The sequence below is a fragment of the Gastrolobium bilobum genome, unplaced genomic scaffold, assembly GCF_033153095.1.
Source record: "Gastrolobium bilobum isolate Gb01-03AN ecotype WA unplaced genomic scaffold, APGP_CSIRO_Gbil_v1 utg40325, whole genome shotgun sequence".
Classification (NCBI taxonomy): domain Eukaryota; kingdom Viridiplantae; phylum Streptophyta; class Magnoliopsida; order Fabales; family Fabaceae; genus Gastrolobium; species Gastrolobium bilobum.
The window spans coordinates 168,384-225,628 of NW_026897784.1; the positions used below are offsets into that span (position 1 = coordinate 168,384).

The window sequence follows — 57,245 nt, forward strand, 5'->3', positions numbered from 1 at the left end:
TTCAATCCCCCTATGGGTTAGCATAAAACCCAAAAACTTTCTAGCCGGGACTCCAAATGCACACTTAACCGGATTCAACTGGATATGATGAGCTCTGACCTTCTGAAATGTCTGGTTCAGATCTCGAATATGGCTTACAAGATATATTGATTTTACAATCATGTAATCTATATAGACTTCCACATTCTTGCCGAGTTGGTTTTCAAATACCTTGTTCATCATCCTCTGATATGTGGCTCCTGAATTTTTTAGCCCAAAAGGCATTACATTATAACAATAATTGCCTTTTCAACAATAAAGGTTGTCTTCTCTTGATATTTTGGATACATGGGTATTTGATTATAGCCAGAATAAGCATCCATAAAGGATAACAACTGGAACCCGTCTGAGTTATCTACCAGCTGGTCTATGTTGGGTATTGGATATGAGTCTTTAGGACACACCTTATTGAGATCAGTGTAATCCGTATAGACCCTCCATTTCTCACTAGGTTTCTTGATCATTACTACATTAGCAAGCAATGTAGTGTATTGGAATTCCCGTATGAACCCGGCATCAGGAAGCTCTTTAACATGTTTCTCCAAAACTTGTCTTCTTTAGGTCCCAACTTCCTTTTCTTCTATGCAACTAGAGTTGATCTGGGATAAATTTCTAGCTTGTGACAACAGAATTTGGGATCAATCCATGGGTTTTCGGATGATTTCCAGGAGAAAACATCCTTGTTGCTCTTCAGAAATTCTATCAACTCGGCTTTAGTTTATGAGTTGATAGTCTTACTGATTTTGGTAAATTGACCAGACTCATTCCCTAGAATAAGATCTTCCAACTCACCATCTAGCTCAAGTCATGGAATGATAGTTTCTTCTCTCATGTCCGACTCAGCCATGTTAACTGGTTTGCTTGAGTGTTGAGAGGTTATCTATTTCCCAACTTTGTCTCTTGGACGAATCCGGGGCGGGCTTAAGTGTTCACTTTCATTTTCTTTGACAGCTTCAAAATAACATTGCCATGATTCCTTTTGATCCCCTTGAATGGTGATAGCCTCATTTTTGTTGCTCACCTTCTTCGACTTTTGATGCTTGGTGGAAACTAACATATCCCACTTATGGAGTTTTGGCCTTTCTAAGATCACATTGTACGGAGAGGGAAAGTCGGCTACAATGAACCTTAGTCGTTCCGATTCGAACGCCTCTTTTGTTCCCAGAGTCAATCTAAGGTCTATATATCCCTTATCGGGTGTATTATCCCCGTTAAAGGTTATCAAGGTAGTTTTACACGACTTAAGATCTTCATCATCTAAACTCATTCTTTTGAAAGCATCCCAAAGGATGATATCTTCACACCTGCCAGCATCTACGAAGATCTTTCTAACCCGATAATTCACCAGGGTTTCAGTAATAACCAAGCCATCTTCATGTCCTGGTAATACGCCTTCCACATCTTTTTTGGTGAAATATAATAACGGAGCATCCGATTTGCTGGGATCTTTCTTGAACTTCAGTCAATCCCTAACCGAAAGCACCTCTCTGAGATATTTTCTTCCTGCACTCACAGTGTCTCCACCCCCACCAAGAGCTCCATTGATTACGTGACGAGTCTTCAATTTATTATGTATTAAACACTAATATGCGCATGAAATTGATTTAAAAGTAATTAAAAGTTATGAGAATTATAATTAAAGTGTTATTTTATTCTTAGAAATATTTTAATAAAAATTCTTATATTTTGCAGTAATTTTCAGCTCTATAAAAAGATATATTGGAGAGCTCAAGTGGATTTGTTTTTCTAAATCATATAATTGATTGAAGATCTTATTGAAGATTCTCTTGAATATTTTTAAGGAAATTGTTTTCTTTAAATATAAAAGAGAAGATTTTAAAGATTTGATTAAAGATATGATTGGAGATTATAGTAAAGATTCCATTGAAGATATTATGAGAAATTAAAAGATATGGCTTAAGATTTAATGCCAGATCACACAAGAAAATAAAAAGATATGGTTTCTTTTATAAAAAGAGGGCTGGCACAATCAAGAGAAGGAACTTTTGGAGAAAGTTTTGAATAATCAAGAGGAGGAATCCTGTTGTGGAGCATTGGAGCACTGAAGAGTCAAGACAACGTCACATCAATGGAGTCTTGGGGAATTATTTTCTTTCCAATTGTTTTTGAATTCAATATGCTAGGCTAAGTTTTTATGTAGTTGGGGGAAGATGAAACCCAATTGAGTCTTTGTGTTATGAATTAAATTGTCTCCTAATTCTTCTCTTTCTATATTTGAATGAATTTATCTGTTTTTAATGCTTTCTATAAGTTTGCTTCTTATAGATTGATTTAGGGGAATTGTATGACAATAGGGATGTCGATGCATGAACCCCGATTCGATAAATTCATCATAATCCTTGTGATCTACGGATAGACATAGGACAATTATGCAATCTTTGAATTCTTAATTTTAGTGCATGTTTTCTTGATGAACAACCAGAGAACTAGGATTCTTTCAAGATCACATAGAATTAGGGTAACAAGGAATTGAGCCTTAATTAACTTAGAAAGAATTGATTGACATTATATTAAGAGCAGATTCTTGACTATTTAATTCATAGCATAAAGAGGAAATTGGGGGAAGTCGAAACCTTAACTACGCTCTTTCTTGATTTTCAAAACATTCATCTTTTACTTTCTTGCTTTTAATTTTGAAATTGAATGCCATTGCTTGTTTTGAATTTCAATCTTTTCATCTCAAATTTGATTCTCAAACTAAATTGTTGGTAGCGAACTAGTGCTTGAAAACCAATCCTCGTGGGAACGATCTCGTACGTAGTACACTTTTATTACTTTTACGACCGGTGCACTTGCCGAAGTCACAACATTACATTACATTCGAACTTGGCTTCTGAGAATTCATTATCATTGAAATCTTCTTTCTTTTTTTCTCAAGAGTCGGTCTCTTACTTCTACTTCGGTCCCTGGATTTTCTCTTATCGTTTTTTGTAACACCCTCCCTTGTATGCATCCAAGAGAGTCGTTTGCTAATCGTTATTAGAGTTGCGGAATTTAGTAGCGAACTTTTTCTTTTAAAATACCCTTGAGTGATGAAAGTGGAAAGCTAATAAGATTTTCTTGATAGAACTTTGTAAAAACCTTACTGTTTGCAAAGATGGAAATCTCCCAAAAACAGTTCGTGTACAAAATCAATATCAAATCGAGTTTTCAAAATATTTTTGTACGGTTTCCAGAATCTGAAAGTAGACACTTGGGGCTTCGCGTGCATATAAAATAATAGTAAATCGGAGTTCATTTGCCCCTCAAAACATAACTCGTAAGTGGTCCGTAAATCGTTAAAAATTCAGCATTTGATAAACGTTAAGAAAGTCCCTATTCGCAAAACATTTCAGATTTCTTAAAGCAGCCGCTGTTCATAAAAAGACTTAAAGCAGAAATATGTCATAGTTTTACAGTCATCCAAAAATCATCAAGTACCACATAATACAGTCATCCCAAGCTTAAAACAGTCAACAGTGAATAAATCCAGACAGCAGCAAAAATATAACAGAGTTCAACATCCAAGTCCTCAAATGCTTTTACGTCATCCTGCAATTTAAAAATTGCAGCCCCAAAGGGGTGAGAATAAACCCAGTAGTGTGGCAACAAAACCAAATACAACAGTATTAACTAGGCACAAAATCATAAATAGTCACTTCAAACATTTAGTCATTTTCATCAAATATCATAATGCGTATATAACGCCCTTTTTCCTTTACGCTCATAGCACCGTCGTGCGCGTAGCATCGCAGTGGGTATTCCTAATGGCTCCCATGAAAGTGAATCCCACTGTGGAACCTATGCGGACTGAAGCCAAGTGTCCCCTCTCCTGGTACCAGGCATGCCTATATGATGCATGCTCAGTCACATGTCCTCAATACAAATATATATATATTCAAGATGTCATGAATCAAGTATACATGCCATGTTATGCAATCGCACCCAACAGAAAAATGTATTATGATGTAAAATGCATGCATATATCATATCATCCTTTCATATTCTTACCATTGGCTCATCATCATCATAACATACATAGAACAAATGTGAGCAACACATCACAATTCCATACACTAGCCAATAGTCACATTAGGTAATACCGCCTACACATACCTCGTACGTCGAAATTTAAGTTACCAACAAGCAGTGATATAGTCCAACTTCTCAAGGATTTTTCGTACCTAGTTTACAGTATAATCAATCAGTGTACATTCAATTTATTCATCAAATTCCCAAACTTAATAATTCCTATAGCATTCGGCCCTAAGGTTCTTTTTCAATAAATTCATTTTTGATTCTAATTCAACCTTTATACACTTTCAACAGTGAGTAATTCTTTCAATAACTCCACTAGGGCAGAATCAGTTTTCATGCTTCATCTACCAAAATTTTTCTAACTTTAATTAAATAAAATACAGCAGCCCTATTTTTTATTAATTAGAGACAAATCCTATCACTTTTATCCTAGCTAAGTTCGGTTTTAACATTATAGGACCTTAAATGTTTTTAATTCAATTTCCTACTCCTCTCCCTAATGGTGCGCTAACAACACAACAAGAGAAATATACAGCAGGCTGTCTAGCTACATTTTCCAGCACAAAGCAGGGAGCAATAAAACCAACATACAGTAACGTTTCTTAAAAATTAATATGACATGCTGTCTAGTGAGTTTTACAGCGAAACAGAGGGCATAAAATCATTATACAGCAGTGTTTTTCCAACAAAGGTTCATATACATCATGTTTTATTTTAACACAAGCATAACTTAGTTCGTATAAAATTTTCCCAACTACGTTTTTTTTTAACATAATCAACAAACCAGAACAGCAGTAGGGGAAAGGAAAGTTCGGCTATGTGTTTACCTCAAGCCCCGCCAATAAATCCGAAACTAGAACAACACATATTCACTAATTCCCACGAACGTCAAACTCACATCTTCATGAAGAAGACCGTGCGCACAAGCAAGGAAAGAAGGATTGCTTAAGTTAGTACCCACATGCAATGGAATATCTTCATCAAATAACCGTTGAAAAAGAAAAACAATAAGAAGGGGCTATACAATACCTCCTTAGACACTACTACACGGCTGAACCAATGAAGGAATGTAACGTTGAGCTACCCTTGCTTACTGCTCATAAGCTTTCGGTCACAAGGTAGGGGAATAAAGGAAACGTTGCACAAGACAATAACTTGGTTGTGGAATTCTTTAGTGATGAACTTGGTTTTCTTAAAAAGAATAAGAGGGGAAAAGTTATGGAATTAAAATTCCGGTTTAGCCCTAAGGGGCTTCACGGTTTAGAGGTAGAGGATAGGAAGGGAAGGTGAGGTTTATCTCTTGGTGTTCCTTCTATGGTGGTGTCACGGTTTAAGGGAAGTGAGGGGGTGGTAAGGGTTCAATTGGTTCTGTTACAAGAGTCCCAAACTCAACCTAGTCTTCTACACTTCAGCTCATAAAGGATGAAAAGGGTGAGGAGTTTAGAGCTGATTTAAAGTGGCTTAATGTTCAAAATTTCTTATTGACCTTAGTCTCTCCCTTATGCGCTCAAAAGGTGAGTTGTGGTGGCAAGTTTGCCCAATGGTGATACATGCAAGCTGACATCCTGGGGCTGATTGGATGCATAAAATAAAGGCTGAATTAGGTTGGAAGATGCAGCAAGTAAGGTCAGCTTTTGCTCTTGTTTAGGCGCATGTGAGGAGGGAAGGAGAGGTACGTGGCTGACTTGTTTTAGTTAATAGGGACTTGCATCAGAATTTTTCAGTCGATTTCTCTTCATCATAGGCGCACACTTGGAGCTGAATGGGAAAGGATTAAGTTGGCATATGGAGATCTTCACCCAATCAAGGGCTGCCAAGGTAAGGTTATTAGGATGAGATAAAGGTGAATACAATATTGGGCTGAATCAAGGCACTTCTAAAAGCTCTAATGCTTCGGCCAACCAAGGATTGGGAGTCAAAGATGTACAAGCCCAAAATGTTGCTAACTTATGTACTTAACCATAAAATATAAACTCCCAAGTCTTAAAGTTTCACATGCCTAGAAATAATTCCTCTCTTATCATGACAAATCAATTAATTCCCTTCTTAAATTAATTCCACTCTAGGAAAGAACAGCTATATAATCCACTAACAACACATATATTAACATATAATTCGAATTCCAATCATGCAATCACACTTCTCATAGTACCTTGTATTTATCCTAATTTTGTGGGATGTTACACTCTCCCCACCTTATTTGGAAGTTTTTCCTCAAACTTCGTCCTACCTCCCCAAGGCTACTTAATTCCAGTGCGTGACACTATCTCATTCGTATACTCCGTTATGTTGCATCCAGCTATGCATCCACAAGTCACTGCACATCAATCTGGTTACTACTACAGATTTCACCTTTGAAATAGAGTATGACAATAAGCATATGACTCCTCAAAATCCCTAAATCCACGCTCACTCTTGATGTCACGCCATTCTACTACTCATTGATCAAGTATTTAAATGTTCCTATGTAACAATGAGATAGACAAGTCAATGGCCTAAATAAAAGATTCTTTAGAATGTAGGGTTCCATGTACAAGGAAAAGTACTACCTCACTTAATGACATCACACTACAGGGAATATTCCACGTAACATCACAGGCAGAATTTTATACTTATAAGCCTTCAAGAAGTCAAGCAAGTAAAACAGTACACATCACAATTCAAATTTCAACAGAGGGGAATCTTCATAAAATTCCAAATCTTCTATCCTATTTTGCGTACATATCATGTTAAGTGGTACCTCTCACACAGTTCGTCAAAACACCCATATGAGGAAACTTCCTCGAGCTTTCCGCTGTCCTAGGTACCTCGGATGTAATTGATTTCACTGATCAGGGTATCCATCAACGATCATACGAGCATTTCAATTATTGGTACACGAAGAAAAATTTCAATACAACCATTACATAACTCACCGAAATATACAAAGTCTTAATAGAGTGCATTCTCAATAGTTATGTTAAAAGTTCCTAGTTATAATGGAATTAATATACAAGGAACAAATAAAATTCTATACATGTACAACAACAATTCAAAGTTATTCGAACAACGTCCTATTCACATACAACATGCAGCAAGATATTGGTGCAATGAGAATATTTTAAAGACAATCATAACGTTCCATGACATACTGAAACATTTCAAGTAAACATCAGACCTATAAACCAGAAACTTAAACAACGAATTTTATTTCTCTTTTTATTAAACAACTGCTAACCCAAATAAATGCGCGTACCAAAAATTTTAATTTTCACATCAGGCAATCAGCATTCATATTAGATTTCCACAATTGATGCAAGTAACAGGAAATTTCTTCGTGGTACTAGTTCGAGTAACACATATATCAAGTAATAAACAATTAGACAACTAGTAATTACCACAGTCAAGGATGGAAAATTTTCCATACCAGCTTACTTCTAACAATTGAGTTATTCATGTTGTTTTAAATAAAAGGATGATTTAGTTCGGCATTAATCTTTTAACAGAAAAGTGTCACATTCAGTTTCCAAACAGAAAAATTTCAGTGCAACAGAGACATATAGTAGATGAGCATAGTTCAAGGTTCGACATTTCAAGATTAAATTTTCCCTTAAATCCAATTAATCATGATATGAATTTCCCACTTCTAACACACATTGCAATCACAACATAGCTATCATACATAACTTCACTAAAACTGACCATGTTTTCATAATTCAAGTTCACAATACTTTCTTTCAAGGTTTCTAGCTGTAGATAAGTCAGCATTTAAAAATAAAATCTACGACACGAAACCTCGTGCCTGACATAAAATAAAGAACACCAATCCCAAAACCATCACAATGCATATGGTGTCTCATAATACAACTCAAATTTTTAAGCAGAAATTCACACGGTATAATCACGGTTAAAGATGACACAGCATGCATATTAAATCATAATTTAATAGTGTTAAGAAGCTCCAGTTTAATTCTACTTTTATATCCATGCTCAACTTACAGATTGGATCCTCAAGTACTATGCAGTCATATCAGGAGAATTTCGTGAGTACTAACTCTATTGACATCTACAAATAACTTAACAGTTCACAGCAACGTGAACAGAAAGTAAAGAAAATTCTTATTAATGAATGTTAACCTAGTGGAACATAATTGTGGTAGTAGGGATGTGCATAAACAGAATTCAAAGGCCACTATGAGGCACATCGTGTTAAGCGTACTTCCTAGCAAATTTTCAGTTAATATATAAAAAATTTACTTTCAATGCATGTCCTAGAAATAATTTCAATAACACTACAATATCAGGACATAGTGTTACATCATCCTACAATTAAATGATAATTCACCCACAAGTAGTCATGTCATTATGAAGGTAAGTTATGGATCTCAAAAATAACATGATTGTAAACACACATTTTCATTCTTAATATGAATTTAATAAAGCAGTAACACATATACGTATTCTCTTATTCAACCTCCGTTGGTTCGCCTTTAGGTACTACCAAAAATCAATAATTACTTGATTTCGCAAAATTTCTTCCCTTTTTATACATGAGGTTTATAATTCGTCAACATACGAGTTCTATAACTGCAGTCAAGTCCAAATTCAATAAGACCTAGGATAGACACGTCATTGTAAAGATAACAAGGGGTTGAATAGACTGTAGAATAAAATTAGACAAATCCAAAAATCAACTCAAGGGAAATCACACATACCAAGAAGCTATGCACGGTTCTTTCATGATGTAAACTTGATGCACCCTTTTTTAAAATAATTTTTTTTTATATAGATAGCTATGACAGCATAACACTTTAAATTCTAGGAAGTCTTCTATGATTCTCCAGTTTTATTTCGTTGGATAATTTGATATTTGATAACAGAAAGTTTCACAAGGCATCGAGAAGGAGACAAAAATTGAAAGCATACAGATGAAGATAACGAATCAGCCAAAGGAAACAAAATAAAATAAAGACTCAGTGAAACGAGACCATTCACAGCATGAACAATTGTCTGTTCAGTCCAGTATATTTTTAAATTTAATTCAGGTAATCTTTCTTTATTTGTTCATGCAGTATTCTTGTAACGTTTAACATCTAGACCTACAACTTCAACAGTCACCAAAAAGAAAACTTAATATAACCAGATGCAAGTTTAAAAATGGTTACATCACCCAAGGCAACCTAACACGTAGGAACTAGAATGACAAATATCACTCACTTTGTTTAACAGCTTCTTTCTCAAGAATGATGTCTAGTGCTAATTCACCATTAGAAAAATTTGTAATGGCAGTAGACCCACATGTTAAGTCTTAATTAACTCCTATCCTACTATCCCAGGGCATTAATTAAATCTTCGAAGACAGATGTTCTATTCCTACGTAATTTGTCTTCGTACAGTTTGAAGGTCAAACAATAAACCTTTTGAAGGCTAGTTATCTACATTAGTTATCATGGTTATATCACAGCTACACAAATCAGTTATAAACCTTGTGGAAGTAGTGGAAGGAACAATGATTTCTATTATCTAACAATGTAATACAATTACAACACACAAGAAAAGTCGTAGATCATAAAAAAAATAGAGACAATGTTACAGTCTTAATTAACACTAATACTACGTTCTAGGAGCATTAATCATATTTACTTACATAATTATCCTATCCCTAAGTTAATTTTCATATTTATGTCATTGCTACTATTCTTGAACACATTAACTACTTACGCAAAACAGAGTTAGTGGAGAGTAACAATTTCTACTATTCACTAGACAACAGCCACGTCATACAAGCAGTGTCATAGTTCGCTAAGGCAATTATTTACAGCAATAATTCGGCACGGTTCAAGGCATCACTTTATTGAACATTATCTTAAGCATAGACAGAATTACAACCTTATGAAATTCATAGAGACAGGATTGACAATTAACTATTAATGCAAGCAGCAATTTAATATTTCACACATAGTGTTCAAACACAAGTGTATCCCGTGATAACCATGATTGTGCACACACATCGTACGTGGTAATGAGTTGATCAGGCTCACTCCTAGTATTGAGGAGTGCATAACCATGCTTAACACCGGACGCCACAAGTACCATTAACACAAAGAATAATGCAAAAACTGCTAGCAAACAATTCAATAATTATAATCAACCATCAGCAATGAAACAGTGTACTTCTAACACGTAGCAAAACAACCAATTCATAATTATCTACAAACGGTAATAACTCAGTACACTATACCAACAACCAACATTTTCAACAGCAATCATTCAACAACCAGGCACAAACAGCAAGCATTTCATCAATACAAGCACCTTGAATCAAAACTGCTCTGATACCAATTAGTGTAACACCCTCCCTTGTATGCATCCAAGAGAGTCGTTTGCTAATCGTTATTAGAGTTGCGGAATTTAGTAGCGAACTTTTTCTTTTAAAATACCCTTGAGTGATGAAAGTGGAAAGCTAATAAGATTTTCTTGATAGAACTTTGTAAAAACCTTGCTGTTTGCAAAGTTGGAAATCTCCCAAAAACAGTTCGTGTAAAAAATCAATATCAAATCGAGTTTTCAAAATATTTTTGTACGGTTTCCAGAATCTGAAAGTAGACACTTGGGGCTTCGCGTGCATATAAAATAATAGTAAATCGGAGTTCATTTGCCCCTCAAAACATAACTCGTAAGTGGTCCGTAAATCGTTAAAAATTCAGCATTTGATAAACGTTAAGAAAGTCCCTTTTCGCAAAACGTTTCAGATTTCTTAAAGCAGCCGCTGTTCATAAAAAGACTTAAAGCAGAAATATGTCATAGTTTTACAGTCATCCAAAAATCATCAAGTACCACATAATACAGTCATCCCAAGCTTAAAACAGTCAACAATGAATAAATCCAGACAGCAGCAAAAATATAACAGAGTTCAACATCCAAGTCCTCAAATGCTTTTACGTCATCCTGCAATTTAAAAATTGCAGCCCCAAAGGGGTGAGAATAAACCCAGTAGTGTGGCAACAAAACCAAATACAACAGTATTAACTAGGCACAAAATCATAAATAGTCACTTCAAACATTTAGTCCTTTTCATCAAATATCATAATGCGTATATAACGCCCTTTTTCCTTTACGCTCATAGCACCGTCGTGCGCGTAGCATCACAGTGGGTATTCCTAATGGCTCCCATGAAGGTGAATCCCACTGTGGAACCTATGCGGACTAAAGCCAAGTGTCCCCTCTCCTGGTACCAGGCATGCCTATATGATGCATGCTCAGTCACATGTCCTCAATACAAATATATATATATTCAAGATGTCATGAATCAAGTAAACATGCCATGTTATGCAATCGCACCCAACAGAAAAATGTATTATGATGTAAAATGCATGCATATATCATATCATCCTTTCATATTCTTACCATTGGCTCATCATCATCATAACATACATAGAACAAATGTGAGCAACACATCACAATTCCATACACTAGCCAATAGTCACATTAGGTAATACCGCCTACACATACCTCGTACGTCGAAATTTAAGTTACCAACAAGCAGTGATATAGTCCAACTTCTCAAGGATTTTTCGTACCTAGTTTACAGTATAATCAATCAGTGTACATTCAATTTATTCATCAAATTCCCAAACTTAATAATTCCTATAGCATTCGGCCCTAAGGTTCTTTTTCAATAAATTCATTTTTGATTCTAATTCAACCTTTATACACTTTCAACAGTGAGTAATTCTTTTAATAACTCCACTAGGGCAGAATCGGTTTTCATGCTTCATCTACCAAAATTTTTCTAACTTTAATTAAATAAAATACAGCAGCCCTATTTTTTATTAATTAGAGACAAATCCTATCACTTTTATCCTAGCTAAGTTCGGTTTTAACATTATAGGACCTTAAATGTTTTTAATTCAATTTCCTACTCCTCTCCCTAATGGTGCGCTAACAACACAACAAGAGAAATATACAGCAGGCTGTCTAGCTACATTTTCCAGCGCAAAGCAGGGAGCAATAAAACCAACATACAGTAACGTTTCCTAAAAATTAATATGACATGCTGTCTAGTGAGTTTTACAGCGAAACAGAGGGCATAAAATCATTATACAGCAGCGTTTTTCCAACAAAGGTTCATATACATCATGTTTTATTTTAACACAAGCTTAACTTAGTTCGTATAAAATTTTACCAACTACGTTTTTTTTAACATAATCAACAAACCAGAACAGCAGTAGGGGAAAGGAAAGTTCGGCTATGTGTTTACCTCAAGCCCCGCCAATAAATCCGAAACTAGAACAGCACCTATTCACTAATTCCCACGAACGTCAAACTCACATCTTCATGAAGAAGACCGTGCGCACAAGCAAGGAAAGAAGGATTGCTTAAGTTAGTACCCACATGCAATGGAATATCTTCATCAAATAACCGTTGAAAAAGAAAAACAATAAGAAGGGGCTATACAATACCTCCTTAGACACTACTACACGGCTGAACCAATGAAGGAATGTAACGTTGAGCTACCCTTGCTTACTGCTCATAAGCTTTCGGTCACAAGGTAGGGGGAATAAAGGAAACGTTGCACAAGACAATAACTTGGTTGTGGAATTCTTTAGTGATGAACTTGGTTTTCTTAGCAAGAATAAGAGGGGAAAAGTTATGGAATTAAAATTCCGGTTTAGCCCTAAGGGGCTTCACGGTTTAGAGGTAGAGGATAGGAAGGGAAGGTGAGGTTTATCTCTTGGTGTTCCTTCTATGGTGGTGTCACGGTTTAAGGGAAGTGAGGGGGTGGTAAGGGTTCAATTGGTTCTGTTACAAGAGTCCCAAACTCAACCTAGTCTTCTACACTTCAGCTCATAAAGGATGAAAATGGTGAGGAGTTTAGAGCTGATTTAAAGTGGCTTAATGTTCAAAATTTCTTATTGACCTTAGTCTCTCCCTTATGCGCTCAAAAGGTGAGTTGTGGTGGCAAGTTTGCCCAATGGTGATACATGCAAGCTGACATCCTGGGGCTGATTGGATGCATAAAATAAAGGCTGAATTAGGTTGGAAGCTGCAGCAAGTAAGGTCAGCTTTTGCTCTTGTTTAGGCGCATGTGAGGAGGGAAGGAGAGGTACGTGGCTGACTTGTTTTAGTTAATAGGGACTTGCATCAGAATTTTTCAGTCGATTTCTCTTCATCATAGGCGCACACTTGGAGCTGAATGGGAAAGGATTAAGTTGGCATATGGAGATCTTCACCCAATCAAGGGCTGCCAAGGTAAGGTTCTTAGGATGAGATAAAGGTGAATACAATATTGGGCTGAATCAAGGCACTTCTAAAAGCTCTAAGGCTTCGGCCAACCAAGGATTGGGAGTCAAAGATGTACAAGCCCAAAATGTTGCTAACTTATGTACTTAACCATAAAATATAAACTCCCAAGTCTTAAAGTTTCACATGCCTAGAAATAATTCCTCTCTTATCATGACAAATCAATTAATTCCCTTCTTAAATTAATTCCACTCTAGGAAAGAACAACTATATAATCCACTAACAACACATATATTAACATATAATTCGAATTCCAATCATGCAATCACACTTCTCATAGTACCTTGTATTTATCCTAATTTTGTGGGATGTTACACTTTTCCATCCCCGCGTCTTAATCATATATTGGCGCAGCTCTCCATCTCTAATGAATTTTTTCACATCATCTCTGAGGTCCCAACATTGATATATAGTATGCCCAGGTCCATTATGAAATGCATATAACTTGGACTGATACAAGCCTCCTCTGTTTAATATAGGCTGTATATTTAATGGAGTATACTTCTTATACCTCCCTACCCAAAATCTATCATCTGAGTTTCGTTCGTGGAAATCTTTCTTTTTGTTTCTTAGTCGTTCTTTTTCCTTTGGAGCTGGACTTTTCCTCTTCGAGCTCCCTTTCTTATTTTCTTCTCCTGATGCATTTTCTATCTCCATTTGCTCAAGCTCCAAGTATTTCTTTGACCGAGCTCTGAATTTCTCTAACATTTTCACTGGATCCTTGTATATTGATTTTGCCAACTGAGATGCACCATCCAACCTGGCCACAATCAAATGTACATGGATATTTTCTTGTAAACCCGAAACTTGCAATGCCGCATCTTTGAATTGGTTCAAATATTTCTGGAGAGTCTTTCCAGTTTGTTGTCGAATTTTCCCAAGTGCAAACTCGGATTCAGATGTTTCTTACTCGTTGCAAAATTCAATAACAATTTTTCTCCAAATTCTTCAAAGAATCTAATCGAATTGGCAAGCAGGGTTAAGAACTATATCTACGCAGCTCCAGTCAAAGTTGTAGCAAATATCCGGGATATAATAGGCTCATCAATCCCTCTGATATACATATCAATGTCAAAAATATCTATGTGGACCTGTGGGTCCTGACTTCCATCATACTTTGGCAAGTGTGCCAAATCAAATTCTTCTGGAAATGGGGCATTAATAATCTCACCCGTAAAAGGGACTATTATTGTATTGTCCCTTGCTATATTTCCTCCTGTATGCACCAGTCTCTACGCGTCCTTGAACGTTATATGGAAACTAGGAATCCCGGTTGTGATGTGCATCACCCCGGTTGTTCTCCAGTATTCAGCGTAGGAATTATCACATTCGCATTGTGATTGGTATCTGGGCTATAACCTTCACCATTGTTATCAACTCGGATCTGACGGTTAGGATTCAAAATCCCTCCAGTATTAGCCGCGCCTTGGACTTCGGTAACCCCAACCTGGATTGGAGTATTTAGGTTACGATTTGTGTTACCTCGGACCTGATCATTACCATCCCGGAGTTGACTATTTTCTCCATGAACTTCCCTTTCATCTTAGATTTGGCCTCCATCACGGCCCAAATTCCTTGTCCGCATCAATCGCTCGTCCATCTCTTGAATTCTTCTGATATGTTCTTCCTGAATTCTCTTGAGATTCTTTTGTTGCTGAAGGTTGTTACGGTTCTCCATATCCTCCATCCACCTTAAGATCGCAGCAAACGCGGTCTGCGCAAAGCGGGTGTCAGGATCTCCAGCAAGTGCAATGCTGGCAGCCGCATCTGCAGGCTGATGAGGAGGATCCACAACTCGATTCTGAGGAGCAGGTGTAGAGGCTGTGTCCGAGACTTCCTCACTCACGTGAACAACATCATAATCAACTTCATTCTCTGGTTGATTTTGTGGTTGGTTTACTTCTTCCACCACAGGATTCGGTGAAAGATTTGGATGAGGCGGTAGTTGACCGCTACTCCTTGTACAAACTGTTATTCCTGCTCGTGATCATGGGAATAACGATTTAATCGTTCTCCACAGACGGTGCCAATGTTATGTCCTGAAGATAGAAATGTCTAGCCCAATAGACTAGTATATTTATGTTGGATCTAGGTGCTTCCTCTAAGATATCAATGAGTTAGATAATTTAGCAGATCACTGTTCACAAAAGAATAACAAACAGCTTTCGCCAAATGGGTAGTGTGTGTGTGCACAGTGACAACATAACATTAAGAGATAGAGTAATCATATCTATAGGTTTTACCTCCTATTTATAGAGTTTATTTGTGGGTATTGGATTTTGGACCTTCTGTGCTTCTACCAGTAGCCCAAGCCTATGTTTAATTCTGTCGTATTAGAATTGATATCCTTGATGAATATCCTCCCTTAATTATATCATATTTATATTTAGATTGTTCCTTGTTGGGCTTAGCAATAAATAGACCTCATATATGAGTTGATAACAAAAGCCATTCCAATTCACCATAATTAAAAGAATATATATATATATATATATATATATATATATATATATATATATATATATGGGGTTAATCATTAACATTATCGTCGCTCCTTTTAAAACTTGTTGATTAAAGTCGAGGACAATGATGATAGAAAAAAAAAATTGACATCACACGAGTTAAATGTGTATATTATAAGAGTAAATCTTAGCCAAGTGTATTTTAACATGTATCATGCACCGAAGATCATTTAAGAACATTCAAATCAAAAATTGAAAAAAAAAAATTAGAAAGAGAAAAAAAAAATAGAAAACACGTGGAGACAATTAGTGGTCGGTAGGATCTAAAAGGTCGTAGAGGCACAAGGAAAGAACAAAAGTGGTGGTCGTAGAGGATCTAGACCTCTCCAGATCCAGAGTCGTAGTCTCTCTTATTTATTATTTAAGGACTTCTTCTCTAACGTACTTCGTTTTTCTTGTAGCACCGAAACTGTGTTTCGAATTATCGATATCTTCTACGTTTGCTTTTGTTACTCTTTCCTTTCCCTCGTAAGGTACATCTTTCTCTCTCTCTCTCTCTGATCTTTTAGGATTCAATGTGTTTGTTTCCATGTTGTGGCTTATGAATTGTATGCGGTATTTGGAGTTTTTTTCCTGAAGGGTAGCCCTTGAATTTGGGGTGCCATTTTGTGTTGGACTTGTGCATGTTTTAAATTTTGAATTTTGATGTTGGGTTCTTGATTGTGTGGAACCCCATTAGGGAAAAAAAAAGTCTGGTTTTCTGTTTTCAAATTGTAAACTTTTTATTAGGGGCTTTAAATGGACGCGTTTCTTGGAAAAGGGTCATTGCATTTTTTGTGGTAGATGTGGGTACTGAATTGTTGTTTTATTGTTTTCTTTTATCAAATATGTTTTTTTTATTATTATTATTATCTTGGTGTCTTTTCACAAGATGAGAGAGAAGGGGGGATTAATCCTTGTTGTCATCTTGTTTTTAAGTGTGTTCTCATGGAATTCTTATAATGATGGAAATATTGAGGGTTTGATTTGAGATTGAGAAAATGGGGTTGGAAGAGTGCTAGGAATTGACGTGTCTTGATGTGCCTGTTTCTCAGTAGGAGACAATCCTCGTGATTTTGCTATGTTTTTCACATGCTTAGTCAATAAAGGTATCTCTTCTTTGGTTGTTTCCATAAGCCTCTTATCAAGCTTCATTATTGATTCTATTGGACTATTTGCAACAGTACTAAAAAGGATCCACTCTTTCAAGTGATTGCGGCTGATTAATTCTACATTGAACTGCTGTAAATGGCTGAGGTATGTGATACTAATGTTCTCTGCCATGTTTTGTTTTGTTCACTCTTTGGTATTTAATATCCTTGTAGTGCTTGCAATTGATATGGCATTTATCACTATAATTGGTTGCAGGAGGGTCAAAGGGTTTCTCTAAATGTTTATGATCTAAGCCAAGGACTTGCTCGACAGCTTTCAACTTCATTTTTGGGGAAAGCTATTGAAGGCATATGGTGAGTGCTTTTCTTTGTTGCTTGTCCATAGCGAAATGTTCTTGATCTGATGTGATATTTTAGCACTTGTATTCAATGAAAACTGGACATGGGGATGTGTTATGTTAAGCCTATGTTGTTGAAATTTTGATGATGTGATCTGTAGTTGTGTTATGCTAAATGAACTGTATAGTTGAACTAGTATGGAAATGGATATGACTCAAGACATTATAGTAACTGTGGTTGTGCCATTATGCCCTTTTATTTTTGGATATACTTGCCAATATCCTTAGTGTACTATCCTTATATCAGGATTTTGAAGGGTGATTATTTTGGATACTCTGTTTGTTCTTTAGGCACACAGGAATTGTGGTTTATGGTAATGAGTATTACTTTGGTGGGGGCATACAACATTGTCGTTCTGGATCAACACCTTATGGAACTCCACTTAGAGTGGTAGATTTAGGTGTCACACATGTGCCCAAGGATGTCTTTGAAATGTATTTGCAGGAAATCAGCCCGCGGTACACAGCTGAATCCTATAGTTTGCTTACCCACAATTGCAACAATTTTACCAATGAAGTTGCCCAATTTTTGGTGGGTGCAACCATTCCTGAATATATTCTACAGCTTCCTAATGAAGTTATGAGCAGCCCAATGGGGGCTCTTATATGTAAGTTTTTCTCAATAACACTTTACTTAAATTCAAATAGTTGTTCTGGTTCGTCCAATTTAGTATGTTATAATAATGTTTTGACAGAATGAAAGAACAATAAAATAATTTCAAAAAGTGCTTATGGCTTGTATAAATCTATTTCATGTATAGGCATTTTCATCTATTTTTCCTTGAATAGAAGTTGAACAGTTTCAAGGACAATGTTAGAGACTGTTTCATTGGAACCTTAAAAAAGATGACTATTTTGAGTGGCTGTTATTTTCTTTAATTATAACTTTGGCATCATCTGACATTATATTTATAACTTTGTTTCTACAGTGCCCATGATACAGAACTTAGAGACAACATTGAAATCTGGTGGAGTACCCCAAATGCCCCATATTAGGCCTTCTACAGTGAGTCCTTTAAGTTCTGCTTCAGTAAAACCCCAAAATAATTCCAGTGCTCCTAAGACAAAGATGTATAGCTCTAAGCCAGCAGCAGGAGGAGGAGAACCACAACAATCCTCTTCACATAACGAGGCCAGAGGAGATCCTCTTGCCAATGCACGTATCCTTGTTCAAGATGAGATATTGAAAGAGTTTGCTTCAATTATGGCAAGTGGGACAATGCGTGCTAGTGAGGCAGCAGCACTTGCCACTAAAAGAGTCATGGAAAAATATGGCCACACTGCTGTTTCACAGAGTTAGCATCTCTTTTATTACTGATATTTGATAAAATTGTGATTTTAACAATGGTTATGAATTAAAATTGCATCTGATTGTAAGGTGTGAAATCATTGACTTCTGCCTGTTTTTTGTTTTTTAATTTTGTATTAAAATATTACTTTAGGGTGTAAATTCGTTGACCTATGTGAAGGATTCAATGAATCTGGCTGTGTTAAAAACAACTTAAAATAAAAAAATATGAAGTGAGAAGCATTACTTAAAATTACTATATTGGACTTGTACTTTAAAATTTATGTTGCTCTTGTAGATATTTCTAGCAAGCTTTTATACCTTTTATAAGAGAGTTAAAAAAAATCTATATGGATAAAATAAGAGAAGATATCTAATACTTTGTTAATTTTTATTCTTTTCTTAATATTTTTATAAAGTAAATTAAACTGTAATTATATTGTTTGAAGTTAATATTATTTGATGATTTGTTTTTACCTTTATAGAGAATCTTAAATTATAATAATTTCAAAATAAAACAAATCATTACTTTTTGAGTTGTTGGGCCTCCTTTAGTTTATGAATTGAAATAAGTTGAGTGAAAATGACATGGCCGAGCTGTAAATTCGGTCACTCAAAAATAGGAGCCAGTGTAGTTAATTAATAGCTCAACATTTTATGATTTTAGGATGGTTGAATTTGGGACAACGATAATTTTGTCATTTTATGAAAAAGAATATATTTCAAAATGAAATGTTTCAAAAATAATTTGATAATCTGTTACGGCTGAAGTTTGTTATTGGGATTAGTGGGATATGTTTTGTCACAGCCATCCTATAGAGGTCTTACTCTCATCCTTTATGTAAACTACTTTCCCAATATTGTTATTCACTCGCTAATTTTCAGGTATAATTTTCCCATAATTTTATTACGTTTATAGTTATTGCTTTCCCCATACATCTTAAAAATGAGTTTCAATTGTGAATGTTTGTTGGTGGTTGTGTATCATTGTGGTAGAAAATATTATAATCCCAATCAATGGTATAAAAACTAGTTCGGTTATTAACTTGGTCAAAATACTGATTTAATCGGTGAATCATCGGTTCAACCGTTTGAACCGGATAAATAAATTTCAATATAAATATTCCCTACTCAATTTTTTTTTGTAAAATTTGTATCTCATACAAAGAACTTAACTATAATTGTACAAAAACCACTCAATCCCCAACCCACTATATCCATGTATTACCACCATCGTGTTTTGGTGCTTCTCACAACCCCTTTAAGCATCCTTGTAGCTGTTTTCAAAAGATGCCTGTGACATCATCTTGTGGCACTAGTATACTTTAGTATGTGTCAAGAAAATTATGGAGACGGAAGGTGTGCATGATGCAAAACCTCACTTTTTCATTGATAACGTTATAGACTTAGACCTCCCTTGTTTCATGTGTATCTATAGGTTTATCTCAGTTTCTTTTGCTTAATATTCATGTCAATGAGATTGGGCAAGAAACAGATTTCTATAATGAAATGGTAGAGTCTAGGTTATGCCTAAATCAAAGAGTTTCTGTGATAATGCAAAACCATATTTGGAAAATTTTGCAACATTAACAGGGGTCTAAATGGTGAAGATTTGTGCAACCAACATCACCTTGTTGCCTCTATACTCACGAAAGACAAACTTTAAGATATGAAATAGAGATTAAATTCTCATAGATGCTGAAAGATTAACCTCCCTACGTTCATTGATGCAACTCAGAAATGACAATAAAAACCGAAAGAATAGTTTCTAAAGTTTAGAAGTCCCAGATTGGCCTTAATATGAAGTGAAAAACAATTTATATACCTTACAAAAACACTTGTTGATGTCAAATTTGGCCGCACGTAAATGATTTGTCTTTGGTTGACGGGGTCGTTGTTGACGGTTTAGTAGCATAACCAATCTGATAGTTGTATAACCGATCTGATAACAAACTTGAACTGGTTTTAATAACGTTGGTCCCAACAGTGAATAAAGAATGATGTGTATTACCCTCATTGTAACTATGAAGTTTTAAAAAAGACAAGGACTACAAAACAGTCAAATTATTTCGTATATAGCTATTTTTTTTAATTTTCACTCTTTATTTTTTATTTATTTATATTGTTCTTAACTTTTTATCTTTTTAACTATTTTAATTTTTGTAATAAAAGTAAAAATGGATTAATATTATATTATAACAGGTTTAATAAATTATATTAAAACAGGTTTATTACCAAAATATATATTATACAAAAACTATTAAAGTGTTTTTTTTGTTATATATTAATAGGAAAATTTTTTGTCCTTTTAAAAGATAATCATTTTAGTTAAAAATGTTTGTACAGGTTTTCATGCCTTTAATACTATGTTAGATAGTAAAAAAAAATCAAGAAACATACATGAAGCCCTCAATGATCCAAAGAGGAGAAACATTGTCCTTGAAGAGATGGATGCCTTGGAACCTAGGAAATAGTGACATAACTGAGGAAAAAAACCGGTAGATTGTAAGTGGTTGCAAAGGGGTTCACCTAGACACATGTGATAAATTATTAGGAGATTTTTGCTCTAGCTAGTTCTCAAGGTTAACACCAATTGAGTCCTTTTATCTCTGGCTGCTAAGCTGGATTGATTTCTACAAAAGTTTGATGTGAAGAATCCACTCTTAAATGGTGACCTACATAAGGACGTCTATATGGATCCTCCGCCTAGTTTCGAAAAAGAAGATAGGTTGGTGTGTAAGTTAAAGTAAGTCCTTGTATGGCTTAAGCAATCCCCTAGAGAATGCTTCAAAAAATTTACTCAAGCAGTCAAGAGGAAAGGTTTTCTTTAAGCACAAACTGATTCAACTCTTTTCCACAAGCACTCTACGGATGGTAAAGTTGCTATACTTATTTTTATGTTGACGATATAATCATTACAGGTGGTGATCGTGATGAATTAGATTCCTTGAAAAAATATTTAGTAAACAAATTTGAAGTGAAGGACCTTATAAATCTTTAGTATTTTCTCGGCATGGAAGGGGCTCAGAGCAAGTCAGGAATTACTATTACTCAAAAAAAGTATATCCTTGATCTTTTGTAGGAGACATGCATGATAAGATGTAAGTCAGCTAAGACCTTTGTGGAACCCAATGTTAAGTTAGGCATTGAAGATGGGAAAGAGATGGACAGGAAAAGTATTAGAGAATTGTTGAAAAATTGATGTACTTATCCTACACTCGATTTGACATTGCTTTTGCAATAACTCGATTTGACTTTGCCTTTTTAATAAGCATGGCTAGTCAATTCATGCCCTTACCCAAGGAGAAAAACTTAGGTACGGTCCACAGGATCCTTAAGTACCTTAAGAGCACTTATGGTAGGGGACTATTCTTCAAAACCGAATATAAGAGGATGATTAAAATCTACATTAATGCAAAGTGGGCAGATTCATCAGTGGACCCAAGATCTAACTCAAATTATTGCACCTAAGTGTAGGAAAATCTTGTGACGTGGAGGAGTGAAGAACGTACTATAGTAGCAAGAAACAATGCCGAGGCAGAATTCTGAGCTCTAGATCATGGAGCTTGTTAGAGAGTCTAATTGAGAAGACTTCTTGAAGAATTGAAAATTTCTTATTCCCTACTAGTTAAACTGTATTGTGACAACAAGGATGCTATTAACAATGCTCAAAATCCTATTCACCATGATAGGACATAGCATGTTGACCTCTACTTCATAAAAGAAAAGTTAGATAATGGAAATGTGTATCACGTATATTCCTACCAAAGAGCAAACAACAAATATCCTTATTAAAGGCCTACATAAACCAACATTTGAAGAACTCATTGACAAGTTGGAAATGTAGGAAATCAGGAGATTATTTACATATATTATGAGATTCAATCAATTAGTATCAGTTATTATGACCTTTTTAATTAGGTTTGATTTGTTTCCTTTTTCATTTTTTCTTTTTTAATTAGGTTACGTAACCTATATCTATTGCAATACAATTCAATATAGGAAACTGATCTGGATAAATATTATACAAATACAAGACCCAGAATTACAGCCTTCACAATGAAGCAAAGCCTTAGTCCAAGAAGGCTGCAAGACTCCATGACAACAAGTTTCACCATAATAAATACATGCTGCTGTCTTATCTCTTCCACCAAGGCTATCTCAGCAAGCACCTTAATATTAAAAGCTCATGACAGCCATCAAGCTGCACAATATTAATGGCTTTATCCCATCAAGCACCACAATATTAAAGCTTATCTTAGCAAAGCTCCTCAACATTAAAGGCAACATGGAAGCAAGTAACTTCAAGATACTTCATCTTCAAGTATACTTCAGCATTAAGACATCTCCAAGTTGCTCATACCTCCACTATAAATATATTATCAACACTAAGGTACATCATCTTCTCCTACATAATTAAACCTGCTTGAACCATAACTGACTTGAGCGTCGGAGTGTCTTGCAGGTACACCCCCCATCTCATTCCATAGAAGACCCATGGGTTAAAGCTGCTCCAAACTCCAAACTGCAAGATGCTCTGACCCAAGGAGGTTCCAGGCCTTTGTGTAGAGGAAGATCACATGATCGGCTCAGTTGTAAAGATTTGGTCTGATCAGAAACCGCTCTTTAAATTTTTACATATTTTCTTGAACTTTTAATATTACAAAAAAATATGAACTTTAATTTATCTGTTCTGATACTGATATACATAGAAAATAGGCCAAGCACACGAATTGAAAATGATAGGTAGAACCTTTTGTTTTCTAAAAATGATAACAATATGAAATTCAACCACTAGCATTTGCGGTGTAAAAACACCCTTTTATATGATGGAAAATAACTCAAAATCACAATTAAAATAAAAATAAAAAAACAAAATTATGATACTATTGGAGTATTTAGTTATTGAAGTTTAATGCCTTTCTTTAGATAACGTATTTACTCTCTTTCTCTCTCCCTCTCTTGTTTATGTACTATTCTAACAATTTTTACCAACTTGCTTTTCTATTCATTTTTTTCTCGGCTGTGAAATCATCTTGACACCAAGGTAAGCATCATGGTATGAACATGATGTGATGAATATGGATAGTCAACCAATGAATTTTGGCACTTAGATGAACAAGGCTAATAAAAAAGTATTGAGTAGTTGTTATGTTTGAAATCTGAATTTAATGTTTTAAACATCCAGTTTATTTTGATGACTCTTCTTTAAGTTTCATGACAAAATCTAAAAAAGGCAATAAAAAAAAAAAAAAAAATTTCAAAAAGATGAGAGTAATACGCAGCCGATTTTATTTAAACCTCTCTATGTGTTTTTGCGTGTACTTAGAGTCCGTTTGGATGATCTTAAAAAAAGTGTTATTTTATATCTTAGTTATTTTAGAAGTATTTCTAACAAAAACTAAAGCTATTTAGATTTTTTTAAAAAAATATTTTATTTTTGATAAAAAATTTGTCTTTTGACTTTTGCTTTTGTTAAAAGCTAAAAAAAATAGATTTTTAGCTTTTTTTATGACTTATGCCTTTTTTAAAAGAAGACATCCAAACAGATTTTTTCTTAAAAAAAATCCTATTTTTGGAGAAAAAAAGTCTATCTAAACAAGTCATTAATGTGTATAAAATTAAGTGAAGGGAACAGCCAATTACCGAAAATACCCGGGCTAAAAATTTTCAACCCCTAAGTAAAGAAGGGCAGTATGGTCTTTGAGCTAGCACAAATAGGATGCCCGGTCTCTTTCACTCTTTATCTCTTTTTCTCTCTTGCAATTCTTTTGGGGTCTACTTGTTGGCAGCATACATCAACGCAGTAATCAGCGAAGCCTAGACAACAACAAATTCATTTTTCCCTTCATCTATTACTCCACAAATTGGGGTTTAGGCAACGGAAGTTTCACCTCCCTTCACAAACACCCCTTGTTTTTGTGTATGTGAGCAACCTGAAAGCAACTGAATTGGATGGAAAGGCACCATGATTTCTCTTAAAAGCATGTGTATACCATGGGAAGGAAAGCAACACTTAGAACACGTTTGGTAAGCGAATTCTCTGAGAAAGAACGGGAAAGCTGAGATGGAGAAATAAGTATACCATGTTTGGTACGCAAATTCTTAAAAATTTCCTGGACTACATTTCATTCCGGGAAATGGTCTTCTTTGATAAATATGGTACGGACTGTGAAATCAGAGTTCCAAATATAAAACAGAATTGTTGGCAGCCCGGGGAAGAGAAAATCGAAGCGGGAACAGGTGGACAAAAATGACCCTATGTTTTGTACCTTATGTAGATATGGTTTAGGCAAAAAGCAAAAAGGTACCACAAATAGGAAAGGCTGTGCATTGAAAAAGTAAAGGTGAGGTTATTTTGGTAAAATAATCTCACTTTCCCACTAATATTTCATAACCAACCAAACACAAACTCAGTAAAATTAACTTCATTTTCCAGGAAAAATATGAGTCTACCAAACAGCTTTTTAGTTATATTCCAATAAAATATATTTCCCGCTACATTCCAGTAATAAATATTTCTGAGATAAAAAAAAAAAATTTCCTCTACCAAACACCCCCTTAAGGATGAGTGCATTAATTTGTTTGGCATATTCTTCTGCATCTAAACTGAATTGCTTGTGAGTAACAGAATCGAGGGTACTCCTAACCTAAAGTTCACCATTATGCTTGCAAACTGTATATATAGTGGATGAGAGATCATGACCCCATCTTTTAAGAGTATGAGCCATCTATCACATACTTAATAATATTTACATATACATATATTACCAAGTGCATGTTTATGACTAACTCGAGTTGGTTTCAACAAAACTATTTCATTTGTTGAATTTTTGTTAATTTTGGAAAATTCTAACAAGTAATGGTATAGTAACACATTTCAGGTATTGGAACTAATGTGGTACAGTTTAAAAAAAGAATCACCCTTCAACTAAGACGTGACATGAATGCAATGTACATGCTATGGTATTGCAGCTGAATCTTGGCTTCTCGGCAAAGTAAGCTCTTCATTTCTTAAACTCAAGTTCTCGTTGTCCAATTCCACAGTTGCTTCTCTTGATTTGGTGAAAACATCTGAAGGAATATTAATTCCAGCGAAGCCAAACATGACAGCTACTGCTCCAAGGTAATCCATTATGCGAGGAGCATTGCCAGTCAAGGTATCTACAATGGCAGCCAATGGGACCTGAATTGTAAGTCCAGCTGTAGCTACAGTGGTTGATGTAAGAAGAACAGCCTTGGCCCACAAGTAATCACTCAGCACATTATCCAGCAATCCTATGTTTGATAACAAAAATGTTCCATACATTATGAAATGTACAAGTAAAATAGAGTAGAGTGAGGCTAGTCATCTATAATAATACCAAGAAAAGCTCAATGGATAAAAGGGAATTGTTGAAACCAAGAAAATATTAATTGTCTTAAAGGAAGTGAAGTGCTGGACATTTGTTACATATACAGGTTATATATAGGAATGATTTTCAAGTTTTTGATGTTCGGGGTACAAATGCAGATTTATTTTCCACAATATATTGGTATAAACTCTCTTGAATATCCTTTTGGAAGTAGCAATAAACAGCTTGCTTCATAATTTTTCATGCAACATGATACCACGAATGGGAAACTCAACAGGCAAAGTATAGTGACATAAATGGTTTTCCAGTTTCTATCACTTCATGAATTTCAAAAATGAAGTAGAACATAGTTCTGCATTTTAAGTTCGACAGTTCTAATATAAGGTGAATATTTTAAGTGAGTTTCACTCAATATCTGGAGCCAAATTCTGTATTATATGTATTGGGCTAATGATGGTGCTCTTGACCATTACTTAACATTTACAATATCTCAAAACTCAGACCTAAAATGAAAAAGCATTTCTTGAGAAAAGCTATTCAGGACTTCAAAAAACAAAAAATTAGGCACAAAATAAAAAGTTGGCAACTTCTTTTTTCCTAACCACTATTTCCTATCCCCATTCACAAAGGTAACCTTGTGTATATATTGACCATCCCCAGATCCCAGTGGTAGGAACCTCATGAACTAGGCCACCCTATACCGTTACTTAAATTCTAGCACTATGAAATTTTATAACTAGCAAAACACTAGTCATCAGTTTAAAAAGCCTGATAATTTAACTTGAAACAATTCTTATGCTTAATCTTCCTGTTTTGGTAGGATGACAAGGCAACATGAAACCTATTATGAACAAACTATTCCAAAAGCTTATGTTGTTAGGTGAAAATACATGAATAGTTTTATTTTTAATATTTTTAAAATGCATCTTCACACAAAAGTCGATTGAGCTTGAAGCGTAAACAATGCATAAGACAATCTTACCTTGTACTAAAATTTAACTTTTGTTTAGAAGAACAGAAGGTAGCGAAGATCGAATTCTAAGCCACTTGGCCATGAAAGCTTTGATATCATGTCATGAATCAACTATCTTAAAAGCTTGAGTTATTAGGTAAAGCTATATGAATGATTTTATACTTCAACTATTCTTCCCATTTAGAGCAATTAAAAACCACACCTCATTAAACCGAGACTAACGAGAGTGAGATGAGGGCAATCCTTGTACGCAGCCTTACCCTAATATATTTCCAAAGAGGTTATTTTCCGTATTGGAATCCTTGACCTTTCAGTCATAAAGAAGCAACTTTACCATTGCTCTAAGCTCGCCCTTTTTTCATGTAGAGATATTAGACTATAAAAAATGATTTTAATCCAAATTTACAATAGTTTATTTACAACTCTATAAAAGAGCTGAAAATAATGTGGTTTCATATATGTGTTCTGCAAACCAGTAAATTCAAGTTTTCCACATTATGCTTTGACTTAGATTCAATTTGCCCATAATAATTGACACTTCAACAGAAAGCTACAGGTATGCAACACAAGAGTACTAATACGATTGTCTCACCAAGGCCCAAACCAAAGTCTAAATGGTCCAGCCCAATTAAAGTTTATCAGCGTAGAGTTGTTGCTGTGGAAAGAGAGGGAATGTTGCTGATGTGGCTAGTTAGTTACGGGGTAGTGGGTATGCTTGGAATTGGTTGTGAGAAGGGTAGCGTTTATAGTGCTGTGGTTTTGTAATTGAAGGTTTAGGCTTGTATTAGTCTACGTTTGTAGAGGGCTTGGAGACATCTCCATAGTTGGGAGCTTATGCTCTGTTGATTTCCATTTGTATACCTTTCTTTTATACAGAAATATATCAATCATCTCTCCATTTCGATAGGAAGAGGTGTTTATCCTATCAAATTGGTGCTTTCAGTGAGAGGTGTTTGGGAGGAGAGAAAGTTTGTGCATGCTCACCAAAATGACGTCACAGCAAATTGATGCTTTGGACGCAAGGATGGTAGCGGTGGAATCGGTGCTTAAATCACAAGAATCTCTTGCGATCGCATGATACCACTTCGAAGGGACATTCGTACCAGTTAGCGGAACATTCAACGAAGCTGAGCTCCTTAGTGACCAGTGTAGGAGACATCATCTAAACTCTGACAGAAATGCTTATTGAAATCTGAGAGGGACTTCAGCGTCCTGACCTATCGCTGCAAATTCCAATACTCATCGAAGGACAGGGAAGCGAAGTTTCGAAAGGAAAGGAAGCGGTCCTTGATACAGAGAAAAAGGTGATAAACGGAACAAATGCGAAAGATTATCGGCTATCAGCGAAGAGAATTGAGCTTCCGATCTTCAGCAAAACAGACCCAGTTGGTTGGGTAGCTAGAGTTGAGGCCTATTTCGCCGTGCAGAGAACACCGGAGACAATGAGCATTCAATACGCACAAAATTGTATGGAGGGTACTTTGCAACTCGATTAGGAGCGTTTCAAACATGTTTTGTTTGATCGCTATGGAGATAATCATTTTGGGAATCCTTTTGCTCAGCTTAAGGGGTTATTACAGGAAGGCACCATAGATGAATACGTTGAAGAGTTCGAAATGCTGGTTGCCCAAGTCCCACTGCTTCTAGAGGAACAATATATGGGCCTTTTTATCGGATCTAAAGGAAGATGTGCGCATGGAAATTTTATCTCAGGACCCTCAGAATCAATTCAAGATGATTTCCATGTCCAGGGCGATGGAGCGAAAGCTCCGCAGAAGGACAAAGATTGCCGAAGGGTGAGACAATGGAGGTTTTCATCGCAGCGTAGTGTCTCTTCCCTCTTTTGGTGTGGCTATTCAAGGGGGTAAAGCAAACACTTCTCCAATAGGGCAGAATCGTTCGGGCTGTAGTGTAGAAAGGCGTGGTGGATCAAACAATAGAGGTGTGAGGAATTTGTCTTACTCTGAGCTCATGAAGCGAAAGGCTAATGGGTTGTGTTTTAAATATGGTCAACATTACAGCCGTACTCATCAATGCCCGGACAAGCAACTGAGACTTCTCATCTGGGAGGAAGAGGAGACAATTGGGAAAACGAACACACTGGTTGCTGTTGTGGATGTAGATGCTGGAGATTGGAAGCTAGTTTGGAATAGAGTGGATTTCAAAGTAGCGGATGTTTCTGACAGATTTCATTCCAAAACTATGAAGGTGGAAGGGAGTTTGGAGGGATTTCCTATACTCTTGTTTACTAAGAGTGGTGCTAGCCATAATTTTATTACCTAGAGTTGGTTTCCTCTTTGAAGCTGCAAATGAGTAACTCAAAGGAGTTTAGTGTTAGTCTGGGATATGGCAACAAACATTTCTCTAGTGGCAGATGTGATGCTATTAATATTCAGATTGGTTGTTTTCAGTTGAATGTTGGTGCTTATATCCTGGATTTAGGTGGAATTGATTTGATTTTAGGAATGGAATGGTTGGAGACTATGGGCGAGGTTCACCAAGATTGGAGGAAGAAAACTATGCAATTTTTACATAAGGAAGAATTGGTTAAATTAAAGGGATATCAAGTCAATGTCTCAATGATCAAAATCACCAGCTAGCACTACGAGGGTTACTTCAGGAACAGGGGCACGATGACAATGAGAAAATAAATTTACCAGGAAATACTCTTAATATTGAATTCACTACACAGCAACAAGAGTCGCTACACATGATACTGGATGAATTCCATTCAGTTTTTGCGAGCCACAGGGCCTACCACCACATCGTGACTCGGATCATGCTATCAACCTGTTACTAGGTACTTCCCCAGTTTGTGTAAGGCCATATAGGTATGCTCATCACCACAAGGATGAGATAGAAAAGCAAGTGAATGCTCTGTTATAAGAAGGATTCATCTGCCACAGTACAAGTCCATTCTCAAGCCCTGTTATTCTAGTAAAGAAGGATGATACTTGGCACATGTTTGTGGACTACAGAGAGTTAAATAAGGTGACAATTCTGGACAAATTTCCTATTCCCACTATTAATGAGTTGCTTGATGAATTACATGGCGCCAAATATTTCTCTAAGATAGATCTTAAATCGGGTTTCCATCAAATATGGGTGAAGAAGAGGATATTCCAAAAACTGCTTTTCGTACCCACGATGGACATTATGAGTACCTTATTATGCCTTTTGGTCTTGTTAATACCCCCTCCTACTATTATGCATTATTTGTAGGGTGAAACTCAGGTCAGGTGGATGCGGTTGCTAGAGTTCTGCATGATAGGGATGAAGCTCTTCGTCAATTGAAACACCATCTCATGAGAGCTCAATAGTCTATGAAGCAACATGCTGATGCTCACCATCGTGATGTCTCCTTTGCTGTGGGAGATTGGGTGTATGTGAAATTAAGGCCTCACCGGCAAGTTTCAGTAGCTCGCAAAATTAATCCTAAGTTATCCGCGCACTTTTATGGCCTTTTTCAGGTGATTGCTAAAGTTGGGGTTGTGGCTTATAAGTTCCTTCTGTCTGCCTCTGCCAAGATTCATCCTGTCTTCCATGTCTCACAGCTTCGAAAGGCTATTGGCAATTCAACTGCAGAAGGGAATCTCCCTCCTGGTTTGGCCATAACTGTAGATGAACCTCCTGAACATGAGGGTATACTGCCTGAACAAATTTCAGGGAGAGGTGATCAGTCCCATACTGAATGGTTGATACTCTGGAAATACAAACCTGTGGAAGAGGCCACTTCGGAGAAGGCTGCCGATATTCAGGGCCAATTTCTGCGTTTAGCCTTGAGGACAAGGCTAATTTTGATGAGGAGGATATTGATATGATTGTCTCACCAAGGCCCAAACCAAAGTCTAAATGGTCCAGCCCAATTAAAGTTTCTCAGCGTAGAGCTGTTGCTGGAAAGAGAGGGAATGTTGCTGATGTGGCAAGTTAGTTACAGGGTAGTGGGTATGCTTGGAATTGGTTGTGAGAAGAGTAGCGTTTATAGTGCTGTGGTTTTGTAATTGGAGGTTTGGGCTTGTATTATTTTCGTCTATGTTAGTAGAGGGCTTGGAGACATCTCCATAGCTGGGAGCTTATGCTTTGTTGATTTCCATTTGTATACCTTTCTTTTATACAGAAATATATCAATCCTCTCTCCATTTCAATAGGAAGAGGTGTTTATCCTATCAAGTACACTCTAAATTATTACAGTTTCCCACCCTGTGGTTTGAAATGACTTTGCCCTAACAAAAAATTGACATATTGCAGTGCAGTGATTTACTCTGTTATCAAATCCCCTCGGCTATAAACTAGAAGAAATTTGTTCAAAGTGAGATCACATTACACTCACGTCTAGCTAGCTGGTGCAAATGCATGAGGAAAAACAAAAATTAATGTGATAATCAAGCCAATCACAAGGTGCTAAAGTGTTAATTTCTATTATACCAGATGATTAGCAAAGTGAATGTGGGTCAAAGCACATGATGGGAAACCTCAATTTACCCTTTGCAAAATAATTTCTGATTTTTATTAATCTATTGATTTTCTCATGGAGAACTCTCAACCATCAGATAGAGTATTGTAAATAGCAGGTTTGATAAACAATAAGCCAATATAGGGTTGACATTGCTTCTTATAAACTTAAACGAAAATAATCTCAGCAAATTGACACTAGCTCCTAATGGAACCTGTTTTACTTCACAATTTTAAGCTTCAGTTTAAAAAAACAATAAAAAAAGAAGAAGGGAAATAAGCTTGGTTCATTAACAAAGTCCTTCAAATTCAATAAAAATTACTGATATAATAATAATATGAGGTCCTAGAAGTGATGAAAGAATCCTAGATTCCTAGGTGACGATAATAAAAATATGATATTGTACACACTTTAGTGAAATTTGATAGACAGAAATAATATAAAAGTGATAGCAAACTCAAACAAGAAGAAAAGAAAAGAAACATCGTGCTAACAGAAAAATTCAGTTTGGGCAGAAACAACATTGGGTTTATGTGGTCTAGATTATGTCAAACTAAAACTGAAATCATATGGTCATGAAGTCATTGTACTTGCTCTCAAAGACAGTTTGCATGCCATTTTGTTTTTTCACTTGTGAATCGTATTGGTTTGTTGAGTCACAGATGGAAATTCAGTAATATCATTTGTCCAATTTTTAGCTTCAATTATTTACTCAGCTATCATCACAGTGACACCTCCAGCCCTGAATATTATGCTGTAAATTTGATCTGCTGCAATGTAAAGCTTTATATACTATCACTAAATGAACCGACAAATTATTCAAGTTATAAAGGCATTTCGCATAGAATATAAATGTTAGTAGTCTTTTAAATAGGTTTCACTGACAGTATATAATTCTTTAAAATGACAGTGAATCTAATAAAAAGGATTGACAATGATGGGCCCAGAAGATGAATCCTCTTCTAACACTGGAAAATATTAGGAAAATCTTTTTACCTAAAACGGCAAAAAAGATATTAGGAAAAAAAATCTGACCCAAAATGGAAAGAAAACGATTTCACTAGAAATACTAATATCACTTTCTACACTTGTTTCATTTTAAAATGAGCAAATTTTCATATTAGAAGAGATCCATTAAAGGAAAGCTTAAGAAAATGAGAGAAAGCGAGAGAAAAGGTTGAGAGAGAAAGAGATGAAGAGAAAGCATTATTCTATTGAATCTGAACCAAATGAATCATTATTACAGAGAGAGAAATGAAGCTAACATTTATATACTAAATGGCTAACAGCTGTAACAGTGGCTAACAGCTGTAACAGCTTATGGTTGACAGCTGTAACAACTTATACAAATAAGTAGCTGTGACTAAAGTAAAGAGTTCTACTGTATATACACTAATATTCCCCCTTCAAACTTAAGTGGGTTGGATCAGGAGAGCATGATCCAAGACCTTGAGTTTGTCTTTTAATTCTGTAAACCTTGCAGCAGAGAGAGGTTTAGTAAATGTATCAGCAACTTGAAGAGAAGAAGGTATGTGAAGGACAGCAAGAGACTTTGCCAAGACTTTTTCACGAACAAAGAACAGATCAAGCTCCATATGTTTCGTTCTTGAGTGTAGAACAGGATTGTGAGCTAAGGCTACTGTGCTTTGATTATCACAGTATATAATAGGAGTTTTGCTTGACACATGAAGTTCTTGCAATAGTGTCTGAACCCACAAAATTTCTGCTGCAGTGAGAGCTAGGCTACGATACTCTGCCTCAGCACTAGATCTTGCCACTACAGACTGCTTCTTGGACCACCAGGAAATGGGATTGGAACCAAGGAATAAGCAAGCACCTGATGTGGATCTTGTATCATCTGGATCAGCCCCCCAATCTGCATCACAGAACCCAACAAGAGAGAGAGGCTGGTGTGGTGAGGCTGGATGAAATAGAAGACCATGAGACAATGTTCCCTTGAGATAACGCAAAATCCTTTTGACAATCTTCCAATGTTCTTCCAATGGTTGGGACATAAACTGGCAAACTTTATTTACGGTAAAGGCAATTTCTGGCCTTGTTAAGGTAACATACTGCAAGGCACCAACTATTGATCTGTAGAGGAAGGGATCAGCAACATAATTCCCCCCATGCTTGCTTAGTTTGCAGCCACTAGGCATAGGAGTAGAGATACCTTTTGCATCTGACATTCCAGCTTTGCACAGTAAGTCTTTCACATATTTACCTTGAGATAACAGAAGTCTCCCATGAGAAAGAGGCTTAACTTCTATACCCAGAAAATAATCCAAGGTTCCTAACTGTTTTAGAGCAAAGTGAGAGTTCATTTGATCAGTGATCTGTTGAATTGGAGCTGAGTTGTTTCCAGTGATGATGATATCATCCACATAGACTAATACATATATGCAGCTCCCATTAGAGTGAAGAATGAATAAAGAGGGATCACACTTGCTAGAGTAAAAACCAAGTTGTCGAAGAGTAGTTCCAAACTTTTCAAACCATGCACGAGGGGCTTGTTTTAGCCCATAAAGAGCTTTGTGTAATCTGCATACCAGATTCTTATTCTCTGTTTCAAATCCAGGGGGTTGTGTCATGTAGACCTCTTCGACAAGCTCTCCATTAAGGAAAGCATTGTTGACATCGAGTTGTTTTAAGGGCCAGCCATAAGAGAGAGCTAGAGTGAGAATAATTCTGATTGTGGTGGGTTTAACAACTGGTGAGAAAGTCTCATTGTAATCATAGCCCTGCTGTTGATGAAAGCCTTTGGCAACAAGCCTGGCTTTGTATTTGTTAACTGTTCCGTCAGAATTTTCCTTGATGCGAAAGACCCATTTACACCCAATAGCCTTCCTGCCATGTGGTAAAGGAACAAGAGACCATGTGTGGTTAGATTGCAAAGCATCATATTCTAATTGCATTGCCTTAAACCAGCGAGGACTAGTCAAGGCTCCCTTAACTGATGTGGGTTCTGAATGAGTGAGGAGAACAAGATTTCTGGTTGCAGCCTTAGAGCGTGTGATAATAGAGTGTGTTGGAGAGGGAGGGTGCAGAGGACCTGATGGGACATACTCAGAAGAACATAATTCAGGACCAGAACTAGAGCTGGTGTTTTGACTGGAAACATTAGGAGTGTGAACAGAAGGTGATGGGGAAGAAGGTAAATGTGTGGCTGAATTCGAGAAATGCCCAGACTGGTGTGTAGTGTTTGCTGACAGAGAAATGTTGGAGGAGTCAGAAGAAGGATCACTGTGAGGAACAGATGTTGATGAGGAATTAATAGATGATGCTGAATTAGTGGTGAGGCTGGTTGGACAAGTTTGTGGAAGGAAAATAGTTAGAGGAACAGAAGTAGAAGTAGAGGTAGACGGGTGCAAAACAAAAGAAGTTTTGTTAGTATGCCATTCTGTGTAAGGAAACTTGTATTCATTGAATAGGACATCTTTAGATATAAATATTCTGTTTTCTGGACTCAAGCAAATATAGCCTTTATGATTGATAGAGTAACCAAGAAAAATGCACTCTTGAGATCTAAACTCAAGCTTATGTTTGTTGTAAGGTCTTAGAAAAGGGAAACAAGCACAGCCAAAGGTTCTAAGAAAGCTGTAATCAGGTTGTTGATGGTGCAACTTAATGTGAGGGATTTCAAATTTGATAGCAGAGGAAGGAAGTCTGTTTATAAGGTAAGTAGCTGTGGTAAAGGCATAGTCCCAGTATTGCATTGGAAGAGATGAATGAGCTAAGAGGGGTAGACCAGTCTCTACAATATGTCTGTGTTTTCTTTCAACAACACCATTTTGGTGAGAAGTATGTGGGCAAGTGATTCGATGAGCTATTCCTTGCAAGTTAAGATATTGAGTAAAGGCTCTAAACTCCCCTCCCCAATCTGTTTGTAAAGCTTTTAGAGGGAGTTGGAACTGATTGGTCACCATGGCATGAAATTGTTTGAAAATGCTTATTGCATCTGATTTTTGCTTTATTGGATAAAGCCATGTGTACCTAGTGCAGGCATCAACGAATGAGATATAATAAGCATTGCCTAGAGTGGATTTAAGAGGTGATGGTCCCCACAAGTCACTGAAAACAAGAGTGAATGGCTCTTTGTATTCTCTATGAGATGGTAAAGAATGTTGTCTATGAGACTTTGCACAACAACAAGAAGGACAGAATTCAGCCAATTTATTATTGATGTGTATATTACAAGATTTGAGTACACTTTTAAGGGAATTAAAGTGGGGATGTCCCAGCCTATAATGCCATAAGGAATACAAAGAGCTAGAAGGGCTACATATATCAGAAACAGTTCTAGAACAATGACTATGTGTTTTGCTATTTGGACTAACAGCATTAACAACATTAACAGACTTGTTGATAGTCGAGGACACAGGAGAGCTAGCACAGATGTTACTGGTTGCAGAAGTATGACTTTTGGAGAGCTTCAACTTTGGAAAATAGTACAACCCATCAGAACCCACTGCACCTTGAAGGAGGACTTTATGTGAAACCTGGCATTTTACAAAACACACATCAGAATGAAACTCAAAGAAAACTGAGTTGTCTTTAGCAAATTTGCTAACACTGATAAGATTTTTAGTAATGGAGGGAACCAAAAGTAAATTCTGAAGGTGCAGGTGAGTGTTAGAGTCAAAAGGAGATTGAAAAGAGGAGGAACCAGTAGCTGTTATAGGAAGACCTTGTCCATTTCCAATCAGAACATGATCAGTACCACTAAGTTGCTGGCCTTGCATAATATTTTGAGATGTACCAGTTACATGACTTGATGCACCAGAATCTGGTAACCATTCAACCAGAGGGGGAGAACTACATGTGGAAGGTAGACTAGAAGGAGCAGCAAAGTATGCTTGAGGCTGAGACTGACTTGTTGGTCTTGTATACTGGAAAGATCTCATTGGTTGAGATTGCTGGTGTTGATACTGGAAGGACCTCACTGGTTGAGGTGGTTGATGAACAAAGTAGTGAGGATAAGGAGTGTTTTGTGGTGGAGGTAGATTCGGAACAAAATTCTCTTCAAATCGATGCCAACAATCTCTAACATCATGTCCAAATTTATAGCAAAGTTGACAGTGGACATGTGTTCTGGTGCCTCGTCCTCTTCCACGACCAGACCTTCCACCTGAACGTCCTCGTCCTCTATTCTGACCACTTGAGGTGTGGAACTGACTGAAGTTTTGATGCTCTGTTCGACTCTGTTTTCTGGTTTCAGAAACAGAGTCTTCTTCTTCATTTATAACTTCTCGATCTGAGCTTGGAAGACGCTGAGTGAGATTTATAGTTGCTCCTTCAGTCAACAGAGTATCGTTTTGCTTGATTAACAATTGTTCATGAGCTAGTAACTCCACTGTTAGATCTGCAATAGTGCAGTCTCGTTCTCGTCCGTGTATCATCATAACGAAAGAAGTATACTCTGATGGTAATCCTTCAAGAATAGTCTCAGTGTGCTCCTCAATAGAAATAGGCTTCCCAATCGACTTGAGCGAGTCACATAGTGTTTTGATACGTGTTAAGTATTCTTTAATAGTCTTCGAGCCTTTCTTCATAGTTTTCAACTCAGATCTGAGTTGACGAACTCGAGACTTCATGACTCCATGAAAAAGTTTGTGAATATTGTCCCAGGCCTCAAAGGAGTGCTTCACAGGTAGAATATCATTTACAATAGACTCAGAAATAGTGGATAGGAGCCATGTAAGTAGCATCTGATCTTGATTGAACCAATCGACATAAGCGGAGTTCATAATATCATTCTCTCTGTCTTCGTCTGAAACAAACTTGAGAGGAATTTTTGGATTAACAAGAAAACGATGCAATTGGTGTGAAGTAATTACCGGTTCAATGATCTGATTCCAGAAAAGGTAATTATCTTCGGTAAGTTTTGCAGAAATTTGAAGATTGAAGAGAGAAGTTGTCTTGATTTTCATTGAAGTGGACTTTTGTTGAGATCTGGATCTATGTTGAGATCTGGATCTAGGTTGTGATGCGTTCGAGTTGTCAGAAGCGTTCGAATCAGAGTCGGAAGCGGAAGACATGATAGAGATCTAAACGGATCAGGCCCTCAGAGAGAGCTCTGATACCATATTAGAAGAGATCCATTAAAGGAAAGCTTAAGAAAATGAGAGAAAGCGAGAGAAAAGGTTGAGAGAGAAAGAGATGAAGAGAAAGCATTATTCTATTGAATCTGAACCAAATGAATCATTATTACAGAGAGAGAAATGAAGCTAACATTTATATACTAAATGGCTAACAGCTGTAACAGTGGCTAACAGCTGTAACAGCTTATGGTTGACAGCTGTAACAACTTATACAAATAAGTAGCTGTGACTAAAGTAAAGAGTTCTACTGTATATACACTAATATTGCAAAATTAAATAGTTTGAAAATCTAATCTATTCTAGATTAACTGCAGTACCTAAAATCACAGCTTTCTCTACTGATAATATGTTAGGAAACCATCTATAACTCAGGTTTATCATAGGAGGCGCAACAGGGAATCACACCCTGCCCAGATGCATGAGTGGGAAATTACTGCGCCTAGGCATGTGTCTGCTATTTGTAGAACACAAAATGAAAAGGGTATGCACTGAGAGGAAGAAGGTGAAATGGTTATGTCCTTCTAACATTGCAAATAACAATTTAATTTTTTCAGCAAAACATGTAAAGAACTTGACCATATTCTCAAAATTCAAAAGAACAAGTAAAAAAATAATGAATACTCACCTTTACCAATAATGAGACCAAGCTGCTTCCAGGTAAGTGTATAAAAAGGTTCTGTCTTGGTGAAATTGAGTACGAGGGCAACTGGAAGAAAAATTAAAACATTGAAAAGCCCCAGATATCCAAGAAACTGAGCCATACTGGCTTCACCACTCTTTCCATCATCATCAGACAATTTCTTGCGAATAAGGGTAATATAAACCGCATATAATCCTGCCGAAACAAGTGCGAAGATGTCTCCAAGAAGAGGATTTGATGCAACTGTTCTTAAATTAGTTTGTGAATCACCAAGACTTACAATTATCGTTCCTCCCATACAAAGTAAAACACTGAACAGCTTTAACCAAGTAAACCTCTCACCCAAGAAAGCTAGGGAGACCAAGAAGGTAAAAAGACTGGATGCACTGCTTAAGATTGTATTTGACTGCATATGATATAAAAAAAGGAACCAATTTAAGCCAAATAATGAGGTGAAACAGAACTTAAAGGCCAGGAGTTAAAGTCCAAATTTACTTACTGTGACAGTAGTATACTTCAATGACAAGTTAAAAGTGAGTTGAGCAAAAAACCAAAACGGACATATCAATAGACTAACTTTGGCCACTCTCCATCGGGTCCAACGTCCTTTATCATCCAGCTTATTATCAACATCTTCAATCACATTAACTTGATCAACCAACTCCCCTACCACATTGTCTGATGGCACCAATTCAGAACCATTGTTCTTTTGTTGACTGACACCAACCTCTTGAATAACCAATGATGCACTGGCTTCATTGCTTGAATTATTATCTTGGAGAAGGATATCCTGCTCTGACTCCCCTACCTGCCCTTCCAAATGAGGGTTACTCTTCTCACTCCTCCAAAACCATAAACCCCCATAAGAATCTTCCAAATACCTCCCAATTTCAACAATTGGAATCAACACCACAAACAGTGAATTGCATATGTAAGTAATAAGGAATGGTGAAACACCACCATCTACAACAGACTGCACTACAAAGCTAGCAGCTATCCATATTGTTGCCACAGCAATTATATACACCAAACCCAGAGCCCATTTCCATGCTTTACTATTCACATCTTTTGAAACCATATCTATATTATCACCCAAATCCTTCACAGAATTCCAGAGACTAACAGTGGAACTCCAAATCTAGAATACCCAGAGAGCAAAACCCTTTTTAATTGAAAAATTATCAATACCCATTTTGCAATTCTATCAAAATATCACCTAAAAGCAACAAAAAAGCCAAAAGATGGATCAAAGACTCAGATTTTAATTAAAAAATTGAAGCAATATTTGGAAGGAGAAAGATCATAATTTGACACAAGCCATTAGCACATTAGGATTTACCTGTATGAGAATCCATGATGATTAATCGAAAGAAGAAAGGCCCAAGTTTCGCATTGATAGATTTGCCGTTTTCTGTGTGAAGCAATCGCTGTTGGTCATTGAAGTTGAATCCACGCGGAAACCCGAATATGGAAGCAGTTAGCTGAAATAAATTGATAAGAAGCAAAAACAAAAACAGAAAGAAAAAAAACTATAAAAAGCTTTAGGCTACTATATAGGATATTTCGAAGTTGTTAAAATTAAGTGGAAATATTGTAGTTATATATTTCAACAAATTATACTATTTTTAATTGTAGATAAAATCTCAAAAAAGAAAATTGATAGATTAAGGGATATTATAACTTGCTAAAAAGATTGGAAAATTTTAATTAAATGTTTAAGTAATTTAATCTGTGGTTACTAGTGACTAAGGAGTATGCTCAGAAAAAAAAAAAAGTAGTGACTAAGGAGTTGATAATTTTAAAAAAAATAAAAAATAATTTAAGTTTATTCTATCCTAGATTCCGCGACTAATTCCTTTAATTGAAAATCCTTGGATTTTATTTTTGTGGACTCAAGATTATAATAAGTAAATTATTATTTTAAACTCTACTATTATTTTTTTTATTTAAATTGTTTTGCTATACTAGGGCGTGTTAAGAAGTTATAAGGTTATATATTCAATTATTTATATTGTTAAATGGATAAATTAACATGAACAATAAATGCTTGATTTAAATTGTTCTATGATATTTTACTTAATTTGACTTAATTTTAATGATATTGAGAAATGTTATGAAAAGATATTATAAATTTTATGTTTCAATAGTTGATTCATCAAAAAGCATTGCAATACAATTGGAATAATTTCCAAGAAATTATGGATAGAATTTCAAACGATATGTAGTATACTTATTTCTAGAGGTATCTGAGATAAATTTACGTCTTACTATCCAAAAACTATGTCATATTGGTTAAGATACAAAAATTATAACAATAAAAATTAATATAGCACTAGAATAAATTAGAATTATAAAAATATATTTCTCCCAATCATAAAATAACATTTTTTGGGATCACAAATAAATTATCTCTAATTATTGAAGAAACATTAGACCTGTTATTATGATTCTTAATGCCAACATAAATATACATGTTAAGGTCAATGTTTTTTAATTTATTTATTTTTTGGATAAACCATAGATATCTTCTACTCGAGACAATTCTTCTTGGGGTGGGTCCAGGATTAAGGTTTTAACCTCCTTTCAAAGATGATATTAGAGAGATCGAACATATATTCTCATCTCCACCTGTTCAGCTCCCATGTTCCAATTAAACTAATATCATTTGATAGGTTTATATTTTTTAATGGATTTGGAAAAATGGATTATATGTTTCACTGCAACAAAATTGCGGCTTTATGGGGTTTGATAGCGTGGATTGACAAAACCATCCCCAAGTGATTTACTGAAAGTATGAAAACATCCTTTAGAAATCTAATTTCATCTGTCATCAAAAACATTGGTCTTAGTCTTATTCATAACGCATATGTAGAAATCTCTCAGTGCTGGAATCCGCATCCTAGAGGTAAATAAATGACTCAAATTTCATCTTTTCCTATATAGTCCAGTATATTCCAAATCTCTAGTACGAACTTTAACTTTTTTTTTTTTTAAGATATTCAAATCGGTTCATTACTTCATGACAAGTCCGAATCGGGATGAGCCCTAGGGTTAAGACTTTAAACCCCTTCTAAATACCGTATTGGAAAGAATCGAACATATACTTTCATCTTTATCTGCTCAGTTTTCTGACACAAATTAAATTATCATCGTTTAGTTATTCATAACGCATATGTAGAAATCTCTCGTTGCTGGAATCCGCATCCTAGAGGTAAATAAATGATTCGAATTTCATCTTTTCCTATATAGTCCAGTATATCCCAAATCTCTAGTACGAACTTTAACTTTTTTTTTTTTTAAGATATTCAAATCGGTTCATTACTTCACGACAAGTCCGAATCGGGATGAGCCCTAGGGTTAAGACTTTAAACCCCTTCTAAATACCGTATTGGAAAGAATCGAATATATACTTTCATCTCTATCTGCTTATTTTTCTGACACAAATTAAATTATCATCGTTTAATTAGTAGTAACTCTAACTCTGACCCTAACTATATGCTTTATCAATTTCATCTTTCCAAAGCATTTCTCTCATATTCGTTCAGTTTTTTTTTTTTAATCCACACTTCTTAATCCGCTTGATTAGATCCATTCTCTCAAAATTGAATAGTCACAAACTCAAATCACACTAAGGTATTTGTAGCTAGTGTGTGGAATCACAGAGAAAAAAACTTGTGGCAGATGAAAAAAGAAAAGAAAAACAAAGGTAAAGACTTCAAAGGTAGCGTGACATAGAGAAAGAGACTTGTGGCAGATGAAAAAAGAAAGAAAAACAAAGGTAAAGACTTCAAAGGTAGCGTGACATATTTTGTACTCGGTAGCTTTCTAGCTTCAATTGTTAGCGGTGTCTTAGTGAGTTTTTATTTCTATTCCCCCCCCCCCCCCCAAATTTTGAATTGTTATTTTTACACTCACTACCAGGGGCGGACTCAGGGGATGCTAGGGTGGGCGACCGTCTCCCCTCAAAATTTGAAGAAATTTTTTAACATAAGTATAATGTAAGAAATCTTCATTTTTTCTCTCCATTAATGTGAAGTAGTTTTCTCCCTCCAAGAGTTTATAGAGCTTCTTTATATTCTCAAGTCATATATCTATTGAAACCCCTCTAACTCTGATTGTATTTTTTCTCCCTCCAAGAAAGTTAACGAAATGAACAAAACAAAAAAAGAATGAGAAAGAGTGCACTACCATGATTAGATCTTGTCGAATTGAAAAGTAAGCTCAGAGTTTAGTTTGGGGGTTTTAGAGAGTTAAGAAATAGAGAAAAAAAAGTCATGATTATCAAATCCAGGATTTAATGCTTTCTTGTCTTTTTTTGCTTTAACAAAAAATAGGTTTATTTAAGATTACATCACAGTGTTGGGAGTATCAGTGACCACCAATAGAGCTACATGGTTTCTCTTAGTGCCTGTTTGGATCTTCTCTTTTTTTAAGCTAGAAGTTCTTTATAAGCATAAGCTAGGCCAATCAGGCTTTGAGAAAAGCTCTTATAACGAAAAGCTCTTTTTTTAATAATGAAGAAAAAAGCTGAAAACTAAAAGCTCATAAGAGAAGCTTTTTTTTAAGCTCTTATCTGTTTTTCTTGAATTGTGTGTTTTTTTTAAATGAAGAGTGATAAAGATAAAGAGAGATAATTTTCTTGAAATATGTGCTTTTAAGTAATTTTTAAGCTAAATTTTTTATGTAATTTTCAAACAGCTTTTAGCTTCTTTTTTTAAGCTCTCTTTTTTAGCTTTAGCTTATAAGTAGTTTCTAGCTTAAAAATAAGAGGATCCAAACAGGCTCTTAGTTCGAATTCTTTTAGCTACGTGGTGCTTGTTTGTTGGCACAGACCTGCTGGTAACAATTAGCATAAGGAATTAGCATTAAATTATAGGAAAAGATCTGTTTACAATTTTTTTTTACAAATTACACTAAGTATTACACTCTTGATTAAAGTATGACGGTCAGACACAATATAGTTTATAAGAGTTTCTAAATAAAAAGTTTGTAAATATAATATTCCCCTTAAATTGTAGTTTAAACCTCCCCTTAAATTATAGTTTAAACCTCGACTTGAAACTTACAGTTTCAACTTTTATTATGCTTAGATGTTAGCACAAATCTTCCAATCCATGAATAAAGATAAGAAGTCTGAGAGTCTTATGAAAGAATGAACCTTATTCTTTCGACCCCTCTCCTTTTCTGATGATTCATGACAGAGAGGGAAGTAAGGGACAAAAGGGTTTTGGTGATTGTGCTTCTTGGCAATCTGTCTCTTTTGATTTATCTTTGGCTTTTTTTTCTTGTTGGGCTAACAGTGAGTAAACAGAAAAATAGGTTAAGAAATGATAGGGTTCTGCTTTGAATTATCTATTTAGATTATAGTAATTAGTACATATTTTTTGTGAAATCTAAACCCAAATTGCTCTCTTCTCTTTTTCTTTGTTTTCTTTGCATAAAAAATGTTCATTGTAGGGGTTGAAAATGTGTAGTTTTTTAAATTGATAGTAAATTTTACTGTGACATCTTCCACCTCTCTCTCTTTTTGTCTCCTTCTTTCTCTCTATAACAAGTTAAAAGAGGTATTTATGAGTTATGTTCTCTGGATTGGTGTTTCGGCCTCCCACTTATTGTGGTTGAAGAGAGGAACAAATATTTAATTTTTCGTATTTTGGTCTCTCATATATTATGTTTGAAGAGAGAAACAAATGTTTAATTTTTAGCTCCCCACAGGAAAAATTCCTGGGTCCGCCACTGCTTACTACACGTATGTTATTGTAGTGGTTTATTTTTTGGATAAACCACATGTATCCTCCAAGGATTCACATCATGGTAGGACTAGCTCTTCCAAATGAGATTTTTAACTTTCACAAGGATTGTAGTGGTTTATTAGTTATGTTTTTTTAAATTTAGATAAAAATATAAAATATAAATTAAAAGAAAAATATTGAAAATTATAAAGGAAATATGTTAATTAATTCAAACATAATTTAAAAAGTATATGTTAAAATATTTAAATTTATAAAGAAGATATGCATAATTAATTTCAAAGAACTTAAATTTAAAATTTATAAGAAAAAACAAATTAAGAATGACATGCATTGTAACGCCCCGTCTGCAGCCGGTTAATTAACATTCATATGATAGTAAACGCAACATGTTCAACTTTATTAATGTGAAAGCTAATAGAATAAATTTTCTCATTTTCCTTATGTATTGCAAACATTTTCACTTCCATGGCCAAAATAAAAGGGACAATATTTTGTCTGTATTTTGGAACACTAGGGACATTTCCTATCATGATAATTTCAACCTGATTGACAACTTAATATAATCCAGGCATAAATCATATTACCCAGTCATCCATGGCATAGGCTATCCCATACATAACAGGTCTCAAAATAATATCCATAGAGTTACTTACATGATTACATCAACCAACCAAAAGAGATGTAATCAAATTAGTAACCTAGACATATACAGACATAACTAACAAAATAGATAAACTATCAATATGGCATAGACATCTCATATGCTCTCAAAAAGAATAACATGATATATATATATACATATCCAAAATAAGACCATGTCAAATACATATCAGCATATCAATCAAATCATAATATCATGTCAAATAATATCTCTCCTATGGTCTTTTACCATGAGATACCTCAGCACCATCAGCTCCTGTACCTAAAATGGTAATTCTCATAACGCGGGGTGAGATAATATAATCACCTCAGTAAGCTAAGGACCCTTAGAGGGCTCCTCCACCCCTAAGCTCACTTCTGGTATAAACACAGTATAAAAATCCATGCATGCATCAGAATATGTATGACAATGCATGTGCAATAAGGTAATCCTACTGGCCAGAGAATAAAACATGTATGCATTACGCAAGGTAACTCATCCTGTACTACGCGTAAGGTAATTCCTCCTATGCTTCACACACAATGTAACTCCTCTTGTATGGCACACAAACATATATACATATACATGCACCTTATAACAGTTCATATACATATACCATATGAAAGAACCATTGTAACATCCATGTCTCGAGCCGGTTCAGTTAACACACATGTGATACTTAACATGAACAGCAGAAGACTTAACTTACGAAAATACGAGCTAACTTTTTCTTTTTCTTTTACCTTTTTCACATGATATATAACAATGCATAACTCCTTCTAGTTTACATTCCATCTAACAAAGACGAAAATCAGACAGAGTAACGACTGAAAACTGGACAAATGGGGATTTACGAATCCCACTCTCAAGGTATTCTGATAAATAGTTTATACAATATATGATTTCAGAAATACCAGATATCCATCAAGGATCACATACCCATCCATGGGCACTTGCATAAATTGGCTCCGTGCCACTAAATCTAACAGCATGCATAACCAACATATACACATATATGAATACTACATCATCATATAAACATGCCTGAATACACAATTGTACATGCATCAAAGCGGAAAATATGTACAAGACATATACAGGCCATATACAAGTAACAGATTAGACATTATGATCCCAAAATAATAAAATACTAAAGCAACATAAAGGTCCACCAAAATATCAGTAGCCTACAGCTACTCAAAATCCGGTCTGTCGCAACACTTCTAACTACAGGTCGTGTCCTTGCCTCGTGAAGGCTCACCAGGAATCTGAACACCTAAAATGATGTCCCCAAACGGGGTGAGATAACAAATCTCAATAAGCTCCAGGTTTATAGAGAATTTTCCATACCCTGGACCCACTCCTGCATGAAAGTCAGATACACAGTATACAAGGCATCATATAACAGATATCATAACTGAACAAAACATATATACATATCTTATCAGAGGCGTACGCAGTCATTCCCAAGGGAGGACCCCAAGCAAAAATCAACGCACGTGTTCCCAAGGGAGGACCCCAAGTGGAACCAAACATATATCAGAGGTATACACAATCAGTCCCAAGGGAGGACCCCAAGCAGACATCAGTGCACATAGGATCAATGGCCAAAGATTATTACATAAATCACATCAGAACAAAACATATCATATTATCATATAGCCCTATATAAATGCATTTATACAAAGCATCAAATACAATCATACAATCCAACCATAGTCCACTAACCATGGTGGAGCACACAAGTAGGAGGAGACTCCTTAAACACAGAGCTTACCTCTTGGAGTTTTACTAATTTACTGACTTGTAGCATAAGTTACTTATCTTGCTCCAAATGATCCACAAATCTGAAATCCCTAGGCACACCTAGAGAAGGAATCCAAAACAAACTCAATAAGTGATACAATGCCATGTAATTATACAAGACACACTCACTTGATTGCTTTCATATGTACTTACAAAGCTTATGCCAATTATATGCCATGCACACAAGCCATAACAAATTTTCTTTTTTTATTTCACTAAAGCGAAGGTCCATACACCGTAGAATATTATTCCACGCATAAAAGTGTGCTTGCTTTGCAAAATAGTAACTCCTAACACATACCTCCTTTGAAAATGGCCATATACACATATAAGGACCAAAGAAGGAACTTATTCATTTTTCTTTTTATCTAACCCAACCAAAGGTTTACAACACTTATCTAATATACACAAGTTGTTTCCATCACCCATAAGGCCCAATTTGGTGTTTTCATATTTTTCCAACTTGAGTTACCTTCATTCAAACTGAAGTTGGGAATGAACTATATCGAAAAATTCCCATATTTTAGTATGTTATTTTAGACTTCCTAGGCTTTTTATCAAGGTATCATACACCTTAATCAGAGCCATATAGCTCAAGTTATGATTTTTGAAAGTTCAACTCACAAAGCTGTTTCTAGACAGTGTAGGGGATCTCAACCTCTCTCACAGTTTTTGTCATTGTGAGAGTTTCACAAGTTTGATTTGTCTCAAATTTTAATATGTTGTAGTAGATACTAAGGACTTTAATTCTAGGTATCATAAACTTAATTTGGGTAAGTAATGAGAGAGATATGAATTTTTGAAGTTGGACTTCTAGAATCACCCCTGCACTTTTTTATTTTTGGATTGTCTGTACCCAGTTTGACTTTGGGGACAAACCACAACACATAATTATCTAAAATTTTAGAAAAATATAGATTGCATCTCAAGCTTTAAAATGAGGTATCATGAGCCTCATTTGACCAAGGGATGAGGGAGATATCACACTCCAAAGTCACAGGTACATGTCCATAACTTTCAGAATTTTGGTAACTCATGTTTCAATCAACTTAACTTAGTTTACAAATAATGCAAAATAGCCTTTCATGAATTAAACACATTATTTTCCCTCTTGGACACATCATGGCCGAGGCATACCCTTGGGGAAACCAAGTCCATTTCATACTTTGGTTCCAACAAGATTATATGGTATTGGTGTTCCAACACACAAATAAAACCAAGCACACACCCAATGCTCCTTCACCTCTTATGGCCGATGGTGTTCCTAAGAAAAGCCATGAAGAATTTTTAGACTTTCACTCCAAATTATACATAGTTTAACACCTCAAATCCATTCTCAACATATAATAAGCCTATGACATCATCCTTTTCAATTTACACATTAAACCCACCAATTTCATCATTTTCTAAAAAAATATTTCAAGAACCTTAAAATGAAACTCCATGAATCAACAAAATAAAGGAGTTTCTTACCTTCAAAAGCTTCTCACACCAAGAAAAGATCTATCTTGAAGCTTTAACTCAACCAAAATCACCTTTTTTGTGACAGCCATGAACAATGTTCGAGTTCAAGGGGAGGAGATTTCTCACTCTTAAAGGCTTCCCATGGTGAAAGATTTTATGGGTTTTACTCACAACAACCTACACTACAACTTTTGTGTTGGCCATTTGTCACAAAAGTGAGTGGATAAGAAACGAATATTTGAGGGAAAAAGAGGAGGGAAGGTCATTGTTTTCCAGTAGAGAAGGAAGGAGATGAAATGATGAATAGTGTATTCTAAATTTCCTTAAAGCTTATATTAATATGTGGTTTTTTTAAATGGTATTTTTCTCGCACTTAATTTACACTACAGACATTTATATTTATCAAAATAACATTTTTTGTCCTAAAATGACTTGTTTGGCATAAATTGGATTTCTTTTTCATTTTTGGGTTCTACCGGTTGCTACACAGCAATGCAGAATACCCGACAGAAAACACTACTCATGACCTAGTTACGATTACAGTCAAAATACTCGAAATCACGTTCTTAATCTAATTATGACATTTAAATCCTTAAATTAAATCTCTAATTAAGATTTACCAGTTGGGGGTCATTATAACCACCCTCCATTGGAATTTGGTGGAACAAACAGAGGATTAACGCCAAGGACCGAAAGCTTACTTAGCAAGCAATGTCCTCCAACAGATCTCGTGTCCACAAAGTCACAATCACGATCTCTCACAAGCTACCAGCCTAGTTCCAAGATGTGAAGACAATTAATACATAACTAATCTATCACATTTAATTTTCAATACTACACATACAAGACATCTACACTTGATTTTGAGTCCAAGATGTGTTCTAAATGGCGATTTTAAAATTTTTCCTTTTACGAAAACCAATCATAAGCATGTTTAACAAAAGAACGCATCTACAAATCACCCTCCAACTACTCATACCATTAAATTTTCAAAATTGACATATAGCCAAAAACCATGATTTTGTATAGTGAGCAAAACTGTAATTCCTTTTTTTGGCTCTCATCAAGAAGCAATCTTAAGCATATTTAACAAAGAAAACTATATCCAAATCACTCTCTAACTATCTATACCATGACTTACCTCAATGTGAAAAATCCATAAATCTCCAACTCAAGCGAACGTGGATTACAATCTGTGAAAATCGCTCAAAACAATGTTGGGATCAACTCTACAACATGAATATACCACAAACAACCATCACAATCCATAAAATCTTCACATTTTAGTGCACTATTTATCACAAAACCTATAATTCTTAAAATGTCATGGAAACAAGAAAGGAGAGGTGATTCCTTACCACAATGTACCCAAGAATGAAGGGGAAATCATGGCCTCAAGCTCTATCAAAACTCATATTTTCCATGAAACCCAAAATCTTAGGGGAGAAAGAACTCTCTCTATAGTGAACCCCACACGAAAATATGGGTACCAATATGTTACTCTCGAAATTTCTCATAAATTTGGCTTTGAAACGGAGTGATTTGGAGATGTCTCTAGCTCTTTCTATGAATTTTGGAAGATTTTCACTCAAAACCTTTTTTTTCCTCCCTCCGTCAATGCTCGTGGAAGATGAAGAAGTAGGAATGTTTTGAAACTTTTCACTTACAAAGGTTAAGTGAAATTCAACTGAGTAAAGACTTATCTATCTAGTCATCTCTATTCATTACCAAATTTTATCCAATGGACTGAAATATTGTTGTAGTCATGATTCTATTTTTATTTTACCTTTGGGTAATCCTACCCGTATTTTTATCCTTTAACTGTCATTTTTAACTTATTTTTCATCAAAAGTGACTTTAATTCATTTATAGGGTCATTATATGCATATTACATTCTTTAAAAACTCTTAGATTAGGAGACATAACCACTCTTAAGACAGTGGACTTTAATTTAATATATAAGCACATACATATAACACGAAAAAAAATTAGAGAATCCATCAAAAAATTTCTCAATGTTGGGCATAATAGAATTCAAAAGTTCATATAGAACTATTGTAGGTGATATAACACCAACTCTTGCAATGTGTCATGAAAAAAGGTGCACTACTTGTAATGAAGCCTCACGAATTTTTCTCATATACAAGCAGCTTTTGAGCTCTCAATCTCTCTTTATATCCTTAGTGTTCTCCTCATAATATTGAACGAGTGTTCTCTCTTTTGGGCTATATAGAAAGCCACAAAGATTTAGGTAACATTATTGGAATGAAAGAGTCTATAATGTCATGCGTTATAATTGTTGTGGATATTACAAAGAGGAAGCACTTTCATTCCTTTGTGCTTTGTTCCTAGTATTTGAACCCCATTCAATGGCTTCAGCAACTGCTCTTTGGCGTTCCAAACCACTATCATCGTCAAGAAGATTCAAAGGGGTGCTATTGGCTTCTTCTTGCTCTGGTGGTGGAGAAGGCATGTCAATGGGTGCATTCATTCCTGAAAGGTCTTTAGACCCTGGAGTTGTACCAAGGAAACTAAGGGCCGTAACAACATCACTTATTAAGGGCCTCACTGATGGCTCCTCATTGAGACACATTGCTGCTACTGCCACTGCTTGATGCAATGATCTCATTGGAAAGTTTCCTTGAAGAAGTGGATCTGCTAATTCTTGGTATCTATGAGGGTCCTTGAATACTGGATGTGCCTGTTTTGTTTTAAAAGAATGAGAGAAAAAATATAATCTTCTTAACTGATTTAGAAAACAAAAATTATATATGTTTATGATGAAATTCATATGGCTCTAGAGTTTGTGTAATGTGCTCTTATCAAAAGGCACTCCTAAAATGTGCTATCAAAATGTGTTATTATAATAATAGTAATGCACCTGTATGGTATAATACTATTTGAAGACCAAAAAAAAAAAAAATTAAAAAAATTCCAATAAGAATGATTTAATGGATGTAACCAAAAAGACAAAAGGGTTTTCTATGGTTTTTTTAATTTTATAACAAAAAAGTAAATTAACAGTTTTGAAAGTAATGATACTAGCAAATAATTTTATATCCTACATATCTGTGTAAAAATGTATGAGATTTATGTTTATTTTTCCTCTCTTCTCCGGTGGATTTCACACACTTTTATGTGTGTAAGAGATAAATTTTTCTTATATGACATGAGAAACATTAATTAATTCTTTCATTTAAAACCCTTCACAAACTATAGAAATTGCTTATTAGATTATGTGGTCCTCCCTGAAATTTTTCCCTTTAAGATCAGTTGGAGTGAAATTTAAAATTTGTGATGGAAATTCATTATCAAAAGTAACCCTCAAACAAATTTATCAAACACTTGAAATTGGTCCATAGGCAAACAGAAATTGAGTAGGGAAACTCACCCAAGAAACAAGGTTTTGCTCCCTTGTTAGTCTTGTGTTGTCAATGGCTCTCCTTCCAGTGATCAATTCAAGCAAAACAACTCCAAAGCTGTATACATCTGATTTTACAGTGAGTTGACCAGTTCTTTGATACTCAGGGGCACAGTATCCATAAGTACCCATTACCCTTGAAGAGACATGAGACTTGTCCCCTGTAGGTCCAAGCTTGGCTAGTCCAAAATCTGAGAGTTTTGCATTGAAATCTTTGTCCAACAAAATGTTGGAGGATTTTAAGTCACGGTAGATAACTGGAGGATTGGCCTTGTCATGCAAATATTCTAGACCTTTTGCAGCATCCAAAGCTATTTTCATTCTTATGAACCAATCTAGAGGCTTTTGTTGTGGATGAAGATCTGCATTAAAGTTAAATAGTATATTGATAATAAACCAATGTATTAATTTTCTGGTTAACAATAAGGGAGAATGCAGTACACACAAATTTCTTGGGTATTATTGATCTTTAATTTGTAGTGCCATATGAAGGAAATAGAGTTTCAGTTTCACTATTCTTATTAAACTAATTATTGTGATGAGTTCTGTATCAAAAAATTTTAATGCTAAATATCAACATTTGAAATTTCAACACAAATGACACAGGCAAGGAGAATCTTACCAAGCAAATGGTCCTCAAGAGATCCCAATGGCATGTACTCATATACCAATAGTCTCTGATCTCCATCAGCACAATATCCAATTAGATTCACAAGATTTTCGTGGTGTAAAAGACTCAACATTAAAACTTCAACAAGAAACTCTCTGTTTCCTTGCAATCCATTCCTGTCAAGTTGCTTCACAGCTACTTCCTATATAGTTAAATGACCAAATGTCAATTCCAAGTCCTTCAAAATTTTACCAATATCAACAAAAGCAAAGAACTTGATAATAAGTGCAAATTAAGTGTCATTTAATCTTACTTGGTTGGTTTTTTCAAGTCTTCCTTTATAAACCCTCCCAAATCCACCTTCACCTATTAGGCATTCCTGCCTAAAGTTCTTTGTGATAGTAGCCAATTCCCTGAATGTGAACGTTTGTGCAGCAATGTTATGATTGTTCACAGTATCTTTGTTGGCTTCCTTATTTATTTTAGGTTCTATTTGTGGGTTGGCCCTTGCCTTGTGATAATGATTCTCTGTACGCAAAATCAAAATGAAACATCAAGCATCAACCTCAGGAGACAAATTTTCATCGAAGAACTCATTCAATTGCATCTCTTTATAGGGAATATATATCTCAAACATTGTACAAGGCAAGATTATATCAAAAAATATTCATGATAAAAAAAAGTGGTAGAAAGATAGCCACAAAAATTTAATTTAACTTTCAAATTTCTTAAACACAATAATTGGTGCATTGAAAGATAATTAAATTGATGGACATGACAAGGGTGCAATTATAATGAAGAATTATGGCTAAAAACCTCAACTGGAAAATATGCACATACGAAACCTTTATATATAAAAGGGGTTTATACTTCTGCACCAACAATAAAACAAAAAAATTTGTAGCTAACCCTTCGATTTCTGTGCGACTATTGTTTTTCTCTCTCTTATGGTGGGTCCCATTTTAAGTGAATATATCGCAGAAGATTTTTGTTTTGCTATTGCTGCAGAAGTATAAACCCCAATATAAAAAGGGTAAATCCATATGCATATGATTCTCTGACTTGAGAGGATAAGGGAGAGGGTCGATTGTATACAATTTTATCTTTATAATTTTGAGAAGATACCGTTTCCGACTCAAAACCGTGACCTTCCAATTACAAGGAAGAAGCTTATTGCTTGCCAAGGCTCGCCCTCGAAACCTAAATATATATAATTCATGATTTTACCTTGATGTGGCTGAGGTTGGGCTGTTTCCTTGGGAGGATGAGCAGCAGGCTGTTGTATTCTCTTGCCATTGTTGTTAGGCCTCTTTGCTACTTTCTTTTCGTTGGAAGAAAAACATGAAAAGCAACTCATTTCTCTACAATGTTGATTCAGATACTCAAACTAAAAACCTTAATATTTTCTAAGGTAAAGAAGTTTTGGGTTTAGATGTTTTAAAATCCTAGAGATTCCAAATTTTCAATCTATCAAAAGCTAACTCACCTATATCTTTCCCACCCAAAAAGCAAAACAAAAAACAAAAATGCTCACAAATTCAGAATGAATAAAGAATTTTAATAGGAAGATCTGGAGAGTTTAATTTCCTTGTCTTAAGAACCAAGAAAAAAAAGAATAAGACCTTAAAAACTATGATCTAAGAAGTCAAACTAGGGACATTTAAGAAATCCAAACAGAAATGTGAACAAAGTGTCAAGGACAACCATATTGAAGATGCAAAACACACCAACCTAAATGCGATGCAACCACCAACGGGGCCTAACAAACTATGACACATAGAAACACCATGAAAGGAGAAGTGTGTTAGGTTAGGTCAGTAATGGAACAAACATGGTTGACGACATTTTTCGGTGTTCCCGCACAAAATGGCGAGCAAAAGGGAGAGAAGTTTTGAACATGCTCCCAAACTGTGTAGAGAGAGAAAGAGAAAGACAAACTTGACACCCTATGACCAATTTCAACGTGTGGAGTAGATTTCATGATGCCGTTAAAACATGACAAATATATTCCATTCTAGAATGAAAAAAAAGACAAACATAGATACAAATTCAATCCATATATATAGGAGAAGATAAATGATGACTTTCTTCGCAAAGATAATTGATATGGTAATATGTTGAATGATTAGAACTTCAAGTGCTAAACGTTACAGGGCCTTTGGCTCGGCTCGTGAAGGCTTGAGTTTTTATGTCTAAAATTGATTGTTGGAACCGGGCTTAGACTTGTATAAAAGCTCGTTTAATAAAAAGGTCTCGGACTCCAACTTAAAAGCTCGGCCTTAGAGCCTCTCAGACTGGCCTAATATATTAATTTTTATTTTTATTTTATATTTTATATTTTTTATACTACTTGTGATAGCCCTCTCTATCTCTCTTCAATCCATTTCATCCCATTTTATTAATTAAACAAACTTTTTGAATGATTTTGTTTTATATTATACTGTTTGGATATACATTAAATTTATGAATATTTATGCAATTACTAGTGTTGTTGATTGTATATTTTGTTTGGATAAATTTTTGTTGTCTTATTTTGTTTTAAACAGGTTAAACCAGACTTTTATTTTTTGTAAATAAGACAGGCCACAGGCTGAAATTATATTCATAATAGCTAACAGGCTTGATCAGGCTAACACATTTAAATACAGGCTTAGCCTTTTAAGACCAAAGCTCGGCTCGGCTCGACCCGTTAATACCCCAATTCACAATGTAGTATATAAGGGTTGGATCAAATGCAAAATCTAACAGGGTTGATGAAAGGTCTTCAATTCAACATTTGCGTAGGTAAAAAAAACAGTCCTATATACAAAGCAAGTTTGTACCACTTTTTATAATTTTGTCTAATATGTTTGATATATTTTTTAAAAAGAAAATCATAAAATGAGTTTATCTTTAAAGTGACCAATAATTAAAAATATATCCACATTTAAATTTTAATAGATTAATATAATGATGTACTTCACATTTTTGGTATTATATTAAGTTGGGAAAAAGTATCTAATGTTACTTTAGACAACTTTATTTAATGTTCACCAAAACGATGTCATCTTGGGTTGAAAAATTAAAAAATTAGAATGATAAAGACTATTATAACCTTGAAATAAATTAAAATTACAAACACACCATGATTTACGCCCCAAAACAATGTCATTTCGATGAACATTAGACAAAGTTATCTAAAATAACTTTATATGAGATTAACATTTCTCCCGTCAGATGAGATATTTATCTCCTACAACCCTAAAACGATGTCGTTTTGGGGTTGGAAGATTAAAAATAATGGGTATTTTAGTATAATTAATACAAGAGAAAAGTAAAATTTTCAAAATAGCTTTTATTTATATCCAAAATCCAAAATGATGATGTCATTTTAGAGTTGCAGAAGATAAAGTCACTCTTGTGACAGGAGAGATACATTTTCCGAATTATATATATGAGATTTATATTTTATTTTAATTTTGATACGTTATCAATGTAATATTTTTATAATATCATTTAATCTTGTATTAATACCTCTTCTAATGAGTTTAATTATGTTAAAAAAGCATAATAAAAAAATACCTGAGACGAACCCTAGGGAGATTCGAATGGTTTAGGCTGTCAATCATGATCGCTCAACGGAGGAGACAGATAACCTCCAGATGAGTACCAAAAAGTGTATAGGGGGAGAAGAAGCTTTCAGTAACTAGCAGACCATGGTTCAAAGGGAGGAAGAATGGATGTCAGAAAACATGTCTTGCAAGGAAATGCTTATGAGGCATAATGGGGAATGAGGGAATGATTTTGATCGGTTGAATGAAGATGAAGTGGAAAATCGTGAGGAAGAACCAAAGCCTGAGAATCTGAATGTAGTGCCAGATGTGGTATGGGAGAAAGAGGGGGATGGTAGGGTAAATTTCAAGCTGTCCGATGATTTTAAAAGAAGAACTTGGAAACCCTGGCACAAAGCCATATTTGTGAAATTCCTAGGGAAGAAGGTATCGATTGCTTTTATGAAGAAGAAGTTGGAGAATATGTGGGCAAGAGAGGGCAGAATTTTTGTGACTGATTTAGAGAATGACTATTTTCTGGTTCTATTTGAGGAAAAGAAGGACATGGATTTTGCCTTCACGGCAGGGCCGTGGTTAATCTTTGATCACTACTTAGCAATCTGGTCCTGGGAACCAGACTTCCAACCTTTTCAGGCAACGATCAATAGAATTGTGGCCTGGATCTGTCTTCCAGAACTCCCTTTGGAATACGTTAACATTGAGTTAGTGAAAAGCATTGGTAATTGGTTGGGGAAGTTTGTAAAAGTTGATGCAGCTACTAGTTCTCTTGCTAGGGGCAGATTCACAAGAATGTGTGTTGAATTGGATCTTAATAAGCCTTTTCAAGTGGAATACAAAGTGGAAGGAAGAGTCAAGAGAATTGAGTATGAGGGTCTTCACTTAATCTGTTATGCATGCGGGAAATATGGTCACATACAGAAGAATTGTCCGAATAAATCTATTCAAGGGGTGGAACAAGGGACAAATAAGAAGGAAAAGCATTCAGAAAATCAAAAGAGTCAAGAAAATATTTCTAACTCTACCGAGGAAGAACATCCCAATTTTGGGCCTTGGATGCAAATGAAAAAGGGAAGGAGGAATAAAGGGAGCCAGATTACAAAAGGTGGAATTTTAAAGGGGAAGGAGGTTCAGAACACCAAAAGAGTTGAAAATAAATTTGAAGTGTTGAAAAATTAGGGGATTCAAGAGGAAGAAGGTGGTAACTTAGGAACTATGGTTGTGTATGAGCCTCCATCGCAGAGCTCCCCTCAATCCAAAGTAAAGAAGCTCACAAAGAACTCTGTAAATTTAGTGGAAACTGATTCGAGATATAATCTGGAAGGTGATGATGAGAAGGAAAGGATGGGAAACTCTAATATTGGAAGTCACAGCAGGGGAAAGGAACAAATTGAGGTAGGAAATGAGTTGTCTGGAAACAAAAATTCTCCTTTGATGTTAGCGACTAAGGAAGTTAGAGATATTAACAAGAGGCATCCTCCCAGCACATATATTTTGAGGTTAGTAAATAAATTTTCTATCACTAATCCTCCCACTAGTTTTCATAATCAAAGCATTAGCAAAAATGACTGTTTGCATAGTTCTGTCAGAGATGATTTGGATCCTAAACCACCTGATTTGATGATGGTGGATAAAAATCAGAATGAGAAGGAGGATGATATAGTGGAACTTTGTGTTGATGATGAAGGCTTTTTGCAGAAAGAGGAGGTCATGCAGGTTCCCCTAAACCCTGCAAACACACATCATAGTTTTTGATGAATTTTATCATTTAGAATACAAGAGGAGCTGCTAAGGGAGAGCTTGGTGGCACCTTTAAGTCCATG

At 35.4% G+C, this 57,245-nt stretch overlaps 4 protein-coding genes across 7 annotated transcripts; 2 read left to right on the forward strand and 2 right to left on the reverse strand.

Moving 5' to 3' along the window:
- Window positions 1-16,261: 16,261 nt before the first annotated feature.
- On the forward strand, window positions 16,262-18,865 carry LOC133310289 (uncharacterized). Of its 3 annotated transcripts, XM_061511195.1 has the most exons (6): window positions 16,312-16,354; window positions 16,916-16,969; window positions 17,045-17,117; window positions 17,229-17,326; window positions 17,662-17,978; window positions 18,300-18,865. In XM_061511195.1, exons 3-6 carry the CDS (start codon window positions 17,109-17,111, stop codon window positions 18,668-18,670), a joined length of 795 nt encoding a protein of 264 aa, XP_061367179.1. In that variant the 5' UTR covers window positions 16,312-16,354; window positions 16,916-16,969; window positions 17,045-17,108; the 3' UTR covers window positions 18,671-18,865. The 3 variants fall into 3 exon arrangements, with proteins under 3 accessions (XP_061367177.1, XP_061367178.1, XP_061367179.1); XM_061511193.1 differs by lacking the exon at window positions 16,916-16,969 and having other exon boundaries at window positions 16,262-16,354; XM_061511194.1 differs by having other exon boundaries at window positions 16,291-17,117.
- Window positions 18,866-25,347: 6,482 nt separating this feature from the next.
- On the reverse strand, window positions 25,348-39,645 carry LOC133310290 (uncharacterized vacuolar membrane protein YML018C). Of its 2 annotated transcripts, none has more exons than XM_061511197.1 (4): window positions 39,520-39,608; window positions 38,680-39,342; window positions 38,166-38,586; window positions 25,348-25,936 (listed from the first exon to the last, which is right to left on the reverse strand). In XM_061511197.1, the coding sequence occupies exons 2-4, from the start codon at window positions 39,256-39,258 to the stop codon at window positions 25,620-25,622; spliced, it is 1,317 nt and encodes a 438-aa protein (XP_061367181.1). In that variant the 5' UTR covers window positions 39,259-39,342; window positions 39,520-39,608; the 3' UTR covers window positions 25,348-25,619. The 2 variants fall into 2 exon arrangements, with proteins under 2 accessions (XP_061367181.1, XP_061367180.1); XM_061511196.1 differs by having other exon boundaries at window positions 25,349-25,936; window positions 38,680-39,396; window positions 39,520-39,645.
- A 10,506-nt stretch (window positions 39,646-50,151) lies between these two features.
- On the reverse strand, window positions 50,152-53,357 carry LOC133310280 (probable serine/threonine-protein kinase PBL25). Its single transcript, XM_061511180.1, has 5 exons — window positions 53,102-53,357; window positions 52,188-52,402; window positions 51,887-52,076; window positions 51,235-51,626; window positions 50,152-50,544 (listed from the first exon to the last, which is right to left on the reverse strand). Exons 1-5 carry the CDS (start codon window positions 53,229-53,231, stop codon window positions 50,152-50,154), a joined length of 1,320 nt encoding a protein of 439 aa, XP_061367164.1. The 5' UTR covers window positions 53,232-53,357.
- A 2,509-nt stretch (window positions 53,358-55,866) lies between these two features.
- LOC133310281 (uncharacterized) lies at window positions 55,867-56,601 on the forward strand. The gene has a single exon (XM_061511181.1). The coding sequence runs from the start codon at window positions 55,867-55,869 to the stop codon at window positions 56,599-56,601; it is 735 nt and encodes a 244-aa protein (XP_061367165.1).
- Window positions 56,602-57,245: the final 644 nt, after the last annotated feature.

Bases quoted from the DNA above. Each gene is read 5' to 3' on its own strand.
- LOC133310289 (XM_061511193.1), top strand. The intron at 17,327-17,661 runs GTGAGTGCTTTT...TTTGTTCTTTAG, and splicing joins AAAGCTATTGAAGGCATATG to GCACACAGGAATTGTGGTTT. The intron at 17,979-18,299 runs GTAAGTTTTTCT...TTGTTTCTACAG, and splicing joins CCCAATGGGGGCTCTTATAT to TGCCCATGATACAGAACTTA.
- LOC133310290 (XM_061511197.1), bottom strand. From the start codon at position 39,258: ATGGTTTCAAAAGATGTGAATAGTAAAGCATGGAAATGGGCTCTGGGT. The intron at 38,587-38,679 runs GTAAGTAAATTT...TATCATATGCAG, and splicing joins TGAAGTATACTACTGTCACA to TCAAATACAATCTTAAGCAG. The intron at 25,937-38,165 runs GTGAGTATTCAT...TATCAAACATAG, and splicing joins TGGTCTCATTATTGGTAAAG to GATTGCTGGATAATGTGCTG.
- LOC133310280 (XM_061511180.1), bottom strand. From the start codon at position 53,231: ATGAGTTGCTTTTCATGTTTTTCTTCCAACGAAAAGAAAGTAGCAAAG. The intron at 52,403-53,101 runs GTAAAATCATGA...TTTTGCGTACAG, and splicing joins CCAACCTCAGCCACATCAAG to AGAATCATTATCACAAGGCA. The intron at 50,545-51,234 runs GTGAGTTTCCCT...AAAACAAAACAG, and splicing joins AGCAAAACCTTGTTTCTTGG to GCACATCCAGTATTCAAGGA.
- LOC133310281 (XM_061511181.1), top strand. From the start codon at position 55,867: ATGAAGAAGAAGTTGGAGAATATGTGGGCAAGAGAGGGCAGAATTTTT.